The sequence below is a fragment of the Numenius arquata genome, chromosome 2 (genome assembly GCF_964106895.1).
Source record: "Numenius arquata chromosome 2, bNumArq3.hap1.1, whole genome shotgun sequence".
Taxonomy (NCBI): Eukaryota; Metazoa; Chordata; class Aves; order Charadriiformes; family Scolopacidae; genus Numenius; species Numenius arquata.
This window is the reverse complement of record NC_133577.1, coordinates 10,511,466-10,583,554: the sequence shown is the minus strand read 5'-3', so window position 1 is coordinate 10,583,554 and position 72,089 is coordinate 10,511,466. Positions and strand designations below refer to the sequence as shown.

The window sequence follows — 72,089 nt, the reverse complement described above, 5'->3', positions numbered from 1 at the left end:
AATACCTAGCAGATATTTGATCATCCAAGGGATTATCCTGTAGCATGTCCTTAACATCTTAAGTGTAGCTTTCAATTAAGGCTTTTGTTAAAACAACCATGCAAAGCAATATTTACTGTATACTTCAATTTTAAGTCAGGTTTCTTGCTCAGGAGGAAGAAATCTTCATTATGTTCCTTGCATGCGAACAGGTGAAATCTACCTCTTTTTCTTCCCCTGTGCTAATTATCATATGTACCTCCATGGAAAAACTGATGTTTTATTTTTATTTTCCTCAAAACCTAGCATTAACAGTATAGTTTGAAGTGCAATTAGGTCTTTTGCAAGCCTGGAAATGTAAGGTGTCCCATTGTAGTTTGGGGAGTCATGTTTTGGGAGAGGAACTGTATAGCTAGTAATGATGCTTAAAACAAGAACTCTTTCAACATTATGCAATTTAGCCATCTTAATTATAATTGTAAAATGAATGCAAGCAATCTTTATTCCTTTGGAGCATTGAAGTTGTCAAAGAAGTGGTATCTGGAGGGAAACAATGCAGAATTAGCAATCTGAATACTATGATTTTTGTATAGGTTTGGTTTGTTTTTAAGTACAGTCTAATTAGTACTAACCTGCTTGCTGAAGTTGTTGTTCTACTGTAGTATTTTCTTCTTTCCACTTTTCTCCGGGTCTCTGTCAAATCTGAAAGCCCGCACCTAGTTCAGGTATTACAGAAAGAACAATATATAGTAAGTCACAGCAGATGAAAACTCAGTCCTAATTTCTTAGTAGTTAAATACTGTGTGAAGGATTGGGCTGACAACGTGCCAAAATTTTAAGGACTACATCTAACTTGTGATAAAGAAACTGTGTACAATAGCATTTATTGTACCTTCCTTATTAGAGGAACAGTCGTTACTTGTTTTAGTCACGCTAGCAACAGAAGCATGAAATTCAGCTTTGCCCGTGACTGATTTCTTGTGTTCCATGTCCAGCCAATCTTTTCTCAAATAAATTTGAAGAGAAGTCCTGGGGAATTGTCAACATCAGTTGCAGTCATGCAGAGTCTGATCCTCTAATTGGATGTCACTTTGTTCCTTTATGTAAAATTTCAGAGGATTGGTCAGGTCCATGAACTCAAGCAGACAATTTGATGTTTAGATTTAAGAAGAATTACTGTATTGACTTATTGGGACCAAAATTTGTATTAAATGCTTTTTCTTTGTCCAGAGAGCATTCTGGAATAAGACAAGCATGTTGAGTTAGAGACACGTTGTACTTCCTTTTCTCTTTCAAAAGTTTATTCAACAAAAGATTCAGAAATCAAGTTGATAGAAATTATGACTTGCAGGTACTACAGCATGTCTAGAAGACCTGATTGCCATATATTACCTTTTGACTAACTGGTAAATACGTACCTGTGAATTTAATTATTTTGGGCAGTAGCACAGGTTTCTTTCCTTTTTATGGTTGTCTACCATAGCATTTGTTGTTAATGATTCTCCTTTTGCTATTTTTATTACCATTGCCAGTTTTCTAGCATCAACTAGAACTTGCTGAGTTTTCAACATACGCAGAACTTGGGATTTTTCTTTTTTGTTGTACTGAGGTCATCATTTGCCACACTACCATGAGATACCATCAGGAAGAAATGACTAGTCTGAGTTCCCTTTATTAGAATTAGTGCTTTAATTACAGGATTGTCAGACCTTATTAAGAAAATCCAGGTGCTACAGCTGACAGACATTATGCCTGTGGTTATCATGCACTTTATTAATGTATAGCCTCAGCTTGGTTACATTATGTTACATTTTCAGCCCTACCTGATGCTAAATCAAGGGTTTCGGAGTTGTATAAAGATGCCTGAAAATTACCCAGTGGGTAATGACTAGAAGCTTTGAGAGGCCAAAATTAAGACCATCTCTAGATGCTGAGAGAGAAGCAGTCATTATCCTGGTCCCTAGGTAGCCTGTGACTGACCCAGAGAGCTCAGAATGTGAAAAAAAATTAAAGAGGAGGAAACCAAGGCATTAAAATTAAGAATGAAAATGGCTTTATAAAGGCTCTAATGGACTGTTAGGTTCCTGTTCTGTATCTACTTACACTTGGTATCATTTCTCCATGAACGACTAGAAGGAGATGATGTAGGGTATCTCTAGCAGAAGTGGTTCATGACTTACCTTTGATTCAGCAGAGCTCTGTATGAACACAGTGACTGATAGACAGAAGGTGAGCTCACAAGTTCTGGTCCTCGGCATGCAAAGCACACTGGGTGTAATCTTGTTATTAAACCAAAGCAAACGCAGGTAGACTTCAGCTGAGTTGGAATACCTAAACTGAATAAAAATAAGTAAAAACTGGAGCTGAAGTGTAAGTTTCTTGCTAATAATCTGGCTTGTGCTTTGATGGGGCATATACAATTAGCACAGCAGAGAAGTATATAAGTAAAGGCAATCCTTTATTAGTCTAGATCTTTAGCAGAATAGTGATTTTTTTTTTTCTTTTAAACCACTTCCACCTGTGCGAAATGAAAGGCAGGTGGGGGTGATAGAAGGGCTTTCTGAAAAATAAATATGTTTAGCTGGCCTGCTAACGTTGAGCCAACCATCTCTCTTCAGATGCATTGTTAAAGCCATGCTATTGGAGAGGATGCACTGATTTTTGGGAGAGTTGAGAGTGAATGATGGTCAACACCTGTGGGCAAGTGAGGGAGGTACAGTCTTCCAGGTTTTTATTGCAAAGTACTTTGGACAAGCATCATGGGAAGCTGCTGGCTCCTGACTGCAGGTAAAATTGCCCTCCCAGTTGTATGTGTGTGGAGGGGTTTACTTGGGAAGGGAAAGAAGGAATACCAGGAGCAGGTCCTCGGAGAGGAAGGGAACCTCATTTTCCTCCAGGGAAAAAAAAAAAAGACGTGTGAAGAAACCAGCTGCCCCGAGGTGGGGGTGTGTGTGTGTCTTTCCCCCGCCCGAGCCTGCGCTTCCTCGGGGAAAGCCTCGCTCCCGGGGGCCGGGCGGCTCCTGCTCCCCCGTGCGGCCACCAGGTGGCGCCGTTGCGCCGCGCCGGAGCGGGGCCGGGGGCGAGCGGCTCTCCCGCGGCTGGCAGGGGCGAAGCTCAGGTGGCCCCTCTGGGGATGGAGGCGGGGATAACACCCCTCTGAGGAAGGCGAGGAAAAATGCTGCGTCTCCGAGGGAGAGGGCCGGGGTTGGGCAGCTCGCTGTGAGCGCCGTCTCGAAGGGTGAGCAGTGAGACGGCGCGACAGCGTTCGCTGCTTGGGGGTCGCCCAGCGCTGGGCTCACTATCGGGGGTTTTGGCTGCCTCCACGGAGAACCGGGGCTGACTTCTAGTCCCTCAGGAGAATAAAAAGCTTGCAGGGATCTAAACGCAGGCTAGGCCCAGAGCTAAAACACAAGAATGCCTTTTCCCAGCAGCTTTTCCACTTTTAAAGCCGAGTTACTCAGCTCTCGGTTTGCGGCTGGATGTCCACGGCCAGGTGTGGGCTGAGTTATCTGCTGGTACCTCACAGCATCTTAAGCAAGCTCCACAGAACTGTATCTCCTTCATGAGGCTTTGGACAAAAAGTTTTGACTGGTAAAGAAGCGTGACACAAAGTCGAGAAGAGACCACAGGCCCAAAAAAGTCTGGAGTCGGGAGTGTAGGGTTTTGTAAGGAATTTAACCTGTGAGGTGGCAACTGCTGGTGCAAATTTTCCTTTGGGAATGCATTTAGTAAATGTTGTCAGCATGCTAGGAAAACTGGAGCTTAGGAAATCTTTTCTCAGAAACAACTTTCTCAGTATCTCTTACTTGAAAGTCATAAGAATAAATCCATATATTTCTCTGTATATGGATTTTAACACAGCAAAACCAAGGCCAGATTGCATTTGAAAACTTTTCTTAAACTCGGGCAAAAAGTTATTAATACATTATGGGTTTTGTAATTATTTATGCTGTTTATCAACTTTTTGCATTTCACTTATCTCTGTACCGTCACCAGAGTGGTTTTAGATCAGACACTCAAGAGACTGATATTTTTGCAGATTGTGGGTTAACTTCAGTTTAATTATAACTAAATAGATGCATATGAAGCTGAAAATGCTGAATTTGGTCATGAGTAAACGCAGTATTTTAGCCAGTAGGGCACATATCATATTTCTGGTTGTGTAAGAGTTTTAAAATGACATAATCTTGTTTCGTAATTTTGTGAAGTAAGTCTGAGAAGGATGAACTGGCTCACAACAGTTCATTCCAGCAGTGGCTGGGCTCTGGTCTGGAGAGATAAGCTCTATTTTTCCTTTTTACATCTTGTTCTGGGGAAAATTTGGGGAGGTGAGTCTTAAAACATTAACGTAACATCTCTTTGCTTGTTAAGCTGAAAAGCTCCACGAGCATATCCCAACCTTGCCTCTGCTGTGCCCTACTGTGCTTCTGAATGCAGCATTTCACGACTCCTGGATGATTTGGGCCAGCTCCATCACTGCTTATTGAGAGCAATTCTTTGACTAACGCGTTACATATTGAACATCGAGAACGGATCTGACGACACCAAATGTTCTTGAATGTTCACGTTCTTGTAGTAGTACTATTACCTAGGAAAAATAATCTTTCAGTTAAGACGTAAAAAATATACTGCTGCTAGTTCCTTAAGGCTTGTCCTTAGAGAGAGTGATCGCTATGAAATACATCAAGCTTGACAAGATAATTTCTGCTGTGGTGCTTTTCAAAAACCTTTGAGAGCCAACAGTCCGGACCTTACAGCTACAAAGTCTTAAAAAAAGCTGACAAAGAGCTTTTGAATGCCTAATTCCGTAAGTTCTGACAGGTAAGATCTGCCTGTTATTACTTATTAAAAAACAAACCCACAATTATTTGATTACCCTGAGAATAAGTGTTATAATAAGTGAATATAAAGTTTCTCAGTGTTTACATCCTTGTAGCAGTAATACTTTTCACCTGTGCATCTGTAGTTTTATATAGAATTGAAAGGCTACACAGGCCATGTACCTCTCATTATCTTACATTAAGGCTATAAATGCCCTTAAGAAGTCTAAGTTTTAAGAGCCTGAGAACTGAAAGTGGAGTGTACTTAAGGATATTGAGCATGGCAAAGCAGACCTTGTTAGCAAAAGGTATTTACTTAAAAAGGCTAGGTGGATTACAAATTGTCCTGTATCAAAACTAAAGCAAACAGAGTGGTTCGGACTATATTGTGACGTAGGTACCAGTGCTCCTACAGAGACAATATAAACTTTTGCTCTCTGTCCCCAGCAACATACCCGATTCCTCTAGTTCATGTACCAGCAGCCGATGTGCTGCTCCCAATATTATTTTATGCAGTCCTGGGTTTAATGCTCACAAGAGGGTTGTTGTCAGGGTTAAGCAGGAGGGGCGTTTCTGTAAAGCTTGTGTTTGGGCAAGAACCATCTTGGACTGGGAAACTGTAGCAATTGCACAAGGTTTTCTCGTTTGCTTTTTTTGTTTCTTAAAGTGGGTTTTCAAAATGAGTTATGTGTTAAACTCTATTGGAGGGGGTTTTTTCCCCAAATGGTCAATAGATTATCATGGGGAAATGCAACTTTGTATGTGTTTCAATGTATCGACAACAACAAAAAAATAGTTGCTCCTGTATTTTAGCTTTAAAGAATAAAAACTTCCCTGAACTTCACAAAATACTTTACACACATTTTCTGGTAACAGCCTCTTCTCTGGTCTGAGATCGGGGCTTCAGGTGAGCCAGAGAAGGAAATGAACTGAAGTGTCATGTTGGTTTAACTGGACTGTTTGGGCGACCACTCAGATCTGGAAGGCATCTTCTTGCTTTTATACTTGACAAATTTAAAGACATGCCTGGTAATGTTACTGCTAAACTCTGCTGGACCCAAGCCAGCCAGCTCCCCAACTCTGCCATCCTCCTGAGCTGAATTCTGAATCCAGGGATCTGCATCTGGAGAGCAGAGTAGTTTGGATGCACGGGAGTTGCTGATTTCCCACTGGTGGCTGCAAGAGTTTGGGAAGTGTGGTGCTGGCACACCTGAGTAACTGCGAGTGTGTCAGCTCAACCCAGCTGAGTTCAGTAGCTCCAAGGTGGTGTTATGCAGAGCCACGCAGTACCTGCGGTTTGCCCAGTTTTTCATTATCCTCATAATGAAGAGTTGTAACTATATTGACATACATGTATGTAGTTAATGAGAGTCAAGCATCAAGTTCAGTGTGTTAAAAGTAACTGTACTCAAGTGGCAAGCTTTTGCCTCCCTGGATGGAGTTTACAAATAATATTTGTTACTTATTGTCTTGTGCTAGTTATTGGACAAGAGATAACGAAGATGTGTAAGGAGTGCGTGTCTGTGGACTGGGGAAGAGTGGCTGGAAAGCTGCCCAGCAGAAAAGGACCTGGGGGTATTGGTGGACAGCCTGCTTAACATGAGCCAGCAGTGTGCCCAGGTGGCCAAGAAGGCCAATGGCATCCTGGCCTGTATCAGGAATAGCGTGGCCAGCAGGAGTAGGGCAGTGATGGTGCCTCTGTACTCGGCACTGGTGAGGCCTCACCTCAAGTGCTGTGTTCAGTTCTGGGCCGCTCACTACAGGAAGGACATTGAGCTGCTGGAGCACGTCCAGAGGAGAGCCACCAAGCTGGTGAGGGGTCTAGAGAACAAGTCATATGAGGAGAGGCTGAGGGAACTGGGCTTGTTTAGTTTGGAGAAGAGGAGGCTGAGGGGGGACTCACTGCCCTTTACAACTACCTGAAAGGAGGTTGTAGAGAGGTGGGTGTTGGCCTCTTCTCCCAAGGGAATAATGGCAGGACCAGAGGAAATGGTCTAAAGTTGCGGCAGGGGAGGTTTAGATCAGATATTAGGAAGAATTACTTTACTGAGAGGGTGGTCAGGCACTGGAACAGCCTGCCCAGGGAGGTGGTGGAGTCGCCATCCCTGGAGGTATTTAAGAAACGTGTAGACATGGCACTTCAGGGCATGCTCTAGTGCCTGAGATTGTTGGTTTCTGTCTGTTTGTGGGTGGGGTGGGGTGTGGTTGTGGGCGTTTGGTTTGGTTTGGTTTTGGTGTTTGGTGTTCTGGGATTTTGGGGGGTTTTTTTGGTTTTGGTGTTGTTTTTTTTTTCTTTTGTTGGTTGGACTCGATGATCTCAAAGGTCCCATCCAACCAAAAATATTCTGTGATTCTGTGACTCTTGAACCTTTTGGATAAGTGAGGGGTTAAGAGGTATTTCTAGACATTATTAATCACTTTAGTGGACAAAGGATTCTGCACAGACTGGAGGTGTCTGTATTTCTTCCCGTCAAGCTCCATGTGTGCCACGCTATCATCTCCTGCTACATCAGGGGTTCTGCTTACTCTCTTGTGCCTGCACTTCCAGAAGAGGAAGACACCTGTTTGACCCGCATACCCTAGGGTGTTTTTTTAAAATATCTGCTGTGCAATTTTCTTTATTAAATGTTTGTATTGTCTTTGTGAGCTTGGACAGGTAAGTCGTACTCTTGGAGGAGGAAGGAAGGCATTTGCTGATGTTCCTTTGGTTTAGCTCTGATCCACCAGTCTTACAGATGGTCCAACTAATGGCAAAACCTACTAAGCACGTGCTTGTGCCTTGCTTGAAGCAGACTGATAGTGTTGTCTAATAACACCCAAGAAGGATGGTCATTTCCTCATGCAGAACTTGAGGATTACAGTCAAGGTGCCCCCCCCCCCCCCCCTTTTTTCTTTTTTTATCCCAACCCTATATGCTTTAGCTGAATTTAGTAATTTTTATCTGGACAGAAATCAGAGTGTTGACACAAAAAGCTAACTGCCATACCAGGAACATATACTATTTCAAAACACAGTTAATAGTGTAAATAGCAAATATTGCCGTTCTAGTGTGTGTTTTCAGTAAATACACTGGCATGAGAATATAAAAGGATAAAGAAAGTGTAGCTGTGTAGTTTATTCTGCAAAAATTGTAAGTAGCCACTGATTATTTTTTTTTCCAGGATTTTCCTTATCATCCCAGGTAAGGTGGTGGCTATTTAAAATTCCTTTGACTTTTACACTGGCTAACACCTTGCGTGTGTACATGTAATCACCTCTGTTCTGCTTGTTTCCACTTATCTTTTCCAGTGCAAGGCTTTCATTCAGACTGACCTGTTCTTTTGTAAAGCACAAGCATGTTTTGGGGAAGAAAACAGATTTTCTGTATAGTCTGTGCCACCATGGAGTTCTGGTGTCTCTCCTATGGCTGTGTGAATTGCTAATGATCTGAGCCTCACTGTCCAAGATTTCACTCAGGAAGTAAGTGAAAGAAAATAATTTACTTCTTGAACTGGAATTACTATTTAATGAAAGGTAATGGAAGGGAGAGAATTCCGTCTTTTTAGACAAAAAACGTGCAGTTGATGTAACTGTGATGAGGTCATAACTTGCCAGAAAAGTTCTGAAACTGGAAAATCAGGCTTAACAGCTGAACATGATGAGGAAACTCTCAATATGATAAGGAGGCATATTTCATCGCTGGGGACTTTCTTCCTACAGGTTTTTTTGTCAGTTGTTGATCAGGTATTGCAGACAGACAGGTTTAATTTGTATGAAATAAACCTTGGTTATTCCTTCATTTCTGGTCTTCTACAGATTGTGACTTTGGTAGCTATCAGACTACAGATGCATGAGGTAACTTTGGACTAAGCACTGCAGAAAAACTTGTCCAGTTCCATATATACCTGTGGCAAAGATATATACTTAGGAGATCTGCCTAGTGATTATATATAATATATACTGTGGTATTTCACATTCTTAGTTTTGATAGAAAAAGTTATCTTAAGCGTTGGCTAAAATTTTGATTTCATGTCTCTCTAGATTTTTTTAATATAATGAATGTGATACTCTAGGTCTTATTTGTTAAGCCTGAAGCAAATAAAAAAGCTTGAACCACAATTGCTTATTTTCCTATGTTATTTGCTTGAGACAGTAAAGAGAGGAATGATGGAAATGACTCAGTGTATTGTGCTCGCTTTTGTTATGCCCTGATTGTCTTAGCAGACTGGGAGAAAGAACTCTGGTTTTGCAGCCTTGTCGTTACAAGTTGGAGATTTGTTATGTACAGGCAGGAGAGGGAAAATAACATAATGTGAAGGAATGATCCAAACTGCTGGTCAAGGTCTGCTGCTCCTTGCTGTCAGCCTGTGTGTCAAAAGGAACATGAGCCAGCTGGTAAATACTTTTTTCTTTTTTTTTTTTAATTAAAAATTATTCTCAGTTGATCATCTCTATGGTTCTTACTTCAAGCTTTTTGACCCTAGGTTTGCTTATTGCTCTACAAACAGCACCACCCCAAATAAGCAGTCTTTTGCTGTTCACAATGTCTGAAACTTATAAAGAACACTCCTTGAATTTTCCTTGAAATATGTAAGTATATTTTTGGTAGTTCTACTTTTTAGTACTGGAATTGAAGTCTTGAAGAAGATTTCAGTAAATATATATATATTTTTTTATTATATCTACTTAAAAAATATTTATAATTTTGAGCTTTGCTCAAACTAAAATAGATGTGCTTGTAGCTGGAATTGAATAGCAAATAATTATGTCTTTTACAGTATTTGCAAGCTGAGATCATAAGGATGTTCCATCCTTGTAGTTCTGCTATTACATTAAAATGTGTGCTATAAGTGCTGCTTCAAAACCATTGTCTGACCTTTATTTTAAAAGAACTATCTTGTTAGGAGCAGAACTAAATGGTGACTCCGCAGCTACAGGAAACAATGATCACACTGCCTTGTAATTGTATACTATAATCAGAAACAGTACGGCACAAAGTTCAAACTTCACCATTAGAACCCCATACAGAACAAGAAAGCATTAGGAAATGCTTCCCGTCTGAGCTTATTTTAGTGATGTTGGAAATGCCGCTGTTGGTGTGACTTGTATCACCAACACAGTTGCATCAGGTTATCCAAACCTCCTACAAGCAAGTCTGAGAAATGTTACTTGAAAGTAATTTCTAAGTCTCTTTCTTCTGCTTTCCTGATAAAAGCAGTTCCCTTTGAAATCAACACAGGCTCACAGAGTGTGCATCTGAGAGCAGGAGCTGCCTTGTAAATTAAAGCTTGAATTGCCTTTGAACATGTTTTTCCAATAAAATAGTCTTGGGGTGATTTCTGCGGTGTTGCACTGAGGGAGGTTAGGCCACACCACCAGGTTAGGCCAAGTGCAAGATATTCAGAGCAAATCAAGCCTGCCCAGGAGGAAATGGGTAGTAAAATGAATGGGGTTCCCAATTATCAGGCTATCATGAGCAACATGCAGTTCCAAATATAAAGGTTCAGAATTCCTCTTACAATCTCTGAAATTCACAAGTACTTGAATAAAAAGAGCTCCTCATGAGAACGTATGTCTGTAACAAATTCAGGAAAAGTTCAATAGAAAACTTAGTTCTATGCTTTTAGTTACAAATCAAGAGCTTTTAAAATTGTTATAGTGAAGGAGGAGTGGCAACTGAAAACGCAAATGAAAGAAGAAAATGTGGTAGAGTTAGTGAAGGAGGACAGTGGAATGCGCTAAAATTCAGTCAAAACCTTAAGCAGCTCTGAAAACACCATGAATAATGAAGTAGAGACTGGTAGTGTGCGGGCAGGATGACTTGTAGCTGTGCATTCAAAAGAAGTGTGAAAAGGGTTATTGTGAAGAAAACTTAGTGATATCCTCTTACCTGAAGCTACAAGAGGCTAATAATACATCTAGTTTCCTCTGTTCTCTGTGCCTACTGGAACACCAGCACTCCCTCCTGACACTTGCATGCGGTTTTGAATCTAACACTTGCATGTGGTTTCCTCTGCTGAGAGGGAAAAACAGGGAATTGCTCGCTTGGATGGAGGATTTCTTAAGGGCGTTTGCCAGTATGACCCTGGTTTGGTCTATCAAGTCTATGTTTGGACTTGTCAGAAGTAGGAAAAAGGCAGGCTTACCTATTTTACCTTCTCTTATGGAAAACTCCCTCACTAAATAGCGGATTAAAGATCTATTCAGTCGTGCTTTTTTCTCAGAATTGCAAAGCTACGTCTTTGTATCCACACAGGAAAAGTGCCCCATCATTGCAAATCCCACCTATAACTCATTGCCATGTTGGAAAGCAAGCGGGATCCTATTTGCAAAATTGAAAAGTTTCTGGTATGAGTTTTGGCAGTTGTGCAGAGCACTGGAACCGCAGAAAGCTTGTGTTGCACAGCAAGCTGATGCTTATTCCGCTTCACATCACAAGGAGAAATCTCCCAGCTTTGGTATGTTACGAGTAATAGCGCAAGTCATTGAATTAGACAGTCTCATGGGGCAAGGTGGCCTTGCCCCAGAATAAGCCAGTGTTTCTGCACTAATACTGTTTTGATATTACTTCATTTGCTTGCTTGCTTAATTTAAAACATTTAATTATAATCGGAGATGTATTACTGTATTTGTTCCGTAGCCTATTTCTTATTCTTGGATGATAGCTAGCTTTATGAGATCGGGGATGTACTGTGCTCCTATGCTTTTTTTCTCATGCTAGAATTTAATAGAGTTGTTAAAAGGCTTTGTTACCTAAACTCTTCAAGTGGTAAATATATTTGTTTAAACATTTGCTACACACCTAAAGCAAACAGGCTAAATATGGGGGGAGAGAAACCACGTGGTTTCAAATTCAGGCCCTGTGCTTTTGAGGTCAAGGCTTTGTGCGTATATCTCTAAGTGTAAATCCTACCCCTTCTTCTCTGGTTTCTCCTTTATTCACTCTTCCCCTTCCTTCACTGGAATAACTTATGCTTCTGGAACAATTATTCTGGAAAAGCAACTGCGTGGGAGTTTTGTGGTCATTTTGAGGCCAATTTTAAAATAGTTTTTGCAAAGCTTTTTCTTGTGCAGTGTGGCATTCTATCCATTTTAATAAGGAAAACTAGACTTGCTTCAGTTTCACCTAAAAGAAAAGCCACCAGATCCTAGAGGATTGTTTGTAACTACGGAATATCAGTAAGTTTTCTAAAGGGGTACAAAGCCAATAGTTTTACCAGTTATTCTTGCAATACAATGAATCTCATGTAAAGCCTCTACAGTAATTTGAACAAAGTTGCCTCTTCACATTTTATTTTCTCTTAATTCCCACAGGAAAAAAAAAAAGAACAAAAAAGGAACAGAGGCTTTGTCCCTCCTAGAATCGTACTACGCTTACGCTGAAAACATCTGTAAAAGGGTGGTGGCTCTGGCAGAAGACTGCCAGAAGGGTGCACTGAGCTATGCAGTTCATACAGTAACAGTGTTATTCGGCTTGGAAGGCACCTCAGGAGCTCTCTGGTTTAAAGCAGGGTCAGCTGTGAGCTTCGAGTGGGCTAGGAAGGGCTTTATCCCATGGGACCTTGGAAAGGGATGGAGACTGCACAGCTTCTCTGGGGAACCTGCTCCGCTGCTTGCCCATCTTCATGATGGAAAAGGTTTTCCTTCAGTTGTGTCAGAACCTCCCCTGCTTTAATTTAAGACCACTGCCTCTTGACCTCCTGCTGTGTACCCCTGTTAAAGAGCCTTATTCAGTTGCTTCAGAATGATAAATAATGTTAAGAAGCCTTATTCAGTCCTTTCGCTTTGCAGGCATTGGCTGCTACTGAGTGTCCTCCCTACACCATGGCCATCTTTTCTTCCAGCCTGACAGACCCAGACCTCTCATCCTCTCCTAACAGGGCACTTGCCTCCTGACCCCCTTGGGTGGCCTGACTCTTCAACAACAGTGATCGCTAGAGATGGGCTTTTCTCTAAGCGAGCCTATTGTGCGGAAAACTGTAACAGGACTTAATAACCCCTCTTGTGTTGCTGTAAGAACTGCTGGGTTTATCTTAATTTCTAAACTACCTTGTTCGTTGAGTAAAGCCTGCTTCAGTTTGGAAGTCCCTGACTCTGGCCCGTAGTGGTGGTGTTCACCGTCTGTGAGGGGCCCTTGGGGCACTTGTGAGGGCAGGAGGGTACAGTCTCTCCACTGGGTGGCCGAGAGTCTTGGCTGGAAAACAATGAAATGCAATTCCGATTGGAGCCTAATTCACGCTGTTACAGCTCTGCCATGTCAGTAGGGTTGAAAGAACGTAACCGAGCTGTGGAAAAGCAGCAGCTAAAGACGAACCTTAAGGTTTCATCCATCCTCAATGCTTCTGAGCTCCTTGAGGCTTTCCCCCACACAGGTGAGTCACTCTGCAGCCTTTGTGTCTGAGGGAACAAAAAATTCCATGCCCTGGAAGCCAGTCTTCCTGTTGGATACAGCTGTGGCTGCTGGGGTTTCTGGGCCGGGTGAGGTGTTCCTGCTCTGGGGGGAGGCAGGTGCTGCCAGGGTGGCATGGCGGCCATGGGGTGCAAGTAGTGTGGGTGTTCACAGGGAAGCACACCCCGTCAGGAATTTCCCCCAGGAATGTGCCCTGGGTAAGGAAACATGAACGGCCTACTGCCTGGCGCTGGACATGGAGACTTCTTGGTGTCAGATTTGTCAAGTTATAATGTAGTTATTACCTATAGCGTCAAGTTATTTGTGTAGCAAGTGCGCTGGGACTTCAGTGATTTGCATTAGGATTTCGTTGTTTTTCCCTTTCTTCTTGATAAGTAATACTCTTTGCTCATTGCTTGTGACTTCTTTTTAATTATTATTATGCTTTTTTGCCCATTTATGTCCCGCTGATTCTTTTTACTGTTGTTTTCCTTCAAGCACTCCACTCCCGGTTTCCTTGGCAGGCCCCACCGCCGTGAGGCGAGGCCCTGCGGGGCGAGTCGTGAGGAGGCCGGCGGTTGCCCCCCTCCTCTCGTCGGGGACCCGGCCCTCGGCTTGCGGCGGGCGAAGCCTCTGTCCCGGGAGCGCCTCCGTTAGCCGCCGGCGGCCGAAACACGGCTCCGTTTAACACCTCGCTCCCCTGACCCTTCGCTTCACGCCTGCTGGCAGGGCCGGGAAGAAGAGGAGGAGGAGGAGGCGGACCGAGGAGGAGGCGGGCCGCCACCCCGCCAGCGCCGCTGTGGCGCGGCCCAGCGGGCGGAGGGGCGGGGGCCGCCCGGCAGGCGGCGCTGTAGCCGCCCCGCGCCGCTCTCGGCGCCTCTCGGAGCTGCGCTGCGCGGAGCCCCCGTGTGTCCGCCATATTGGCGCCCGCGCTGCAGCCGCTGCGCCTTGTTCCTCCATCTCCTGCCGGCGCGGCCGAGCGGAGCCCAGCCGGGGGAGGGGACGCCGGCGCCGCCGGGCGGGAAGCGGGGCGAGGAGGCCGCGCGTTGCCGGGAGGTAGACGGAAACGAGCGGGGGCCCGCGTCCCTCCGCGCCCGCCCCCTGCGCCACCCGCCATGGCGAGGAGGCCCGGCGGCCCCTGAGCGAGGCGCACACGCACACACAGACCGAGCCTAGCCCCCTCCCGGCCCGGCCGCCATCAGCGGAGAGAAGCCGCCCGGCTCCCGCCTCCGCCGCGACATGGAGGCCGTGAAAGCCTTTAACAGCGAGGTGTGTAACCCCCCTCCCCGCTCCTTCCCCCTCGGGGTCGGGGAGCGGGCGGGGCCCTGGGGCCCAGCGCCTTTCCCTGCTCCCTCCCGCTGCGCGGAGGGGGCGGGAACCGGGGGGCATCGGCAGGGCGGGGGGGGGGGGGTGCCCGGGTGTGGGGGAGCCCTCCCGGGGTTTCCCCCCCACCCCGGCCGTATCGGGCGGGAGGGGGCCCTTGTCGCTGTCCCTAGGAAGCGGGAGGGGGGAGAGGGTAATGGAGACACCCACCCACCCACCCCCCCCCCGCTGCTCCTCCCGGCGTGAGGCTGGGGGAGACTGAACGGGGGAAGAATAGATGTGGCGGCGGGCTAAGGGGAGAGGAGGGAACGGGAGGAGGCCGAGGGGGAGGAGGAGGCCTCTTCCCTGCGCCTGGCGTGCGGTGTGGCGGGTGATGCCCGGCCAACTTCCCGCAGCGACCGGGGGGTTCCTGGGTGGCCAGGCGCGGGGTCCGGGCTCTTCCCCGCCTCTTCTGCCCTCCTCTTCCTCCTCCCTCCTTAAACGTGTGCCCGCACCCCGCCAGCCAGCACTTTAACAACTCGTGGAGCTGTGTTTTAAATCTGGGGACGGGAATACAAAGGCCTGGAGGCTCGTCTCCGTGTTTGAGAATAGTATCTTCGCTGGGGTCAGGATGGAAACAGACATTCCCTACGTGCTGCACCAAAGTGCTGGGCTGAGAGTGGGCTACAGCAGCCGCAAACACACACTTACAGCCTTAGGTAGTCATACGGCACCTGGCTTCCCTTTTGTGCCGGTAGTTAATGTTTATTTTATCGCAAAATAGTTCTTGTGGCAACTCCGCTTTGTTCCTCTTCATTGCGAGAGTTTGCAGTGTAAGAGAAAGGGAAATAAATACATATTTTCTTTATAGAAAGGCATAAGTCTTAAAAAATAGATTTTTACTTATATTAACCAGAGAAACTACTAGCTCTTGTTACAATGTATACTTCCACAGACTACTCTCATACTGGAGCTCCGGGTTGCCCTCTTGCTACCCCCAGTGAGGATGTAGTATGGCTTTAATGATTTTAAGTAATACAATGCTGGTTTGGGTTTTTTAAATGTTAATTTGATTTGTAATGGAGCACTGTGCCAACCATATTGTTTCTACAAGCCACAATAAGATAAGTTTTTATAATGGGCAGACACTTTCTAATATCTCAGGAGCAGTACAATAGCCGTAACTGATATGTAGTTCTAGGTGTTGAGCTTCATGCAGTTGAGTAGAAGAAATCACATTGTGACCACTCGAAGAAAAATAAATACTAGAAATTATTTTTTTCCTATTTTATCATTTGATTGGCTTATGTGCTGTACTGTTCAGTAGAGAAAAGGAAGAGTCTAGTGACAAGAACAGAAGAATATAAGTAGATTAGAACCTTTTTCTCATATGTACCCACTAGTGTGCGCAAAAGTCTTCACTCATTGAAAAACAACTTCTGACTGACTTGCTGAGCAATCAGCTATAAGTACCGTGAAAATAATTAACTCTGAACACTTAAGGTGAGAACTATAGTGAAGAGAACTTTGGAATATGCCTTAAATCTTCTAAATGCTTGAAAAACAGTAAACTTCAGGTTGTTGGAAAAGAAAATGCAGAAGATAGGGCAATGACATTTTAACCAACTTATCTTCTATGGTATAAATAGACAGCATCTATGAATAGACTTGTTTTTATGACTTCTCTTTCAGTTTTGCTTTTACATATGTCTCTGTATTTGGATGCTGGGCTACACTGATATGAAGGTTTTAAAGATGCTATGACTAAACCCCTGGTCCTGGAAATAAATGGTACAAGACTTACTACGTTTGCAGAATCCAGAGTGTCATTGCTAGCCACTCTAACACCTCTGTGCCCAGTCCAGAACCTGACTTTAATTCCATCATTGTCTCTGGTCAAACTGACCTGTAAACATTTTGCGCTTTAGAACTGTGAAATGATTAATAAATATTTAAAGTAGCTGAAGTGTGTGGGTCCGTAGATTATAGTTTGTTCTGTACCTAAATGCTTTTCATTAACTTACAAAATATTTGTACTTCACTTCTGAAAATCCTTTTCTCTGTTTATATTATGTTTTAAGGTCATGTTATACTCCAGAAATTATGTCAGAGTTCTGTTCTAGAGATTTTGACTTAAAATAGTTGTAAATTAAATTTAGCAGCAGATGGGATAGACTAAATTGTACAAAAACTTCTACCATACTTTCTCTTACACAGTTTGCATTCAGTTAATAATTTTACAGCAGTTTATGTAACTTCCTGGTGAAATCCAGATGACACTTTAGAAGGAACATTCCAAATACATTTAAACACTTAAGGTTGGGTACTTCTGGGGTTGGATTTTTTGTTTGTTTTTAAAGGAAGGAGTTGTGTGTAGATTCTGCAATGAAGCTAAAATAAAGGCAGCTATCCATCTGGATAGTATAGCTTACTCCAAACGTGTGTGTGAGCTGAGCAATATCTTGTATTATAGCTATCTTTTATACAGTCAGAATTGAAGTGATTAACATAAGCTTGTTATTAATTTGATTAGAAAGAACTATCTCAAGTATATTTGAGCTCTGACAACTGGAAATCATGCCGGCTATTGCAGAAAGCTGTTCAATGTCTAGAAATGATATGTGGCATTTTGTCAGTGCTGTACCTAATCGTATATACAAAATTAGCCCTAACATTTAAAGTCTCAGGAAAGATAAATTTAAAGATGAGAAATAATCATCCTTCTAAATAGAACACGCTCAGTATTGTTTTCATTTAAAGGTTGATGTTTTACTGTTTGATTAAAACTGCTTGGCAACTGAAAAATAGAATATTATACCACTGACTTAGTGTACCATTGAGGTAATTGGCAATGTTTTATGCCACACAGTTTATCATTTGCTACAGTTGACATCATGAAGGCTCACCATTGCAGAATCATTTTCCTCCAGGTCTCAGTTCAGGCCCCGAGTTTTTTCTGAAAAGCACAACATCAAAGTCAAGAACAGTATTGACAGAAGAAAATGACTGAAGTGTTTCAAATTCTTCATGAATTTGATAAAATGTATTTTGTTAAAAAGGAATTGAAATGGACAAGAGGCACACATGTGTACCCTCACAGTTCTAGCACTCAGATGGTAATATTTTAATTGCAGACTTACATAATTAAAACTCAGTATTTGTTATATACTCAGTTCAGTGTTAAAGTCTTGCTATCACCTTTAAAGATAGCCATTCTCTCATTGGTTTCATTACCTGGAGTTGGTTTTGGGTGTTATACTCACCAGAGTTTTCTTGCAATACTTATCCTTTTTGCAGTGGCAAGCTTTGTATTTCCAAATTATTTTTCACTTTATGATGTGAAGAAGAATGTGTGCAGACAAGTATGAAAGGAGACCGGTAGATGCTTTAATTCTGAAACACATTTAATTCTTTTTAAATTTCTATATTAATCTTTAGAATTAATGTAAATAGCTTTACAGACATGTAAATAGTCATAAGACTGGAATTTATTTTAGGGGAAGTGGAAATCACAAATTAGTTTTAAGTACAACACAAGCTGGATGTTTGAAGTAATCCTTTGTTTAGCAAGTTAACTGCATCTCTAAGTATTGAATAACAGGAATCTTGAAAGGACATTTATTTACATTTTAAAGGGCTGATTCAGCTTAGATGCTTATTCCTTTTAAAACTGCAATAGTAATTCACTGGTCTAGTTAAATTAAACATAGCATTTCTATTCATTTAAAGTTTCTCAGTATCTTCATTCACATACAGGCACACATCTCTTCATATGTGAGCTTCGTTAAGTCTTGCTGTCCATGATGCTGTCCTTACTGTTTGGTTTTTTTTTTTTGCATGTTCTTTATTTAAAAACAAAATAAAAAATATCTCATGCATAAGGTATGCACACTTTGGTCAAATCATTGAAAATCACTTGTGCTTTATAAGTTGCTGAGACTGGCACCTGCAGTTTTGAACTACAGCCGTTTAGAAGCTTAACAATGGTAAAACCTACTTCAGGCAGTTTGATAGCTTGAAAAAATAAAAAAGCATACCTAGTTGTAGAGGGTACGTTGTTGAATCCGGTGAACAAAAGTTGTTAGGAACCAGTGGTACAAATTTGAGCTGAAATGTAGTGGAAAAATTACAGCTTTTCTTATTTGTGAGGCAAAGCAATGCATTATGATATTAGAGAGGCAATTGTGAAAAGGGCAATCGTATATTTTAAAAAAAAAAAGAGAAAAAAGAATAAGGCAAAGCTTCTCCCTTCAAGCCCAGGAGTGAGAGTCATGTGTCTTCTGATTCCTTTCAGAAATGCTGCATTCATTTGAGCATGTTTTGTATAGAAAAGTTTAATTCCCCTTCTCTGTACAACCGGGTGCTGATCTTTTCATATACAAGGGAATTGGATGGAAAAATAAGTGTCATCACGGAGACATGGAATATGCTCCGTCTTAAATTGTTTCAAGGTGAGGACGCACATAAAGCGCTCTAAGATTAAGGTAGTGATTACAGCTGCCTAAAGAGCAATGTGGGTTCCTGTGCTTTTTCTCATGTTAATTTAAATGCCTTCTAGGCTGTGAGAGTCACAATTAAAACTTCCCCAGCACTGCTAGGCTGGGGTTCAGCAGTTACTAACAATGAACATGGTTGTCCTTGCATAGCTCGTCATAAAGTGGATTCATGCTGAGCTTTTGGTGTGCAAAATGGTTGTGAGAGCCATGTAAGATGGTGCAAATTGGTACATAAAGTAATCATTGCTACTTTGGGGTTTACTGCTTCTTCTGAAATTTGTCAGTGGTAGGGACATAAGTCACTGAACACTTGCTGGCAATGCTGTTGTCTATATACTCTATTTGAACTTCACTGTCATCTTTATCAAGATGTTTCACTAGAAGTTATGTCTTCAGTTTCACTAGAAGTTATGTCTTCAGACAGTTCCATCGACTACAATTTCAGAAACATGAGCTTTGGAAATAACCCACATTTTAATTACGGAGCATTGGAGTATAGGTACACAAATGTATAGAAGTGTAAATCAAATACTCTATTTTAGACTATTTTATTTAAATGGCATATTCTAAGTCACTGAGGCAGCTTTTTCATGAAAGAATGCCAATTGATGCTAAAAAAACCTAAATGGTGTGCCTCATGAAGATGCTAAATAGAGAGTGATGCTGAGTAGCTGGGGAGAGTGAAAAAAAGGATGCTCTTTGAAGTGGGGCGTCATGGCTTTGATTAGTGCAAGTAGTGATACTAGCAGTTACAGACCAGGAACCGTGAAAGGACATGTAAGTTGCTCTCTGGAAAGATATTTTTCTTAGATTCTGCTGCATGTTTTGTGTTGGCTGAAACACGTGAAACATCTGCGGAACTTTTTTCCTAGCTGCTGAGAAAATGAGAAAACTTGTGTCTGTTTCCCCTTCTCTCTCACTAATATTTTACCAGTCATAAATTGTGCAACTTTCTTTCATATCCTCTGGTGTTTTGAAGGATTCTGCAACTAGGATACATTTAAAGCTTTCTTCTTTTTTGTTTATCTGATGCTGCATCTATGGTCTGATACTTGTAAATTTTGTTGTAGCAAATGGGGCTGAAAGCTTTTGATCTACCTCTATTATTTTTCAGGAGAAAAAGTTAACTCAGTGATATTTGCGTGTGCGTGCGAACACACATACATCTGAAAAGTCTGCTTTTCATTCTCAGCCTCTGAGGTGGGTGTGAAAAAGGTCTTCAGTTTTATTTTGCTTTATCATCTCGTAGTGCTCCTCAGAGGAAAAACACTGTATGGATTACCTTAAGAAACAGCAAAATATGTAAGTTGTTAATTTCCCTTTTGCTGTCAGGAACATTAAGAGCAGTAGCAGTGAAATGTAAATATTTCACGTTGTTGCATCGCAGCAAGAATTGAACTTTGCTGGCTCTCAACTATTTGCTTTTCGTTAAAAGGGCACAGGGAAAGAAAGCCCTTTTCTCTTCAAGATACAGTAAATATTAAATTGATGTTCACCTGATTAAATGTCTCTTTGTGTACTGAATAAATATTTACAGTTTTAATATTAAATTTTCAAAGACTGATCTGACCTTAGACTTTCGCCAGCCATAGAATCTTGACTTCTGGCCTTGTAAAAACATGATCATGTAAGGCTGTATTAAAGGCCCAAAATTTTAGGGCTTTTTTGTGCGTGTCTTGCTCAGGGACCTAATTTCTTCCGTGAAGTAGTATAGGACAGACATTGGTTATTTTTTATACATACACTTCAATTTTTTTCTTAAACTGTGGTCTAGGTTAGATGCCTGTGAGCCTGGGAGGGTAATGTAGATCTCTGGATTCTTGAGTTGTAACTGGATAGTTACAAGTAGGAGTATTGATCCTGCTTCCTACTCATTTAGAGAGCACTGAACCTTTTGTTGTTTAAAACAAATGCACTTCTGAACTCTCACTACTTCAGATCCTTTGATTTTCACCTACTCACTAAGACCATGCCTGGGGCTACAGTCTTTGGCAAAGTACTTGAAATTATCTTAACAAGTCTTATTTGAGTTTGCCATCAGCAGTCTTGTTTTCCTGTAGCAGTTGTAAAAAGCGGAGTCTAGTAATCCAAATGGTTTTCTTACAGAAGGAAACCATTCAGAACAGAAGTTTGATAAAGCAGGTCTTAAAATATGGTCTAGACACTTGATTACTTTCACTTGGATTTTTTTCACTTGGGAAGAGGCTTGCTTTTTTTTATTTTTTTTTTTTTTTTTTTTTTGTCTGTAAAATTGGTCCATGATTCTACCTCTGGACAGCCAACAAGAAAATTGTCTCGAGTGGCTGATTGAGCCTTGGTTAGAGCCCATGTTCTGGCTGCAGCAGCTGCAGGTGTAACTCTGTTGTGAGGCCTGGGATGATGGTGTGTAATTTTCTGTTCACCTGTGTATCCAGAGTTCAGCGAGCTTGGCTTTGAACTCAATAAACCATATTAGTCCTTGCTCCTGTAGCAGAACTTCTCGTGAATTGCATGTGCATTTCACAGAATCACAGAATCTGGGAAGGACCTCTGAGATCACCGAGTCCAACCATACACACACAAAAAAACCCTACAATCTCGGCCACTAGAGCATGCCCTGAAGTGCACATCTACACGTTTCTTAAATACCTCCAGGGATGGTGGCTCAACCACCTCCCTGGGCAGGCTGTTCCCGTGCCCGACCACTCTTTCAGTAAAGTAATTCTTCCTAATATCTAATCTAAACCTCCCCTGCTGCAACTTCAGACCATTTCCTCTGGTCCTGTCATTGTTCATTCAGGAGAAGAGGCCAACACCCACCTCTCTACACCCTCCTTTCAGGTGGTTGTAGAGGGCAGTGAGTCTCCCCTCAGCCTCCTCTTCTCCAAACTAAATATGCCCAGTTCCCTCAGCCTCTCCTCATATGACTTGTTCTCTAGAACCCTCACCAGCTTGGTGGCTCTCCTCTGGACATGCTCCAGCAGGTCAATGTCCTTCTTGTAGTGAGGGGCCCAGGGCCCATTTCTTCCAGTTATTCACTTCTTTGGAGCTACTTTTCTGGAGTATTTCTGAGGAAGCACTGACAGCAGCAGCAAACTAGGCAATTTTATTAACCTTATTGAGCAGCTGCTTCTACGCTATAGGGTATGTGTTCTTTAATAGAAAAAGAAGATCTTGAGCTACTGCTGTACTAGTTCTTGTCTTCACTTGTCTTTGCCAGTTGTACTACCAAAAAGAGACATTTTTAAAAATAGAATTTAAAAAGGAATTGCTAAAATTTGGAGGAAGTAAGAGGAAATGAGTGCATTGCCACCATGATCCTCTGTCAGATTTATCCCCACCATAAATATGTAGTTCCTGTAATAGCCTGCTCTTTGTGCTGTTACGCTTTTGGCAAGTGAGCTACAATTTGTACAAAAATGACAACTGTAGACATACAACAGTCTATCATTTTCCTTCCACTTTTTTTCAAGAATTTGCATACAGAGCTTACCTGGGTTTACTGGGTACAGCTTTTGATTGCATGAGTGTTTGGGGTTTTTGTTTGTTTGTTTTTTTAAGTTCCAAATGAATAATACTAGATTGCTATCTTTACTCCTAGGTTTGGGATTATACAAGCAGGTAGTTGATGGGTGTTTTTCTGATGCTTTGACATTCAGAAATATAATGCACGTGTTTAATATAATGAAATACATACATGGAAGGTAAGGCTTGGCACCTGTATTTGGCTGTTGATGGTTTTTGAGGGTTGGCAGACCATGATGGCACAAAAGAAGCTGTGTGAAAGCGGAGGGGCAGAGCTGAGCTCCAGGAGGCAGTTGTGGCAGGGGATGGTGATTTGGGCGGCTGGTGGCTGAGCAGTAAGAGAGTGTAGCATAGCAACGGCTGAGAGATTGAAGGCACCTGTTTTGGTAGCCTTGAGCTTGTTTATTGTGAAGTTCTGTCTATAACATTAGTTTTGAAAGATTGGAGTAAATAGTCTTTTATAAACACTGATGACAGCTGCACAAGGTGTTTTTTGAGAGGCAGTGAACAGCTGTCTTACATGTTTGGATTGGAATTTATAATTGAAATAGCACGCATTTTTGGGAAGGATATTTCAGAAGATCCATCTTCTTGTGTTGTTTGGCCTAGGGTTCAGTGTTCGCAAATACTCATTTATTTGGAGTTGAGTGGTAAGGGTTTCCTTGGTTTTTTTTGTTTTGTTTTTAGTATTTATTAGTTACTTTCAAAAACTGAAGTAGAATTAATTTCATGCATCCTTTGCTTTCTATCCTTATTATTCTGTAGCTCCTTTTTTCTTTAAAGAAGTACAAAATGCTGTAAATTGCTGCTCACTATAAAACTTCTTTTAAAAATGTTGTCCTCATGGCATGACTTTATGGAACTCTCTTGATGGACAATTTAGAAATTAGTATGATAGATAAAAGCACAGTTCTGATATTTTGATATTGATGTGGTTGCAGTTTTTAAAAAGAAAAATAATCATACTTAAAAATGTCTTTGGATTTTCCAGAGGTCAAGTCCAAAGAGCTTAGAATGTATTAACCAGATTGTTGAAAGCCTGTGGAAGGATCTGATCAGACTGAAGTTTTTCAGAATACTGAGTCTCCTGTACATATTAACAAAACAAAGCTGGTTCGTGTGAAAAGGTTACTCAGGTTACTCTCTGAATCTGCTCTAACTTACAGCTTCAGATAACATGTTGATCTTCATAGATTAGTTACCATATATGTAGTAGTGGCCACTGCTGCTTAATTTTCAGAAAAGTGAAGTGTAACAGTTAACAGGAAAGGAGGAACATTTATATAACAAATGTATTGGTTGGAGAAATCCAACCCACTATAGATGATGATTTATTAAAAATTTTAAATCATGAAGTTTCATCGTGAGTGCAGGGGATTATACCATATCTAAGAAGTAAACATTTTGAAATTGGTATGACAGGACAACTTTTTTTGATTTTTCATAGTGTTTAGGATCTGTCCCTGTATTTCGTATCTCACAATTGTAGAGCTGTGATTGTATTTAGACTTCCCTGGGGCATTTGACTCCGTACTGCACCACGGTACCAAACCAGTGCCTTGCAACAAGAACAAAGGGCACTTCTCCAGAGCAGGCAGCCCACAAGCTCATCTCTGGAAATTTACAGATTGCCTGAAGCTGATTGATTTTCCTGTTGGTGATCTAGAATTAGCTCTAAAATGTTAATGATGGAAAATAGCTGTATGTCAGGAATGATGAGAAAATTGGAGAAAGTGAAATACCCCTGTTATATTCCTTGTTTTCTTATGTTATATGCTTTCAAAGATCATCTGGACTTTTTGATCAATATTTCCTTTCTGTTGTTGGGAGTTTGGGCGTTGGTAAAGTGCTCAGTCTTGCCTAGCTGTGTTATGTTGTCCATTTAGGTTTTTCTAGGCTGTTTATTCCCATGCAGTAAACTTCATAAATTACTATGAAGAGGAAAAGGGGAATTGTATTTTATGGCTTGTAAAATGCCAGGAGCAAATGAAGTATGTTCTAGAGGCTCTTCTGAACTAAAGATCTGCTTCGTAGTTGCATGCAGTTCAGGAGACTAGATTTGAATCCAGGTGGTTTCTTTAAATTCCACTTTCACGTTTGCAGCCTATTTGTACAAAGCAGGCTGCAACAGAACATAGAAGCTTTCTTTGAAAGTAGTAATGAAGAGAGTTTAAAGGAAATTGTAAATAGGCTATAACATGCCTTTTGGCTCAAATATATGAAAATGAAAATGGAATTTTGTCACTCCATCTCAAATTGTTCAGGTTCAGTACATTTGAAAATCATAATTGTGATTCCTCAAAATGAAAGGGGTAGGAGAAGGACTGAGCAAAGGCAGTGATGGTAACGCCTGACTTCATGCGCTGAAATGTGATGGGCTGGAGAGACTACTGGTTTACCTTTGCATCTTATTTCACTTAATTGCTTATACACTCAGTTAGGATGAATATTCACATGTCCTCTTTAAATGTAAACATATGTGAAGTGCATAATACAAATGATGTGTAGGGGGTAAGCTTTTCATATGAGTGTTCTCAGTTACTCTTAAATTTTTTATAAATCAATTAAGTGCAGCAGTAAAAGGAAGACACACACTGGGATACCAACATTTGACTACTATTTTATGTTTGTTAATTTAAGCCACATGTCATGCACTTTAAGTGTTTGAAAACAGTTGTATTAAGATAGTTGTTGAGTTGCAACCCTTTCTTGTTCTGTGGTTTTTGTAAATGTTGGATTTTGGCAACTTGTATTATCTTCATTGATTACTGGAAGAAGAGAACTTTTCAGTGTTTCCCTTCAAATCAAAATACCTTATGCAGAATGGAACATCTCCCATTCTGGTTGTTCTACCAGAATGTTTGTTATATATTTTAAAAATTTCTGGGCAGTGCAGAGAGCAACACGGTGCCCATTTGGTTTAAATAACAGTTCTCACTGGTAGGTCCAAGTCAGCGTCAAGGTAGAATCCTGTTCACGGAGGGATGGGCTCATGTAATTTAAGTAACTTTTCCTAGAGATTAAATTTCAAGTGGGTGTGTAAAATGCAACATAATAGAAATTTGTTGATTCTGTCCCTTTTTTAAAGCAATAACTGACAATACTCTTTTCTTGTTCTTTGCAGTGTGGTGATATAAATATTTGGTAAGCAATTCAGTGACTATTTCTGTATATGAAATTGAATTTTATTTATTTTAATGCTATTGAAATATGAAAGAAATTAACCTAATTTGTTACGGTAATACATATTAGACTTGACTTCTGAGTATTTATTTTGTCTTTTGCACATGGAAGTTGCAGACATTTATTATTATATGTGATATCTGGTTAGAGCTGTGTCCTGGTAGCAGCCAGAGAAAACTGTAAAAATATTTCAGTAGAGATATGTGTAATTGATATCCCTGACACGGCTGCTGGTCATAATCTCAGGGATTGGTTTGAGTCCTAGAGTATCGCTATCAAAATGTTTATTCCCTTAGTTGCTGTAACAGCGTAACAGATTTTCATCTATATGAATATCTTCCTTGGGATCACATGAGACCAGAGGTGTTCATAGCTTTCAAGCCGTCTAGTGGCAAATTTAGTCTTTTATGAAAAATTATTTCCTCACCTTTCTTCTTTTGCCTTTGTAAGATGTCTCCAGAGGTATGAAAGAGGATATATTACTTATGACACTGTATTTCAGTAAAGTTAGTACTTTGTTCTAATTTTTATTGAAAATTTTGGCAGGGAAACAGCTGTCTGGCTTTCTTGCCTGTTGAATAAGAGTGGATCTCATTGAGTCTGTTGATTGGATCTTGGAATTAAATGCTGGGCTTTGTAGAAGTGTAGTATGCCATTGCCTTCCATGGCATACTACAGGAGATGCTTCTTCCAGGGAGATGCTGTAATTTGCTCTGTAAGTGACTAACTGTCCACAGAGGATGTAGTAGATGTGCATGCTGCCTGGTCTTTATTTGAGAAATTTTAGACTGTAGTTTAGCTGCGTGCAGTGTACAGCATTGTACATTACAACTGTTTGCGACAGACTTCACTTTTACAGATATTTACAATAGAATTAACTTCTAAAGCATTTTTTGAATTACAGTTGTAATGATAAAAATATTGTTTGCATTACTAAACAATGAAAATTTGAAATACACTGATGAATTCCCAGACTTCAGTAATCCTTCTCTTGAAGATTGATTTTCTTAACGGAATTAAAGAAAAAGTGCGGAGCAGAAATTCAATGCTTTATTTATAGCATCAACCTGAACTTTTGCCTTTCCCCCCACTCCCAACATATAATTTATATAGCTCATTAAATCTTCAAACAAGCTCATATTTTTTTTTCCCAAATTTGGAAATAGGACTTAGTTTACTTAAAATTATGTTGGGGAAAGGGAGTATTAATAATGCTGTTAAGCCTAACTTTTATGTACATTGTAATATTGCCTTTTATGTAGTTTCTTAGCTCTCAATATCATTGCTTTTTGCTGTACAGATCATTAGATTGTTTTATCAGATAGAGGAAAATGCAAAATTGTGAATATAATTGACCTTTTTTGCCAGCCTGGTCTTTTCTTGGATATGACACTTAAATGTACATTTACGTAGTAAATCTGTGTAACTTTTTGCGTTTGGAACCTGTTAATTCTGAAGGAGGTGCGTGAGGAAATGACACTTTTTCCATTGTCCAACAAATGCATACAGAATCCCTGTGAGGGCAGTTCTTCATATATTTCCATGTAATATTGATTGATGGAGAGAGTGGTATGGAAGAAACGCTTATTTTTGGTTATGGTACTAAAAACTGAGTCTTCAAGGCTTTATTTTTTTTTTAACCAGTGTAGAACAGAAAAGATACCTCAATTGGAGGAGGTGAGATGCAAGTAGAAGAATTTTAATTTGTTTGAAACAATACACAGGTGAATATGATAAAATGAGGAAGAATTGGTGTGACTTTTATGAAAGAAAATAATATGTCGTGTATGTATGAGAGTTCTTTGAGAGAATTAGAAAGCACCTGGACAGGGAAGAACCAAGTGATGTTACTTGGATTTCCAAAAAGTAATTGAGAAGATCCATCCTCAGAAGTTTGAAAAGAAGCTGATTTGCTATGGAGAGTGCATCCTTACATTGATGGATGACTGCTAAAAGGGGAGATGGGGGAAAAGTTCATGTGTGGATATAAATTGTTGTTTTTCATGATGGAATCTTTTATGGGTTTGTGCTGGGAAACCATGGATTTCAATATATTCATAAATGCTGTGGAAAAGGGCTAGAATAATGAAACAAACAAGGTGTTGGCTGTATTAAGCTATTCAGAATGTTGTTACTGAAGGGCTAGCCGTGGAGGATTGCAAAAGGACGTTGCTGTACTGGCTGTTAGACAGCACCCTGCAATTTTGTCAAGTTAAATGTGATAATGCAGGCTGGGGAGGTTGCATGAGAAAGACAACCCTTGCTTTGTGTACACGGCGATGGCCGCTAAAATTATGTCATTTGGTAATTAATAAGATCTTGCAACTGAAATGAAAATGACTGTTCAAAGTTCAGCAGTAGTCAAAATAGCAATCAGAATCCTGGAAATTATTAGGAAAGAAATAGACACTCCTTATACTGCCAGTATCTCTTTATCTTAGGCCATGTGCAGCCTAGTTTGCACCTCGCAAGACCACGTTGGCAGAACTGCATGTACAGAGAAAGGCAGAAAGAATAGTTGAAGGAATGGAACAGATCTGTATGAGAAATTACTAAATATTAATACTCTTCTTGGGCTAGAACAGAGATGACTGGAAGATGATGAGATAGGGGTCTATAGTACTGGGGGTACAGAAGAGGTAAATCACTTTTTTTTTCCAATGCAGAAGCTAAGTAAATCCAGTTTCACTAATGAGCACAGGGTCAAATCAAGAAAAATGAGTTTCTTTGCACAGATTTTGATTAAACTATACACCTTTGTCAAAAGATGTTGGGCATGCTAAAGATTTACATGTATGGAAAAATAAATAAAGGAAGAGAGGAAAGGAGAGTGGGGGGGGGGGGAAGAACAGAAAAAAAAGGAGGTAAAAATAAATTATTTTGAGAAGGTAGAAAGGCGTTAAGAATAAAAGCAGTTTAAAAAGAGGGAAAAATTGAGGGGCAGAGAAAAGCAGTCCTGATTGCAACAATCGCTTCTTGGTGGGGTCCAAGTAGGAGTGGCTGCTTCTTGGAGATGCTCAGGCTGGAGCTGTGATTAGACAGGGAGCTTGAAATGGTTCGCAGGTCTCTGATGTCAAACTTCCTGCTCTTCCTGAGCCTTGAAATGGCCAAGCTGACTAGGGCTGCGTGAAGTTTGACAAGAACATCACAAGACTTGGTGAGGCTTTGGATGTGGGGGGTAAATATAAAAGGGAGTGTATACACAATTCCAAGACATTCTGGAAGAAGTGGAAGAGGTATATTTGATATCTGTATGATGAGAGGGTCTCCCTCTCACCAGGAAATGGGCATGAGTCAGGATCACACGAGCACACCTGAGCCTCCGTGTCTCAAGTCCTCCACTGAGAATTTTCCAGTTTACGTTCCTGTTAAGCAATAGACTTGGTTAACAATATCAGCTACCACACGGGGGTTTTTCACCTTCCTGGGACAGCAAGTCGTGCTACTGAATGTTTTGGTGTGTGACACAAGGCCGAGTCGGAGGAGTGAAGCGCAGTTGGATAGGGATGTTATTTGAGGTGTGATTTCTAGGTGAATTGGTTAGCTGTTACGCACCCTGCTAACGAGGTATGGGGAGAAATTACTGATGGTTTTGGAGATATGGTGCCAGTTTGACCCTCTGTGTCTCTCTGTTACATCTTTGTACAGTTGAGTTAGGATAAGAACTTATAAAATAGGAAAATTTGTTTTTACAATTCGGACAATACCAAAACAGATTTAGAGATAGTCCTACAAAACCAGAACAGAAATCCACCCTTAAAACTACCTGTTACTTTGATCATCTTGAAGACTTTCAGTGCTGTCTGTCTAATAAGCTGTTATGTTCTTACATGGCCATTTGGCTGGCATCTGATTTTTACTTTGCAAGATCATTACCCTGGGAATTTGTTGTGGTTTAACCCCAGCCCGCAACTAAGCACCACGCAGCCACTTGCTCACTCCCTGCTGGTGGGATGGGGGAGAGAATCGGAAGAGTAAAAGTAAGGAAACTCCTGGGTTGAGATAAAGGCAGTTTAACAGGTAAAGCAAAAGCCATGTACACAAGCAAAGCAAAACGAGGAATTCATTCGCTGCTTCCCGTGGGCAGGCAGGTGTTCAGGCATCCCCAGGAAAGCAGGGCTTCATCACGTGTAACGGTTACTTGGGAAGACAAATGCCATCACTCCAAATGGTCCCCTCTTCCTCCTCCTTCCCCCAGCTTTATATGCTGAGCATGACATTGCATGGTATGGAATAGCCCTTTGGTCAATTGGGGTCAGCTGTCCCAGCTGTGTCCCCTCACAGCTGCTTGTGCACCCCCTGCCTAATTGCTGGTGGGGTGAGGAGCAGAAAAGGTCTTGGCTCTGTATAAGCACTGCTCAGCAATAATTAAAACATCCCTGTATTATTAACACTGTTTCCAGCACAAATCCAAAACATAGCCCCATACTCGCTACTATGAAGAAAATGAAGGTATATCCCCGCCAAAACCAGCACAGATTTGCTTTCATTGAGACAGATTAGGATTTGGTGATAAGTGTATCTTTGTGGACTCATTTTTCCCTGAAGTGCCATTCAGATTCAAGCCTTCCCTTTAAGGTTTTCCTGTGATTTATATCCAGTGTTTAATCAAACATGCATAGTTCTATCAAAGGTTTATTGATTGTCCCCCACCTAATTATAAAAATGGCGATGTGCGTAGGGCATGGCTGGATGGAACGATCATACAGGAAAGCAGTAAAACAACTTCCCCCCACACAAATTCACTGCAAATTGATGTGGTGTTTTCTTTAGCTATAATTGGGTTGGGAAGATTAATGTTCATTTGGGTTTTGTAGTTTCCAGTATTGTTTGCAATGTGTTTGCAGCTGAGCACGTTCAGTCGTTTAGAATGCTTGAGATGGGGAGTTCAGAGTCTTGTCCACAGCTTTCTAGAATAAACTGATAAAACATTAAATTTTCATTGACATTGCAATCAAATGTAAACTGCTATTAAGTGCGCTGAGTTGAAAACATCGCTGGCACTTTTTTTTGCAGTAACTTGAAAGTATTTTTTGCTATGCTTTTTCTCACAGAGGAAAATAAAATTATTCCTAAAAGCTCATGTGGGAAGCCTGCATATAATGTTCTTTCTAACTTGATTATTTAACACTTGTTCTTTCAAAAACTGAGCCAGTTTGGAAATGGTTTCTCTTACCAGTACAGTCAGACTCCTTGTGACTGATTGTGTTACACTTCCTCCTCCCCACCCCACATCAAATTCTGTGGAAGTTTAGTCTTTGTTCCTTCTTAACATTTGTGATTTTTGGAAGTCATGAATTTTGTTTACTTTAGCATTGGACGTGCAGTTTCTGTCACTCGGTTAATTTTTTTTTGTGATAATGTCATCTACCTTTAGAGAGGGAATGTCTCACCTTTTATTTTCCGAGGAATGTGCCATAGTTCAAGAACGGACAGTACAAAATATAGCTTTGTATAATTTTGTAATGGATTTATATATATATATTTTAATCAGGGTTTAACCTTTCGATTTATTCAAGTCAGTTGGCCCTACTGAAGCAGCGTTCTTGCAGATGTTGTGTTTGTGTTTTGGTGCCTTTGCTCAGGAGAGCCTTTGTGTTGGAATGATTCTCGGGTGAATACACAGCTCTTTCCAGCAGTGCTCTTTTCCTGGCAAATACCAAGAGACTTGTTTCTCCCACCTACATATTAGGATAGCTGGGAGGTGAATATTGGTTTTAGTTAGATTAGCATATTCTTTTTAGTTTCTGGTGCAAAATCAATTACTAAGTGAATGGGAAAAATAAATTAATCCAACACAGTGTGAGGTGGGTTTTTAATTAGATTTTGATGCGTATGTATATCATCAACTGGCAATAGATGTGCACAGTTTGGAGAGAAATTTGAATTCTCTTAGCATGGTTTTTAAAAAGAGACTCCAGAGTGGTGCTCGCTACAGCAGCGCTGCTGATTTCAACGGCAGGTATCTGTACTTACTGGTTTTTCACATAAGAAATGATGCAAATACTTTCGCTGTGCAAGCCTTTTCAACTGTGAACTTACGAAAATAACTAGAGAAAACAGGTTTCGTTGGTGGTCAGACATCTGTCAATAGCGGTGAGACACTTAAAGAAACAGTGATCAGTTTTTGTCTTTTGGGGCAAATGTTACATATGAGTTGATATTTATCCAGAAAAGCAGGTGAATGGCTAGTGAACGGAATAAAGAAGATTTTCTTCGTAATTCACAGAATCATACGGTAGCTCAGCTGTAAAGCATGGGTTTTGAAGTTTGCATAATGGTCGTTGGTGTGTGACTCCTTCGCTTTCTTCTTCCAGCTTGTATTCTAAATGTGACTAATGTGCTACAAAACGTCTGAAACCTCTGGGTTTTTTTCTGCCACTTGAAGATTACATTGTTTCACTTTTCACCCTATTAAATGAACTGTGTTTCTGTTGTGGAAAAAAAGCAGCTGCCTGATGGGATAAGGCTCAAACTTTGTTTGAAGCTTTTTTTTAAGCCGAGATCTGCGTATACTAGCATACAGATAGGTAACTGTATTTTATGCGGTTATTTAAAAGAGTGGGTGTGTTTCAATATGGTATCTGGGCACAGACTTAGCAAGTTGGTGGTAACAGTTCAGGAGTGAGTCAGGTCCCTCCAGGGCACACCAGAGCTGCCCTCGCAGGCTGAGGAAAACCAGGTCCTGCAGTCTGGAGCCGCATCCACCAGCCTGGTTCTCACTCGCCCCCTGCTCATCCCAATTGATGCACTCCTCCAGTCCCATCCTTTCCAGTTGATCTCCACTACTGAGGTTGTATTGACATCTGCTGTCCCCTTAGTAGTCGTGTTTGCAGGCTGAAGAGTCCTAGCCATCTTACTTCTTTGCTTAAAAGCTTCTCCACCCCTAATGGTTTCATGTCAGCCTTGGAGATTAGAGGAGAGGGCAGAAATTCCATAAGTATTGAGAAGAGTGCCCTCAGTACAGTTGCCCAAATAATGTTGTGGTTCTAAAAGTCTGTTTGCTGCTTTTACTACTGAGATTTTTCTGGTTTACAGTTGAGTTCATGCTGTCAAAGAGACATCTCATGTATCAGCAGATCCCTTTCCTGAATGGCACTCGTCAGCTTCAAAGCCCAGTACTTCATATGTACTCATGGTTAATTTGTCGGCCTTTTTATTACTCATTAGTGTCACTGATGTTCCTTTGCAGCTTTCAATAGTCTGACTTTGTCCTATCCAGAATATACTTGGTGGCACAGGCACAGTCCCCAGCACAACTGGGACTCTATTGGGACTTCCCTCTACTATAAACAAATTGACTGTTTATTCAAATTGTTTGTTGGCTGTTTTTAAGGAGTAATTGATCAGGTTATTTGTCATGCAAGGGCCTGTTTAGGAGGGCTCGGGTTTCTTTGGAGCCTTTTGTGAGAGATCTTTGGTCTTTTGGGAGTCCAGGTGGACTATGTCAGTGATTTCTCAGTGTGCTCATTGAGTCTTTCAGAGAAGGACAATAGACTGAGATGGGGCTTTTCCTCACAACAGCTGCATGGAATCATCTGTGCACCCACTAATTCTTTTCTTTCAAGTAATTTATACAAATTTTTCTGGTACGAACATTGAAGCTAACTGATCCGCTGTTTCCTAATTGTCCCTTTGAACTCTTGGCAGAAATTCATGTTGCTTTTCCTGTCTCTTAGAGCTACAAGATTGAGACTGTTTTAAGCGAGAATTCATGAATCACAGCTATGAGGTCTTTTCATTCTTGAGTTCTGTTCTAGCACTTCATTATTTTTCACATTGTGAGCTTATTTTTTGCCTTCTTATAAACACACTTGAGGATTCTGGTATGGAATTCTCCATGTTTTTTCCTCAGTGTGTAGACCTAAAAAGAGAAGGGGAGGGTTCTTTTTCTGCAGGGCTTTATCTTCTATGAGTCCTTCTTTAAGTGCTGATTGTCCTGGAGGAACACTGTAATAGATCTGCTATTTCTTCCCTCTTCTGGAAAGGGCTGATTTTTATGCTTTTTGCTGTGTGTTTCTCAAACTTGATTGCTTTATTATGTACATATGTATTATGTACATATATTATGACCAGCTAGAGCTTACGGTCACTCCCCTCTGCCCCTTTGGGTACCACTTCTGATTTTCTGAAATATATCATTTTGCTTTAGATGGTTTCCCTGACCTAACTATTTAGCCATATTGCCATTTTTTCCTAGTTTGTTTAAAGGCTGCTTTTATGTGAGAGCAAGCAGTTACCTTCTGGCAATGAGCATGAATGCCTTACAGAGGCATGATCAGGAAATAACTATAGCAAAGTGTTTTGGCTAAGTACTTGTACAAAAGGGTATATAGGAAAAAATGACCCAGAATATAAGCACAAGTTTTAAAAACAAAAATAATATATATTTTTAAACTCTTTTTATTCAGGATTATAAAATATGAAAATATTACAGTTATTTTGCTTTAACTAGATTTGAAGATTATCTGATTGCTTTAAATGCCCACTGTCTTAAAAATCATCTATGCTAGATGAAAACCCAAAGTTTTCATTACTAAAGAGGCAACCAAGTCTTGGTTCTCTAGCCAGCCTAGCAGTAGGGCAGGTGGGTTTGTTGGATGGACTATTTGAAGATAAGGAGTTGGCTGGATGGCAGCATCCAAAGAGTTGCAGTTAATGGCTTAGTGTCCAAATGGAGATCAGTAACAAGTGGGACCCTCAGGGGTCCATATTGGGACCAATACTATTTAATATCTTTAGTAATGAATTAGTGGGATTGAGTGTTCCCTCAGCAAGTTTGCAGATGGCACCAAGCTGAGTGGTGCAATTGATAATGCTGTGGCAGGGAGGGATGCCATCCAGAGGAACCCTGACAGGCTTGAAGAGAAGGCCAATGTGAACTGCATGAAGTTCAGCAAGGCCAAGTGCAAGATCCTCCTGCAGCTGGGTCAGGGCAGTCACCAGCATCAGTACAGACTGAGTGATGAATGGATTGAGAGCAATTTGGAGTACTCTTCTGGTACCATTTTCGGATTGTCAAGGTTGCTTCTTGAATTTAGGCTGATTTCATATTTGCTTACATATCTGTGAATTGCTTTTATTAGTATTTTGGGTTTTGAGAGTCCTGACCGGGAATATCCCAACTGATTCTGCGAAGGCACTGCCTGAATGTAAACAAAATGTTTCTGGGACTGTAGTAGCCCCAGAAGTAGTTTAGCTGTAGTTGCCTATCGTCCAGCCAAGTCAGTAGCCAGGCTGAGTGACCCACAGTCTGGTAAATAACTGGAAGTTGAGCACTGAAACATGAGTATGAAACAGAGAAGAAACTGATTTGAGACTCTTGATTTTCTGCCTCTTTTCTCCTTTCCCCTGCGGTGGTGAAGCACATTTATAGATTTGAATTCTAGAAACCTATTGCTTTTTGTTGTATACGAAGCACGTAAGTAATTCAGAATGTTTTGCAACAGTAATTAGTAACAGCATTAGTGAGAAGCAGTAACAGTTTTTTAAAAGTGGTGTCTGGCTGTAAGCTGGTTAGAATTTCACTGTTCTAATGGAAATACTTTCGAGCTGAGAAGACAGATACTTAGGCTTGGACAAACCAATTTTTTTTCAGTTTGTCTTTTGATAGCTATACAAAGCTTTAGTTAAAACTATTTCTGACAGGAAAGACTAGAAAAGAAGCATCTTATGTTTGCAGGGAGAAGAAATCCCTTGTCTTTTGGAAACTCAAATACTAGTGAAGAATATCTACTTGTTAGCTTCAGAGTGATAAATTATGATAACCAACTTGGGGAGCGCGACCTGTATTTGAGATTGCCTAATCCTTTCCACTGTGGGATCTTGTTTACTGTTACATTTTACTTTGTTAAATGTAAACAATTCTGAATTATGTTTCCTGAGCTAGCAGTTTGCCAAAAGTTCAATGAATCTTAGGAAGTTAAAGATATTGTTAATACCAGTATGGATATTAATCTAGTTCAATATATTGCATTGCTCAGGGTCTGTAGTAGGAGAGGGATCTTTTGGCTTTGTTTCTGTTTCAATGACCATTTTATGGAAAAACTCCAATTCTTCCTGTCTTTAGGAAGGAAATAAAAAATTGTCTATGGATGGTCATTCTCATTAGCAGGGCTCTATTTTTGAGCTAACGTGCTTCTAAAAATGTGTGCTGTAAACAAAAATACAATGTAAGTCAAGAATATCCTTAAAACTGGTTTGGTATTTTGTATCTAGTCTTTTTATGTATGAAAGCAGCAAATACTAGACAGTCCCTTGTCAGTTAACACCTAGGGCTGAAGGAGAAAAGAGCAGCATTTTGTTCAAAGCCATATATTGTGAATAATCAGAGGTTTTCACAGCAAGGAAATAGCCTTGGATGACGGAGTCCTGACCGAGTGTGAAGGAAGGAGTTGTTTCCAATTCCCACCTATCAGTCATAGCTATGAAGTTAGTTCGTGTACAGTTCTCACGATGGAGCAAATTTCTGATGAATATCTGTCATGCTGGATTGCTTCTGCTAAGTGACGTAAAAAGAATAGAGTTATTACTGCATCCTGGGAGAAAAATGTTGCAAAACTCTGCTACCTGTGAACTGTGGCTGTTTTGGTGGTTAGATAATAATGAAGTTACAAAGCTGTGTTTAGAATTGAGAACCCAGCTGGATTTCTGCTTAAGCATTTGTAATACTTCTGATATATTATTTCTCTGAGTTAACACCGTGGATGAAGGAAGTCTATACTTTTTTTTCAAATCTTCTGTTTTCAGTGGCAAAATATCTACATATTCATTCTTACTGGGCTGGATTTTTTTGTTTAATGTAAAATAAAAGATTTGGTTCAGCAGGCATATGATGATGAATATAGTAAGCATTTGGTTAAGCTTCTGTTATGCTTCCATAAAGGTAGCCAAGAATATTCATTTTTTTGCCCTAGAAAGAAAAACTCGATGGAAGCTGCCATATTTGCACATTGTATTTATTTCCTTTGTAACTTCACCTGCAGGTGTCTTCTGTATTTAGTGCTAGTAAAACTGGGTGTATAGTGACCATTGCAAAGAAAAAGTTATCTTTTAAGCATTTTGGATCTTACACTATATTTTATTGGGGCTTTTCATTTTTTCTTAACTGGGGATGCCTTTTCTGATGTAATACGTACTTAAAATCTTATGAAAATTAGAAGTGGTGTTTTCTTGTGGAAAAATAATGTATTTTTATACTGCTTACAACTGCAGAATATATTTCTGGTAACTGTGGGGTTTTTGGTTTTGGTTTTTTTTGGCAGTTGTACTCGCTGAATGATTATAAGCCACCCATTTCTAAAGCTAAAATGACACAGATCACCAAGGCAGCAATCAAGGCTATAAAGGTAAGAAATTGGCTAACTTCTTTTGACTTCCTTTGCATTTCTCATCTCTGTCAAAATAACTGAATAGCTTAACTTGCTTTGCAACTTTCCGCCTCCCTTGTTGTGTGTACAATTTCCAAGTTATGATCAAATGTGGTAGCGATGGGATTTTCAGGAGTGCAGCAGAAGGCTTCGTTTGTTGTGTGACTTTCATTTGCTGGTTGTCATATGTGAGAAAGAATTATACCAACTTCACTCTTTAGTGAGATCTGAAAGACAGGATTTTTCCCCTCAGTTTAAAAAGGACATTGCATGAGAACAGATGGATAAATATAAAGCTACAATTCTCTTGTCCACCCTTGCCCCCCTCCAAAAAAATGTAAGATATATGTGCCTTTGGATCATATAATTGATTAAGTTTATTTCATTTTTATAAATTCCTAGCATACCCTTTCATGGGTGTTGTTCATAGATTTTATTTTTTGTGTTTCTGGGATACAAATTGTTCTTAAGTTTTAGCATTAGTACACTAATTAAAGACTTTTCTTGCCACAAAGTAATATTAATTTCCAAGCCACAATGGAGCAGCAGAAAACAGCACTGAAAAATTATGAAGGAAATAAAGATGCCATTAATGTTAAGCAGTAAAACAAATGGAAACTCAGTAAAAGCTGGAGAGGTGAAAAAGAGGGATAGGATAAAAGCAAAAAAGCCGTGAACTTAAGCTCTTCATATCTGCATTCCTCTGCTGAGAATGCAAATATGTTTTCAGATAATGAAATCCATATTGGTGTTTTGTGTAATTTGGAGAGAGAAATTTGATGACAGAAAAGTGAAATTCACCGGCTTTCTTAAATAAGAGGAGTCTATGGAAATGAAAGTCTATGTGTTGCAGTATAATGAAAATGCTAAAAAATTTGTACTGAACATAAACAAGTAGTAAAGGGTTCTATAAGTTAAACAATTAAATGATACCAAAATGTTTTATCATGCATTTAACTCAGAAATCCCACTTCCACTCATCATTTCAATAACAACACTTAATTTTGTATAACAGCTATTGAGACAATATAGAACCATTGTGATATATGTGAGGTTGAAAAAAACAACATAGGCCAATTTTAAGGAAAAAGTATTCAGCATATCTTGTAAGATCTTCCTGTACTCATGTTTTTAGGTTATTAAAGTGAACACTTGGAAAATAAATGAAATACAGAGAAGTCCTGTGCTTATAAACATTAGGCTAACATATTCAGTCGTGTACAATGAAATAACTATCTGTTTTTGAAGGAACAATTATATTATTCTCTTAGTTCTCATTAAATAAGCACACATTATTAAAAAAAATTGAGTGTAAAAAACCTCAGAAGGCAAGAAAAAGTGAGATTAGCTTTTTTATATGCTGTTAAGGAAGGCAGCATACTCAGCTGTAGGTATTGGATTGCGGGTTAATCAACCAGTTTCTAATTCTGGTTTTACTATCAATATTGCATGACTTGAACAAGTATGTGCATCTTCAGGTTTTCTCCTCAGTTGAAATATTATTTTATTTTCCAGTTCTACAAGCACGTTGTACAGAGCGTTGAGAAATTCATTCAAAAGGTAAGTCAGTCATGGGTGTGAGCACTGAGAAAAATTTCCTCGTTTTGGATCGCAGAGTGTTGAATACTGTTGGGTTTTAAGTACACATACAGTTTAATATTTTTATCACACATTAGTTTATTTCAGTTTTTAGTCACATTCAATTTCTGCTAGTAATCAGTATCTGATCGTAACCCATGACGCAGAAAGACAAATACTTTGTCCTTACTTTGTAGTTATGATATACTTTGATCTGAATGACTGTGGATACTGTTTTAGGACTACTTCTATATGTATTCATTTAATGGTAAAAGAGGCTGTCACTGTAGCCCATGTGAACAGCTGACAGCAAAAGAGTTGCAGTGCTGGATGCAATTTTTCTTCTGTTGTCCGCTTTACGAAGCAGCGTAGATTGCTCTGTGTCGGTAACCTCTCCTCCTCATTACCTTCTACTCCTTGGTGCCCAGTGTACGCTGCAGTGCCTTTTGACAGTGGTTAGACAGTCTAAACAGGGTTCGGCTTCAGCCTGGTGTTTTTAACTGTGTCCGAATAGTTCATGAATAAATTATTTCGGTAGTGGAACATCAGTCCTATGTGGAAAATGTGTCATGTGTATGTTTCATGGCAGTTGTAAAGAGTAGTAGTATACTTCACCAGCACTGCTAGTGGTTTGTCAAGTAGTTGTCTTTTCGGGTGTCGCCTCTGACTTCTTAAGGGACCACTATCCTCTTATCCCTCTTTAATAGTACAGGTGGACATAAGAAGCTGAGAGCAGATGTAGATTTTACCCATCTCGGATCAGTAGCACTTTGCAGTTTCATGTCCTGAAATTAATCCTGAAATTAATAAATGGCCCAAGTTCCAAATACTGCTTTTTAGTTGCAGTGGCTGCGATTGGCAATTCTGTATCCAGAGACATGAGAGAAGATTCATCCCCTGAATGAGAGAGTGGTGGTTTGTCAGGAATCGGACTGGTTGTTCGTGACCATTCCACAAGCCACTAAGAGTATGGGTTATCTTCACACATTTGTCTTCAGTGGCCAGTACTATCTGATAAGGGAGTTCTGCACTGTTCGTTGCTGGTTAGAGAAGGCAGATGTTTGTTGTAATTGATGGCTTTGTTAATGATCACTCTGGATTAGATGTTTCCCTTTGGTGGTGGGCTCTATGTGCTTTTCAGTGTTTCATGAATGATTTAGTGAAACAGAGAAATTATTAATAACTATCAAATAGTAAGTTCTTATTTTAGTAGAATCAAAGATAAGCTAATGAAAGCTAGCCATTTGATATTTATGGAACTTAAGTTGTATGTTTGAAAGATAATTGAATTATTTTTGTGGAAGCAATCACTTCAAGTTAAAGCTTAAGACTACTGAATCTTCCATTAAGATCTGCCGTAGACTTGTGCAGAGTGATGTCAGTGCCATCTCAATTAGTTTAGTGTTGATTCTTTACTACTCCAATATTTCAAATTATATCTCCAATATTATTTTTTATATAATATTATTATATTTTTTATATAATTAATAATTATCTTTTAAGAATTTGGTCATGCTTTATGCTGTTCTTTTAAAATAGAAAAGGATATGTGGTTCATGTGCTAATTTTTAATAGTGAGATTCTAAAAAGTTAGGTTTTTAGTGGTAGGAAATTGATTTTAAACATCTACATATTTGCAGAATACATATAGATGTGATAATTTGAACACTAAAGGTTAGCTTTTTTTTTTGAGAGTGTTTCATTTTTCAGGATAGTTTATCAAATAGACAACATTTTAGTAATACTTCAACCCATTTAAAAATTTGAGAGGACTGTTCATATTTACTGTGCCATTTATGGTTTTTGTTATTTTTCACATATGCATATTTTAAATTACCATTCTTTGTAGTGCAAACCAGAATACAAGGTACCTGGTCTGTATGTCATTGACTCCATTGTGAGACAGTCCCGGCATCAGTTTGGACAAGAAAAGGATGTGTTTGCTCCAAGATTCAGCAATAACATCATCAGCACCTTCCAGAACTTGTACCGTTGTCCTGGGGATGACAAGGTAAACCACTTACAGATTTTTCTAATTAAAACCATCTTCAGTATGTTATCTATAAAGATTTTGATCTCACTTTCTGCTTGCTGGGGTGGACCTAATTATAGCCTTACACATTTATATGTATTTCTTTAATTTTGCTTGTATAAATGTAGAGATGGGGGATGACACATCCAATTAAATTAATTAGACTTTTGGAAGGGCTTTCAGGAAGGCAGGAGCTAATATGTTTTGATGGGAAAAAAATTAAGCGGGCATGTGGTAGGACAGGGAGTTGTAGTCAGTCTTATTGTCTTCTTCCCCTCTTCAGTGAGAAAATGAGCAAGCAGGTTTTGTATGGTGTCAAGGGATAAATATCTTTATTCGTAGCAGTATCTTCAGTGCAAGCTATTGTGTTTTGGACTGAAAGAGCAATAGAAAAACAGCAGAGTATCTCAAAAGTTATCTTTCTTTTGATACTGAATCAGCCAACAGCTGAATAAGGCTTAACTTGAATAGTTTGACCCAATAGTTCAGCTGTTCCCTTGGACCGCAGTAGCCGATATCACTACCAAATTATCTTTATAATAGTTTGGCTGGAAATAGCAGAGAGTGCAGGCAGTTTAACTTCCTTCATGTTTGTTACTGGTCTTACAGTAGCCAGAGTTTCTTCTTATTGAATTGAAAAATTTCAAAAAGATGGGAAATGCTAAGGGCTTTATCTCCACATAAATATGCGTGATAGAGCCATTAAGTGGAGTAGTGAGTGAGAGAGGACACTGCAGGAAGAGAAGGACAGGTTGCTCTTCAAATAGTTGAATGCATTCCTACAGCTGTATATTTTTCAACCAAAGATCTAAAAAACCCAAGGCATCCATAGAAGGTGATTAAGGCAAGTTGAGCCATTGCGTATATCCTGTCGCTGTCTTGGGATTCCTACCTTTTTAGAGGAGTTAGGACCTCTGCAGGAAAATAATGCAGGATCTGCATATTTTAAGTGGTTGGAAAAGCTCTGCTATTCTCTTCTGCAACTCAGTTCTGAGGTGCTGCTGAACAGGTTATTTAAGTTAAATGACATGTTTCCAGCCTGGTTTCAGGTTATCTGTAGGAGCAACTTGTGCTGCTTCTATTCCACAGTGATTTACGTATATATAGGCGTGACAGTGAACTTATTTTTTTCTTCATTTAATTGTAATGCTTTAAAACGCTTCCTTAAAATAATTTTCCTTCCATACCATTTTCCAAGAGTAAAGGTACAAAAGAGCCAGATACATTTGTTTTGTTTTGTTTTAATGTATTTAATTTTCTGTCAAGAGAAGACACTCACTATGTGCATAGTGTGTCTTCACTGTTGCGTAGGGTGAGCCTTGGGTTCATAGCTTGGACATCTTTGGCGTGACCCAGTATAACTGTTCTTATGGTTCTTCCTGTTTGTAAATCTAAAGGTGCTACAATCTAGACAGATTGGCCTTGCTGGTTAAGAATTCCATAATTGATAATAGCAAGAGAGATAAGCATGACTAAGGTCTTTTGTTATCCTTTCTTCATTTTAGAGTAAAATTGTTAGAGTGCTAAATTTATGGCAGAAGAATAACGTGTTCAAGAGTGAAATTATTCAGCCTCTCTTGGATATGGCAGCAGGAATTCCTCCTCCAGTTGTGACCCCTGTCTTGCCCAGCACTACAGCTGCTATGAGCAACAATACACCAGGTAAACAAAACCAGATTAAAGTTGTGTCAACTTTGGCATGTTGGCTGTTAACATGGTGAAAAATCTCACTGGTTTCCTTCAGACAAGTCAAATGAATGCTAGAAAGAAATATATTATAGCTAGCATCTAGATCAGGGAAACAGCAAAAACAAGGGGCAGTTTGTTGTGTTTACGTTTCAACTCTATATAATATAAATATAATATATTCATATTGAGTAACAGCGTATTAGGACCTAGTTTTGCACTTGAAAGTCAAGACAGAGTTAAAAACCCAACACAGCACTTACTACAGTCTTTGTTAATTAGTGATGCCACATTTGGGAGAAATGAAAGAGAATACATTAGTATCTTTTTGCTTTCCGTAGGATTGAGCTTGCTGTCAGACAGTGTTCCTTTACTTTTGCTGGCCAACAGACGGTGAATTCCAGGGGAAAAAACACACATTAATGATATAGGCTGCAGCCAGTGCCATACTTCCCTCTCCCTCAAATCTGAGAAATCATGCTGGAGAATCACGTGAGCAAAAAACTGCTCATGGATCATGTCCCAGTTTACCAAACTCCGATGTTGTTATCCATGCAGACTTGATGATTTTGTGCTCTAAGCATCTTTATTACTTAGTAGGTAGATGGCGGGAAATGGTTTTGCAGCTTTCTTCGCTTTGTGGCTATTTGTTCATTCAAGGTTGGGATACACGGAAAATTTTACATGTAGAAAATGTTTTTTGGCACTTACGGACCTGCTTTTGTCAACTACCTTTTGCTGATCCCGTGCTGGAAAGCAGTGAGGTGGACAAATCCACCTGATTCTTCGTTGGTGTCTGTAAATAAGTGAAAGTCCTAGCTCTTAGATTGGCATTACTGCATCTTCTAGCTAAATATTTTTTATTTTCATTAGTTTGATTACTTCAAATTGTTGAAATCACAGCTTTACTGTAATGCTTTTTAAAATTCTGATGCAAATTGTCTTTTAAAACAGCAATACAGTTATTTACATTTAGTGTTCATTGGCATCTCTTTACTTCTGAGCTAAAAGCAGGAATATTTGCAGGGATGGAGGATTCTTCTGGATTGCGGCATGAAACAAATTATCAGATTGCTGATTTAATGTCAATGTTCCTTTTGAGAAAAAATGATAAAATGAGCAATCCAAATGAATCCAGCTGCTGCAGGTTGAATTTTTTAGTAGAATCCTTAAGGCTCTTCCTGGGCATAAAGTGCAAGTCCAGTAAGTTCCAGACTAACACACGTTTCTGAATAGACAGCTAACGATTATCATTTGGAATATATTGTTTCCACTAAATGGTTTGGATTACTGTGTGAAACCTATTTATTTTGCATTTGTCAGTGTTTTTGTTAATGGCCTTCATAGGCTAATAGTGGAAAGAGCTGGGAACTACACTTACACAAAATAATCCTGCTACTTGAGCAATGTTGATGTGAGTCTGTGTTGTTTCTGTGTGCTCTATGTGTGTTATTTCAGTTGATGTTAATACAGTGCTTTCTCAGTATTTAATAAGAGCAGGTTTTTTTTTTTTCCCTTCTCTAACACCATTTATAATTCTCTATGTTAAAATATTTTGACATATTGGATTTTCTCTTTTTTAGGAACACCTGTGACTCCAGTTACTCCAGCCAACGTGGTGCAGAGTTTACCTGACCCTTGGGTATCTCAGATTGCTAATACAGATACCCTTGCTGCTGTTGCACAGATTTTACAGAGTCCTCAAGGCCAACAGGTAAATATTTTGTAGACAGTTACACTACACACTGTTTGATCCTTTCCATCTTTAAGGTACACTTAAGGAATACTGTTTTCATGAGTATTACTTACTTTCGTGTCAAGTATTCAACTATCCCATTAGGTTGTTCATCACAAGTAAGTTCCAGGTAAACTAAAACTTCCTCTTACCTTTTGTAACCAACCCTGTTTGTTCCTTAAAAGTATCACAGAACGTGACTTTAGATAAGATTGTCTGTAATACACACTGCAGATGGTTAAATCAAGAGCAGCATTAAGGTTTCATGAATATAGGTATAAAATAGAATGCCAGTTTAAGTGTATTTTTCTGCTGGATGCCCCAAGAAGCTAAACATTGTACAGGATTATATATTGGGAATGTACGCATTCTGGAAGATCTTTCCATCAGCTAAATATAGTTTTTATTTTGCAGCGTTCAAAAATAAGGTCATAGAAGTGACTGTGTTCCTCAGTTTCTAAACTCAACTTCAAAAAAGTGGCTTGATAAGCAGTATGCATCGAACTGCTTGTCGTCTTAACCCACATAACATAAGTAGGCTTTCTGTAAAAATGTATATCATATTTTTTCAGTTTATATGAGAACTCTGGCACCAGCATGACTTTGGCATTATGATTTTTGTTTGGACTGAGGAATAAGATGTTTTACCTGCTGGGGTACTAAACAAAAACCCCTGCATATGAATGAGAAACAGTCACCAGTGAACTATTACAAAGCACTGATACTGACAATAACAACAACTTTACTTAGGGAGATTGTTTTACAAAAACACCATTTTCTAGTGTTCAGCTAAGCAGTCTCATCTGTAATTGTTCATAAGGCAAGTGGAGGGAGTATTTTCATCTGATTATGCTGTAAGAAATTGATGGGTCATTTAAAAGGAGAGAAAAATGAGTTTGTGGGATACTTTGTGAAATGTGGAAGAAAGATAGTGGAATAGCTTATAAACAAGGAAGGGATGTGAAGCGTGAACGGGAAATACATGGAAAGTCAGTAAGGTAATTTTAAAGATTATTACCTAGAGAGTATTCTGAAAAAAAAATTAAGCAAAATTAAAAAACTATAAAAATGAGAAGGGAATTAGAGTTTTAAAGACAGCAGATCACAAAGAAGTAACATTGGGATATTTAGCTCAAAATGATACAATGAGAAAGAGCATGGATTTTGGAAGAGGGAAAAGATGGTCTTAAGCAGAAGTGTGGAGATGGACTGGGTACACAATAAATATGTACATGCAGATCTCTAGGATTGGTATATGAACTGCAGCATTTCCTTCCATCCTGTCCATCTTTTTTCTTCCTGTTCTCCAAGCCACTCAACCTCCCTTCCCATGCCCAAGCTCCAAAGTTCTTGATTTCATCTTAAGATTGTGTTTTGTGGGTGAGGATGCACGTGGGTAAATTAAGAGTCTAGACATGGTAGAGGGCAGAATAAGAAAGATGTGACCAAAAAGGATGTGAAAACGACTAGAACTGTGACCACCCAGGATTTTCCCACTCTAGGGCTTCCCTCTCTGCTTCCTCAGTTTGATTCCTTCCTACTCAGAGTAACGCACTAAGTGGACCAGCCATATTTGCTCATCTTTTGTGGGTCAGCCAAAAAGGGAGAGGGGAGCTCTTCAGCTTTGCCTATTAATGCAGTGATCAGTGGAAGGTCTTGGTGAGGTAGAACAGCAATTGAAGCATTTTCAGAGGCTCTGCTGTAGAATGAGTCTGTGTAACTGCTTTTAAAGAATAGAAGGAGTTGTTTCACATTATCAGAAAGTAACTCTAAAACAATCTTGAAAAGGGATCATACATTTTTGATGCATTAAGGAAAAGAAGATAAACCTAATCAGCTTATTCAGAGTTTCTGGTGATTGAACCCTATGAGAGTTCAGTGGTGAACCCCATGAGGAGTTACAATATGAATGTAAAGGTAATCAGGGACTTATGTCCGCATAGTTTGTAACTACCTGGATTTACTCAACCTTTTTTCCAGAAATATCCAAAGGTAAGGCTCCAGAGGTTTACCTCATGGAAGGTCAAAGCACTGCTCCCTCTGATTCCATGGTACTTTAGGAGCGCTTCTTTCCATAGGGATAGTATTTTTTCTTTTTGCGTTAAGGTAAATCTGTACAATTTTATGGGAACATCTATATTCAACAGATACATTCATCTGCACATGAAAAAGCCTTCTATTTCCTCATTGGAATAGTTCCTTTTAAAGAATTATGTACAAATAGGAAGTTGGAGTAAGGAAATCAAGATACAGCAGGCAATTGGACTGTACATTTGTTCTAAAAAAAACATGGAAGACATTCTATTTTTCTTTATTTTCCTTCTCTATATTTGAAGGAAGAAACTCTTAGGGTATCTTGATGTACTCTGATGCAGTGTCTTAGGTCCATTCACTGCACTTCTGAAAGTTCCTTCTCTGACAATATTTAGTACTTATTCCACTATAATGCTTGACCTCTCCTGCGTTGCAAGTGGAGTTGTTTAAAAAAATGACCCAATAAACCACTCCAGTCATCACCCCCCCAAAAAACTATTTTCAAATATTTGAGACACCCAACAGTATTTTTAAATAATATTTTTTTAACATCTGTCTTTTGGCATTTACCCATACTTTGATTTTACTGTAACATACTTTGTTGTCACTGTACGTCTGTTGCCCCAGAGCTGCTGCTTCTGGTACAACATTGCATCCAGACAATTTTTATCCTAAGATAGTGCTATACGGAGCCCAGAGTCTGTGCCACTGCACAAAGGAAAAGTATATTGCCAGTTCTTGGATAATTTGCTTTTTATGTTTTGTTAACGTGGCAAGGAAATTGCATTCTACCAGCTCAAACCTGAGTTTCAGCATGAGATTTTCCTTGTGACTAATCCGGAGACACTAGTGCAAGCTCTCATATAGGCACGTGGCATGAGCTTAAAGTGGAGCTTGCAACAGTGCAATTATTTTCTCTACGCAAATGTTGTTAGAGCATACAGATCTTCCTAATACAGGTGGGCCCTTAGGAAGCTGGAGTAGGCTAACAGATTTTTTTCAGGTCAGAAGGAATCAAACTGGAGAAAAAGAAGAGAGGGAGAACCCTAGAAAGCAGGAAATCCTGAGTGGTGACTGGTCATCATGCAGCCTGTAAGAGCAAGTTAGGAGGAAGAAGTATCTGCATATCTTATCAGCCACAGAAAACAAATTAGCCAGTAAGTGGGAACAAAATTTGCCCTAAATGAAAAAAAATTAAGATGAACTAATAGCCATAGGTTAGATGATACTGCATTCCTGAGGATTTTTTTCCTAATTTGAAAGGGAAAAGTCTAGCTTTTTTTTTTTTAGCTTTTAATTTTTTTTCTTCTTTAATATATTTGTTATCTTTTCTCTTTTAGCTTCAGCAGTTGATACAGACACTGCAGATACAGCAGCAGAAACCTCAGCCTTCACTACTTCAAGCCCTGGATGCTGGTCTCGTCGTTCAGTTACAGGCCCTCACAGCACAACTTACAGCTGCAGCTGCTGCTGCTAACACACTTAATCCACTGGAACAGAGTGTCTCTTTTAATAAGGTAGAAGTAGAATAATAGAAGTTTGAAGAAGTATTTATTGTTTAAATACATGTGAGTGAGTCTTTTGGATTTTACAGTTTGACTTGAGAGATTTTAAAAATATATGAATATACTATTAAGTGCTCTGTCTTGAAAATTAAAAAAATGTCGAGAGAGTAGTATAAGTTAAAATATTAGTTTTATATGAGTTTAGGGCTAAATGGCATTTCATAGAATATCTGCGTTGGAAGGGACCCCATAAGGGTCATCGAGTGTGAAGATTGATTTGATTTAGCAAAGTTAAGCCACTGTTAAATGTTTTTCTTCACCCTTTGTAATACAGTGGTGAGAGTGGAGCATGTCTTGTATTTCCCCTTCCTGTGTTTATGATCTGAGGTAGGAAATGATTTCTTACAACGTAATGAAAGGAAAACATGCAGAAATTTATATATGTTCTTTTCCCAGAAGAGGAAAACGTGATTGGACTTGTAATTTTCTTACATTATAAATGCCAAAAAACTTCTAATCTTAGCCACAAAGTGATAGTGAGTGAAGAAATAAGTTTATGACTGCCATTAAAACTAGTCATGTGACACTACAAAAAAGATGTCAAAGTGTTAGAGACAGACAAACTCTGTAGGTAAAGAAACTTTGTGAGTGTTGCAATGTATGTGGCGATCTTAAAAAAAAAAAACAAACCCAAAACAAGCAATGAAGAAATTTAAGAAGACTAATATAGTTGGATGCCAGGTAGCAATAACCATGCTGGCGATTACAGTAGTAGTATAACATCAGTAGAACAAAAAAGGAAGAACTTCTACTCAAAGATTAATAAATAAATAAATAAATCTTGTTCCATTGTCTTTGGAAGAAACAGCTTGTGAGTAGGTAATCTCTGTAGGATTGTCCTGGAATGAATAAATAATAAGGAAGTCAGAGAAGCAAAAAAAGCTTTTTTTTCCTAACCCAGATAATCTCTTTTTCAGGCTATTAGCTGCTCAAAACTTGACAAGTGCTGAGTTTAAAGTTTTAGGACAATTTATCTTATATTTCTAGAACTTGTTCAGCTAAATTCAAATCTCTGAAACAATAAGGAGTTGTCATTACTAATGAAAGTAATGCAGCTGTAAAAATAAGTCAGGAAGAAACGGCTTGTACTCATGCTGTATCACAGCTGTAACCATCAACTCGAGCAGGGTGTAATCACAGGGAATGAATGCATCAGTTAATAGGTACTGCCTTAATATTTAGCTACAAAAAGTAATTAAGAATATGGCATTGTATTGTGGTTTATTCCGCAGACTTCAATTCCAGCATTTATATGGATAGGTATACTCTTAGGTGTGTCTGTCTTGAATGTTGGACAACTTAACTGGAGCAGATTGAAGGAATTCACATTCTGATGAGATGTTTATATACCTTGAGTGAGTTCAGCCAGATGCTCTTTAATTAGTTTATGCCAGTAATAGTATGCAGTAGTCTTGTTGACACGAAATTTGTCAGCAGAGTGAATGTACTTGATTGTGATTTCTGGAACTTTGAAGGTAAGTATTGTGGAAGAAATTGTTGTGGAGTGTGATAAATGCTTTAAATGGATTAGTTCTATATGGTGAAAGTTTCTCTGGATTTTAGCATCCCACCTCACATAAGCTTGATGATCTGTTTCTGCTGTGTTTCCTAAGAGATAAATTCAGTCCTGCTTTTGCATATATTAGATTATTTCATTGGCAAAATAGTTCTAAAACTTCTTGATTGATCAGTCTCTTAGCTTATGCTTTGTTCTTCTTGCTGGACTCCAGTAACTGAGGGTAAATAAGGCATCCTGAGAGAGAAAATGGGCTACTGAATCATCATGGCTTGTTACTGGGGACATTTTTGCCTTGGTATTTCAAAATGACTGCCCTATGTTCTTACCCTCTTGTTTTTTTCTTCTGAAACAAGGGTTTGAGAAGAAGTTATGGCCGTTTGTAGTACAGTACAGTATTAATTCTGCTTTTCAGAAAACTTCCAAGGTGTAAAGATGCATGGACATGGGTTTGGTAGCACTGCTCTATCAATAAATAGTGACTGAAAAAAGACAATCTCAGTGACAAATAACATCTGTTGTATTTCTTCATGCTTGTTCTTTAGTTTTGCCTTCAAGAAAGTAAAATGCTGCTGAAATGCTCCTGGACTGTTTAAAAATTAATAAACAAACCAAACTTTTTTAGTTTAGCAGAGCTACAGCATAGACATCATTACAGATAAAACATGAATTTTATCCAAGTTTTACTTTTTCACTGTCAGATACCTTTTTTATTTATTATTATTTTTATCCCTCTGGAGGCTTATTCCTCTTACATGATGACTGCTTGCTTTGAATTTTTGCAGACTATGTGAGAAGTGTTTTTCAAGGAGCAGTGTATTTGAAAGAATTCAGGTTGTCTAAATGATGTGTGTGTGAAAAATACAGTAATTCCTTGCAAAGTAATCAAGCTGTATGTCTTCTCTTGCTATGAGCAGAGCAGTTTGCTGATTGCCAAAGGATTGAATAGTTGGCCTCCTCATAGTAATTTCTTCTAATTAAAGGTACCATTACATAAAATTAATCTTTATATAAGCCTTTCTCCAAACTAACTGTTACGTACTGTGGAAAAAATCACAGAATCATAGAATGGTTTGGGTTGGAAGGGACTGAAAGATCATCTGGTTCCACCCCCCCTGCCATGGGCAGGGACACCTCCACTAGAGCAGGTTGCTCAAAGCCCCATCCAGCCTGGCCTTGAACAGCTCCAGGGATGGGGCATCCACACCTTCTCTGGGCAACCTGTTCCAGTGCCTCACCACCCTCACAGTAAAGAATTTCTTCCTAATATCTAATCTAAATCTCCCCTCTTTCAGTTTAAAACTGCTACCCCTTGTCCTGTTGCTCCACTCCCTGATAAAGAGTCCCTCTTCATCTCTCGCATAGGCCCCCTTTAGGTACTGGAAGGTTGCTATGAGGTCTCCCCGGAGCCATCTCTTCTCCAGGTTGAACCAACCCAACACTCAGCCTGTCTTCATAGGAGAGGTGCTCCAGCCCTCTGATCATTTTCATGGCCCTCAGCTGGACTCTCTCCAACAGGTCCATGTCCTTCTTATGTTGGGGGCCCCAGAGCTGGAAGCAGTACGTCAGTTGGGGTTTCAACAGAGCAGAGGGGCAGAATCACCTCCCTTGACCTGCTGGCCACGCTTCTTTTGATGCAGCCCAGGGTGCGGTTGGCTTTCTGGGCTGCGAGCTCACATTGCCTGGTTATGTTGAGCTTCTCATCAACCAGCACCCCTGAGTCCTTCTCCTCAGGGCTGCTCTCAATCCATTCTCTGCCCAGCGTGTATCTGTGCATGGGATTGCCCTGACCCACGTGCAGGACCTTGCAGCACTTGGCCTTGTTGAACTTCTTGAGGTTTGCACAGGACTGCTTCTCAAGCCTGTCCAGGTCCCTCTGGATGGCATCCCTTCCCTCCAGCGTGTTGACCACTTCACACAGCTTGGTGTCGTCGACAAACTTGCTGAGGGTGCACTTAATCCCAGCTGTCCATGTCACTGACAAAGATGTTAAACAGCACCAGTTTACTGACCACTGAGGAATGCCACTTGTCACTGGTTGCCACTTGGACATCAGGCCATTGACCATAAACCAGTTCCTTGTCCAATGAGTGGTCCATCTGTCAAATCCCTGTCTCTCCATTTTAGAGAGAAGATGTTGTGTGGGACAGTGTCAGATGCCTTGCACAAGTCGAGGTAGATGATGTCAGCTGCTCTTCTTTTATCCACCAACACTGTAACCCTGTTGTAAAAGGCCACCAAATTTGTTTGGCATGACCTGCCTTTAGTGAAGCCATTTTGACTGTCACGTATCACCTCCTTATTTATCATGTTCCTTAGCATAGTTTCCAGAGGATCTGCTCCATGATGTTGCTGGGCACAGAGGTGAGACTGACTAGTCTGTAGTTCCCTGGGTCTTGCTTTTTTATCTTTTTGAAAAAAGGGATTATGTTACCCCATTTCCAGTCAGCGCAAACTTCACTGGATTGCTACAGTTTCTCAGGTATGATGGGTAGTAGCTTAGCAACTTCATCCACCAGTTCCCTCAGGACCTGCAGATGCATCTCATCAAATCCCATGGATTTGTGCACCTTCGGGTTCCTTAGATGGTATCAAACCCGATCTTCCCCTACAATGGGTGTTTCCTCATTCTCCCAGCCCCTTGCCTTCTGCAGCTTGGGCAGTGTGGCTACAGCACTTGCCAGTGAAGGCTGAGGCCAAAAAGTCATTGAGCACCACAGCCTTCTCCATATCCCATGTGACCAGGTCTCCTGTCTCCTTCCAGAGACGGCCCATATTTTCCCTACTCTTCCTTTAATCACTGATATACCTGTAGAAGCTTTATTGTTTCCCTTGACGTCCCTGGCCAGATTTAATTCTGCCTGGGCTTTAGATTTGGTAACCTGATTCCTGGCTTCTTGAACAATTTCTCTGTATTCCTCCCAGGCTACCTGTCCTTGTTTCCACCCTCTGTAGGCTTCCATTTTCTGTTTGAGTTGGTCCAAGATCTCCCTGTTTCCTCCATGGAGGCCTCCTGGCGTTTTTGCCCAACATCCTCTTTGTTGGGATGCATTGCTCCTGAGCTTGCAAGAGGTGATCCTTGAATATTAACCAGTTTCCTTGGGGCCCTCTTCTCTCCAGGTTTTTGTCTCATGGTACTCCCTCAAGCAGATCCCTGAAATGCCCAAAGTCTGCTCTCCTGAAGTCCAGGGTAGTGAGCTTACTGTGCTCCCTTCTCGCTTCCCTAAGCGTCTTGAACTCCACCATTGCATGGGCACTGCAGCCAAGGCTTCCCTTGAGTTTCACATTCCCTACCAGCCCCTCCTTGGTGGTGAGAACAGGGTCCAGAATAGCACTTTTCCTCATTGGCTCCTCTGTCACTTGGAGAAAGAAGTTACCGTACTGTGTTGTGCCTCCAACAGATATCAGGATGGTTGAAGAACATGTGGTTGTACTTGTAACAGCAGCCAGAGCTCAAGAAAGCCATGGACAAAATTTGTTATTTGATGCATTCAAGAGTTCGGTAGCAATAGCAGTATGACATAAAATCTTCTATTCAGGTTACTTGCCAAACTTTTTTTTTTTTAAAAAAAGTTGAGAAATAAGAGCATTTTTCTTTTGAAAAGTAAATATACATAAAGGGACATAAAAGGAGTACTCAGTAATGCTTATTTTGCTTTCTCCTAGAAGCTGATGGACAGGTTTGACTTCGGGGAAGAATCTGAACAAAATGAAGAGCCTAAAAAGGAAACTCCTACTTCCCAACTGTAAGATCAAGCTATGTTTCTTATGGAAAATGCTAAAATTTGCCTGACAGTAGTTGAATATTAGGATTAAATAGTAAGGAAAATGTTTGTTTCAGAGCATAAGTATACCAAAACAGTAGAAAGAGAAAAGACATTTTACTAAATTAATGAAACATATACTTTTTAAAAATACTTAGTGTAAGTCTGTGTGCCAGAAGTTTTGACGACTTCACTTTAAAATTAGCACCTTCTTTTCTTTATTAGTTATATTCATAGCATGAATGTGATAACGATGATAATGGAAGGTGGAACCAGTTACATTGTCTTCATTATTTTACATTTTTAGTTAAACTTGAAACTCAATTGTGAAGACCTGTTTGCCAACTGGTTAAACCAAGAGAAAAATTACTGTGATTTTTTAATTTAAATTATTTCATTTTAGGCCTTTAGTACCAGAATCTGTGAACAACTCACTTTTTCACCAACTCGCTGAACAACTACAGCAACAAAATTTAGAGCATCTCAGACAACAGCTTCTGGAGCAACAGCAGCCTCAAAAGGTAGGAACTCCATCTTGTGGCTGTTGTAAAAATTCTCCACTGATAACAGATTCGTACTCCAGGACAAAAAACTTGTCTTGTTACTGACGCTTCTCTTACAATGGAAGTCTGTCACTAGCTGATCATCTAACAGAAGCTTGCAGAGAAAGTGGAATAAGTGGAAGAAGGTGCTGAGAGCAGAAAAAAAATACAGTCAAATGTGTGGGGTGTACATTTTGCTTCGGTTAGGAAAGAGTACCCTTTACCTGAGTTACAAACTGACTGTGCTGTGGTTGTTCAGCTCCTTATATCGGAAAAAAGCTTTTTCCCTGCAGTCAAAGAGAAGGTGAGCACTGAAGTGAGTGCTCCTGGCTGTGAAGATAAAGCAGTGTGCAAGCTGCTGCTGCAGAACCACCAAGAGGACAGAGCTGAGATTGCAGATAACTTTAATTTCCTCTACCAAGCTTTAAGTCTCGGCTAATAAGTGTTTTATTCTGTTGAAGAATCTGAGCTAAAGAATACTCACATATTTCCTCATAAATGATTTTTTAGGAACTGATGCCAGAGACAACCCAAGATTCCTTCTTCACTATGTGAATTGGGTTCTGTCTTCTCTCCATTGAAGTAAATTGGCTTGTTTCTTCTGAGGTTGTTTATTCTGTCTTGATACTGGCCAGATATAAAGTGAACTTTCTGTGAAGTATTTGGATTTCACAGTAAAATAGAAATCTTAGGTTGGAAGAAAATCTACAGGACTACAAATTTAACAAACATACTGGGGATTTTAGTTTAACCTGTGCAAGGGTGTAGTCACTCAGCTTTCAATCAAGAACATCATTTGAGTTTTGAATTTGAGTGACTTTGAGTTTTCAGTTGTTTAGAAGAATAGTAGTTTAGTTCTTACTAGATATTTCCATATTCTACTGCTTTATTTTACTATGTTTTATTTCTCATTTAATTGCAATAACTGAAAAAGTTTGTACAACGTAGCTACAGACTAAATAGGTTTTGATGTTCGTGGACATCTAGAATTACTGGCTTTTAACACTGAAAGATGTTGTAAAGGAATATAACTTTGAAGAGTGCATTTGTTTTAGGAGCTTTTGATATGACATATCTAAAAGTAACTATCTAATTTGAAAATAAAAATGCTGAATGCCCACCTTACTGTACAGTAAGCAAAATTAGAGTTTAAATTAATTTCATGTATGAAATTAAGTTACAGTACATTTATGGATAGAATGTTCATATGACTCACCCCTTATTATTTGATCTTCCAAGACCAGAAGTTGTTTCCCTTCAGGTCTGCTCGGCTTCTTGTGCAGCCGGAACAGAGAGGAAGTTTTATCTTCGCCTTGATAGCAGCTAAAAGATACAGACTTCTGCTGGAACTACTTTGTAATGACTGCAATGTGTTATGAGGAAGATTTTCTTGAATTCCGTGTTTAAGCATCAGTGAGAAAGATTAAGGGAAAGAGAAGGAAAGATAAAGCACAAAACAAAATTATTAAGCATCTGTTGTGGTTTAACCCCAGCTAGGGCCATGCAGCTGCTTGCTCAGTTCTCCCCCTCCTTCTCCCTCCCCTCCCAAGGTCAGGGAGAAAGGGAGGGGAAAGGAAGAAAACCTCATGGAATAGTCCATTGGGCCGCTTGTCCTGTCTGGGCTTTTTCTCAGCTTCTGTTGGAAGCTAAAAAAAGTCCGTGACTAATATAAACATCACCTGGCAACAACTGAAAGAATATGCGTTACTGACATTCCTTTCATACCAAATCTGAAACAGAGCAGCCACTGGAAAGAAAATTAACTCTATCCCAGGTGAAACCAGAACAGCAGCTGATTAGAAGCAGAGAGAGAGAGGAGGAGAGGATAGAAGACAGAGACAGAAGGCACAACAAGAAATGTAGGAATTGATACCAAGAAACAAACTGTTGAAGAATAATTAAATATAAGGAAAATGAGACAAAACAGATAATGTTGGAAGGCAAATGCATTAACCGAATTATAGTAGAAATGTTTATTTTTCTACAAGCTGTCATTATAAGTTGTTTAAAAATATGAAGATAAAACAAAAAAACCCCTTGGTTCTGCTTGTCATTCTGCTAGCTTTCTACCATTGCTAGCAGATAGAATACCTAGCATTTGTTTAATTTAGGTGAAAATGTAATACGAATCACTGAAATGTTTACCTGCAATATTGGACTATAGGTTTAAAATTATTTTGCAAAATTTTCCTGATAGCATTTCTGAGTATCTTCATTTTTTGAATTTCTTTCGTATCTTACAGATATTTATTCCAAGTCTCTACTTCTCAGCTCAATGTACAGGCCATTATAATTTTTTTTCTCTAGCAAAGCAACAATGCATTTAATATTTTACATTTTTAAATTTTGGTGTTTTTTTCAGAAATGCTTATTTTGTTAGGTCTGTTGTAATTCACTTGCCAACAGAAATGACACAACACCCCCGTCTTACCTTGTAGTAGTTACTTGTCTTAAATCGTGCACTGTAAGAAAGTTTGGAGTTAATTGTAATTGTCTTAACTAGTTCAGTTGGTATTGCAAATATTTTAATTATATTAATAACAAAATATAATTTATTAATGCATGTGTATGGGTGACAATGGGTATTTTTCAGTGTCATTTTACATATGACCACCATCGCTATCGTTTGTCCTGTGATTTTTTGTTTTGAAGCCAGCCAAATGAAGCAACAAATAGTCATAGAATCAGAGAATCATTCAGGTTGGAAAAGACCCTTGGGATCATCGAGTCCAGCCATCTTCCCTACTCTACAAAGTTTTTCCCTACACCATATCCCCCAACACCACATCTAAGCGACTCTTAAACTCATCCAAGGATGGTGACTCAACCACCTCCCTGGGCAGCCTATTCCAATGCCCGACCGCTCTTACTGTGAAGAACTTCTTCCTAATGTCTAGTCTAAACCTACCCTGTTGCAGCTTGAAGCCATTCCCTCTTGTTCTATCGCTATTTCCTTTTGAGAAGAGACCAGCACCAGCCTCTCTACAATGTCCTTTCAAGTAGTTATAGCGAGTGATGAGGTCACCCCTCAGTCTCCTCTTCCTCAAACTAAACAGTCCCAGCTCCCTCAATTGTTCTTCATACGACTTATGCTCCAGGCCCTTCACCAGCTTCATTGCCCTCCTCTGTACCCACTCCAGCACCTCGATATCTCTCTTGTATTGAGGTGCCCAAAACTGGACACAATACTCCAGGTGTGGCCTCACCAGTGCTGAGTACAGGGGGACAATCACCTCCCTACTTCTGCTGGTCACGCTATTTCTATTACAGGCCAGGATGCCATTGGCTTTCTTGGCCACCTGGGCACACTGCTGGCTCATATTCAGCTGCTTGTCAATCAGAACCCCCAAGTCCTTTTCCGCCAGTATACTTTGTTTTAGTATATTTTGGTTTTTTGATTCAGCAAATAGTAATTTTTTTTTTTTGTAGTTAGGATATTAATTATTTCAAACTTTTGTATTTAAGGATGATACAGAAAAAGGAACAGTGACATCCAGTTCAGCTTTCACATTAATGGGAAATAGGAAAATAAGAGAATCATGATAGATTTTCAAATATATTTGAACAATTCTTTCATGTAATAGTACATTTTGACACAGTGAGATTTTGAATTAAGAGGCTTTTTATAATATATTATTATTTGTTATTTAGGCAAGCCCTGAGGAGAATCAAGAAGGAAATTTTGGTTCAGAGCACTCTGCATCACCATCACAAGGGAGTAGTCAACAGCAGTTTTTAGAAGTGGAAACAAATGTAGATGATTCAATGGATATTCAACAACAGGTAAAACTATTTTAAATTTGATTACGGACGTTGAAAGGAAAACACATACTAAGAAGATTTCAAAATGAGTAATACTGATGTATGCTTTCATATAGTCATATATATTGTGAGTATATTTACTATGTGTTATTGAACATCTGTTATGTCTGATTGCAGGACATGGATATCGACGAAGGGCAGGATGTTCCTGAAGAAGAGATTTTTGAACAAGAAGAAAAGAAATCAGCTGTTCGTTCAAGATCAAGAACTCGTTCAAGATCCCGTTCAAGGTTTCATAATTAACTTGTATTAAGTAAATGAAGGTTTTCTGAAACAAAGTTGCAATTTGTGATTACCATTCTCGATTCTGTATTTTCCAAAATTGTCATGAGCAGTTTTTGGCAATGAAAGAAAGTGTTCATTTAATACTTGTGTGTCAGATGCAGACTTTATGTATGACAGTTAATTTTGCATATCTGTGGTTTACTTTAATTTTCTTAAGACCTGTTCAGGTAACAAAAATTACTAACACTAACCAGCTGGACAGGTTTTCTATACCAGAAAAATAGATGCTGTTATGAAACATTTTGAACGTATTTTGTTTCGTTTTAAGCTCAAGGTGTATGTTCTATTTCTCACATTCGTGGCATTAGGTTTATTTCCTGAAGCAGTCTGAGTGAATATAACGGAAATGTCTGTATCATGCTTAAAGTTTGTAGCTAAAAGACAACTAAATGAGAATACTTTTTTTTTTTTAACTCAGCAGACTGAAATTAACTATTTTGTAGGTCACCAAGAAAACGAAGGTCTAGGTCACGGTCCGGTTCTCGTAAGCGTAAACACAGAAAACGTTCACGCTCAAGATCAAGAGAAAGGAAAAGAAAGTCGTCTCGGTCATATTCCAGTGAAAGAAGGGCTAGGGAAAGGGAAAAAGAACGTCAGAAGAAGGGACTGCCTCCTATACGGTCAAAAACACTAAGTGGTAAGTGGCAGCTGCTTACTCTTTTAATAATGTAGTATTAAAGGGAAAAAAGGCTTTGTTTTTCAGTGAAAGAACAAGATTTAGCTTGAGTACTGTTACAAAATGCAGTAACCATTTTCTTTTTAATAAGTTTTGTTTCTGATGTTTCTCACAACTTAGACAGATGCATCATTTTATCTTGGAGGAAAGCAAGTATCATACTGTTCTACTGATTATTTTACTTCTGAACAGAGACTAGCAAGGGCTGTCCCTAAGTTACAGTCTGCTTTCTCTTTAATGCTGTCTTTTATGGGGGCTTTTGAAGATGATCAGCGCTTGATCTGAAAATTGCTACGCTGATAAGACATTTAAGTATGTGGTATACACTTTGGACGCTTTGCTGAATGTCTTCGAGGCAGGTTTTGTTAAACCTTTAGAGTGCTTTTTAAATAGCTTTTCACAGGAACATAGAGGCAAAGCAGGTAGCAATGTGAAACAAGTCAATTTCTAGTTTTCTTCTGCCTTAGATCCTTTAGGATCCTGGGTGGATTACTCAGGGTTGCAAGATATTAGAGGAGAACCACCAATCTCTTGCTGATTTACATCACCCTGTGTTAAGTGGAAATAACTAGTGTGAGTTTGTCAAGGTTTGCATACATAGATCGAGCAATATTTGGTAGACAAAAGAATTGGAACCATGTACATATGGGAGTAGGAAGTTTTAGTTCTCATGTCAGTGAGTGTTTATGTTTTGGCAAGGGGGATGGGTGCAGGCATTTGGGAGACAAATTGCACCTGGGGCCTGGGCTTGTGGTGGAATTGACAATAGTCCGAAGTATCATGGACATCTTCAGCTCAGTGGTGGGCCTCAGCCAAGTTTGTCTTTCTGGGATGTTCCCTGAGGTAAGTAAAAATACAGTGTCTGTTTCTTTCAGGTGAAAATGCAGTGGATAATACTGCAGTTAAGTTCCTTCTGTAATACACATCTAGCCAGTTAGAACTTAGTCTTACTTCATTAAAACTGACTTTAAATACTAGAGGCATCTCTTTATGGAACATCGAATGGAAATGATTTTTTTTTTCTGAAGTAATTTCTGCTGCACTTTACCTTAGCTAATAATCCACTGAATTTTATTTTTTCATTTCTTTTAAAATAACTGTTTTGTTTAAAGGAAAATGAAACAACAAGAATAAACACTTGTACTGAATATCTGTTTGATGTCTTTTAATCCTGTAACATTTTTGTTAATATACTTAATCTCTGTATGGTATTAGATTTATTATTCTTGCTTTTTGATCAGTGACTTCTCTGTAACTGTAAAGCCTTTTATATCCACGCTATAGAGTACTTTATAAGCTAAGATTCTAGTATTTTGATTGACATGAATGTCTCTCTTGACAGTTTGCAGTACTACTCTTTGGGTAGGTCAAGTAGACAAGAAGGCTACACAGCAAGATTTAACTAACTTGTTTGAAGAATTTGGACAAATAGAGTCAATAAATGTAAGTAAGCATGTTATCATGTGTTTTCAGAGATTACAGACTGGAAATTTAAATGTGCCTATGCCTCTGGATTCTTTTTAGCAGCTTAAGCTTGTATTTAGGAGGCTGGTTTTTATTTCTTTTTAAAAAATTTGTGATATTTGGTTGTTGTTTTCCCTGTGCTGTCTATTGAAGCACTCAATACAGTAAAATGGCTTTTCCCAAGCACTAACAATTTACACAGTTTTTTAAACCAGGTTCTCAACAAATAAAAAGTTAACATTTCTCTTTTTGTCATGTGGCATGGGGCAGGTATCATTTGTCCATAGCAGTGAACACAAACTGACATGTTTCTGTTTTCTTCTTGGTTACGTTCCATACAGAGGGTTGCTGAAGTGGAATCAATGTGGATAAAACATTTAGGAGAAAAGAAATTGTACTGTGAACATGTGTTTACTCTAAAATGTGATGATTAAAAAGATGCTTATAATTAGGAGATATGTTTCTTGTGATTTATAGTAATTTAGATTTAGATGTTTAGAGTTGTACTTCAGTGTTGCCTCTAATTCAGCTTCAAGCGAAAGTATTTTTCTCCTAAAATAACATATCTACATCAGAGAAATTTAGATTTTTCTCTCTTGCCTCAGCAATTTTAAAGTTTCTCATGCGATTTTGTTGATTTCAGATCATATTGTTACCGTTTTTCCTATCACATTAATATATTCAAACATATAATTAATAAGGAATAGTGTCTGCGGCATTACAGCCTTTTAAAAAGCTTCACAAGTCAAAAAAGCTCCATTGCCTGATATTTAAGACTCATTTTGATTTGCAGAGGCTAGCAATTGAGAAACTTCCAAGGAAAGTAATGTAACAACCATAATGTCCCAGTGCGTGTTACATTTCAGTGGCAAACCATATTGTAAATAGTTGATCCTATGCATTCCACAAAGCTTTAAGTACCTAGGATAACACTGTTGTGTATCTTAAACGTATTTTTATAAGAACTGCATTAAAATCCGTCACTTTAAATAATTTTGTTCATTATGTTACTGTGTGCTCCTAAACAACGTAAAAGCACACCTGTATTTTTCACTGAAACTAAAATAAGCAGTTGTCATACATGATTTGCAGACTTTCAGAGATTACGTGCCACATCATACTTTTCTTTCCTAAATAAAACATTAAAGGTAGTGGAAATCACACTTCAGGAATGAAGGCTCTACCCTTTAAAAATGCAAGATACTTTTAATCACTGGTTTGCGCCTCTGAGAAAGGTTGTTGCTGAGCTCATAGTGATTTTGGAGTTTAAGAAGAGGTTGGAACGTCTGCTTTTCTGAAGTTGCCATAGAGTAGCCCAATTCTTGCCTGCTCCACGTTGTTCAAATCTTTCATGTTGTTTTTAGCCCCCATTCTTCAGCTTGTGCTGCTTCTTGAAAATGTTATAACTGAACTACCCTGCCACTATCACTCTTTTAAGTTTTGCTGATCCTCAAAATTGTTAATATTGCTGATTAAGGTAACAATTGTTTACAGTGTAAGCTTTTCCATTTTCAGTATCAGTATTCACTTTGTGTACTTACATAATATGAAATACTGATTTTCCTACCTTGTAAGACCATTCCTTTTCTTCCATAGATGATTCCCCCAAGAGGTTGTGCTTATGTCTGTATGGTTCATAGACAAGATGCGTATCGTGCTCTTCAGAAACTGAGTTCTGGGTCCTATAAAATTGGATCTAAAATTATTAAGGTGAGTTGATTTTTACTGTAAGGATGCTGTCCATTTTAAATAAAGCACAGTTTTAATATGATGATTTGTCATTTAGCAGCTGTTCATTCAAATGTGTGATATGGAGAAGAAGGAGGAGGCAATAAGGTGTAAATCACTTTCTTTCCTCTCTGTGTAAAATGCAGCTTTTGATAGGTGATATGGAAGAGAGTAAAATCAAATTACAACTTGATACTTAGGAAATTCTTGGAGAACATTTTATGTACGTGCTAATGATAAGAGTACAATACTATAAACAACCTAAGTCCTGCTCCTGACTATGTGAATCTTTTAATACTAAATTTGATAGTATTCTTGTAGGGTTAAGTATATGATTAAATGCTGTGGTTTTTTCTACTTTCTTTGATGCTTTAGGATGAGTCCTTGAAATACTGTGTTTTTAATTTCCCCATATATGTAAGAATTAATGTAGAACAATTTAAGCTTTTTGATGTAACTAATCTTCCACATACCTGTTGCAGAAGCCAAGTAAGCTTCCTATAGGTTCATTTAAAATTTAAAAACTTGTTAAAACTTCAGTAAATAGACACTGAAGATTGATCTACGGTGACAGAAACATGAACAAAATTATCTGAAATATTCTGTTCACAGGTTATATGATTTAACCAGATTATCTGGTTGGGTTTTATTTTCAGATTGCCTGGGCTTTGAATAAAGGTGTGAAAACAGAATACAAGCAATTCTGGGATGTGGATCTGGGAGTTTCATATATTCCTTGGGAGAAAGTAAAATTGGATGATTTGGAGGGTTTTGCTGAAGGTGGCATGATTGACCAGGAAACAGTAAATACAGGTACGGACATCAATGATGATTCTAATAGTTAGAAAATGTGTTTATTTTGGTAATTGCAAATCCTCAGAAAGTTTATTGTTTAGGTAATATATACTCTTTTTTAATGTACATAAATTTTACTAGCTACTTGTTTACAACAAAAGTGGCACTAATCATGAAATCTAGATTCTCTTTGTAGATGAGTAACTAGTTGATTGTCATGATAATGAGGAATTAGTGGCAAAGGGGGAAATAATTTAAGCAAGTTAATAAAGGTTAACATTTTTTAAAATGGTTACAAATTTGCTGTGCACTCATTTCCAAGTATGTAAGATATTAATGTAGACATTATCACGGAATCACAGAATTGTCAGAATTGGAAGGGACCTCTAGAGATCATCTAGTCCAACTCCCCTGCTAAAGCAGGATTTCCTATAGCACATTACTCAGGACTGCATCAAGGCGGGTCCTGAAAATCTCCAGAGAAGGGGACTCCACAACCTCCCTGGGCAGCCTGTTCCAGTGCTCTGTCACCCTCACAGTAAAGAATTTTCGCCTCGTATCTTTCCAGAAGATCCATCCCTAACCTATATTGGTGCCTGGGGTTCTTCCTTCTCAGGTGCAGGACCCTACATTTGCCCTTGTTGAACCTCATTAGGTTCTTCTCTGCCCAGCTCTCCAGCCTGTTCAGGTCACGCTGGATGGCGGTGCAGCCCTCTGGAGTGTCGGCCAGCCCTCCCAGTTTGGTATCATCAGCGAACTTGCTGAGGATACACTGTCCCCTCATCCAGGTCATTGATGAATATGTTGAACAGAACTGGGCTGAGTATTGTCCCCTGGAGGACACCGCTGGTTACAGGCCTCCAACTTTGCCCTGCTCCATTAATTACAACCCTCTGAGTTCTGTCACACAGCCAGCTCTCTGATCAGCTCGTGATTGTGAAAAGTCTTATATTCAGGTAGAAGACTTAAGTTGGAGTTGGAACTTGTCCAGATAGGCACAGTTTAGCTCAACCTTAAAGTATTTCCTCCATAAAGTTGAAGAGAGAGGAAAGCAAGTAATGTTAGACCTTACACTGAAACTCAGTTAATTGAGAAGTTTGTTAGGTGTGTAAAAGATTAATGAGTACTGTGTTTTCTTGAAGTGGATCTAGCATCAAATGACTGGACTGTACTGAAGTAAACAGTAGGTTAAGACTGTTTTATAATAGTGAAAATAAAGAATTTTTCAGATCAAAATGCAGTCTTGGTTTGAGTAAAAATTGAGTATAAATGACAAAAATTAAAACATGGAACATTTCTGAAATACGTTCACTATATTATGCTTGAAATATAAAACTTTTTGAGGAAGTGGCAGAAGGAAGAAAAGGGGGTTGGTGTGAGTTTTGTTTAACATGAGAATTCTCTGTCATTGTACAGTAGCCAGCTGATAACAGAGCTGTGTTTAGAGCAGTTTTTAGAAAACTGGAGCATACTCTATATTACAAATTATTAACAGAATGATTGGTGCAAAAACATGGCAAGTTTTGAAAAATCAATTTGTATACAGGCATAATGAAACAGAATATTGCAGGTGATTAAAGATATTTTACATTCTTTAAAATATATGATAATAAATAATTGTGCTTGCTTCTTTTCATAATAAGTTTTGGGGTTATTTGTAATGAGTTTTTATAGATGCCAGATTAAAATTTAATGTTGAAGAAGGAAGAGAACTTTTTAGTACTTAAAGAAAAAATCACATTAATTATCTTTTTATATTAAAAATATACCTTTTTCTAAAGAATGGGAAACAGCCAGAAGCTCAGAAGCTGCTAAAGAAAATGTCCAAACTACGCAGAGTGCTGCTGTTGATAAGAGTACAGTTATTACAACGCAGACAGAAGCTTACACACAACCAGTCACGATGCTGCAGGTTTGTATTAGTCTTAGTTTGCAAAAACCCCACAGAACCGGAGGGCAAACTTTTTATTCAGTACAGATAAACTCTCATGCTGAGTTAAAGTACTTAAATCAAAAATACTAAAGTCCTGCATACGTATGTGTTTATCTCTGAAATATTTTAGAGTAGAATCAGTTGCTGTAGTTGAACAAAATCTTTAGTTTCAGGCACAACATATCCCAAACTTGTGTACAATCTCACATGAAGACTTAAATGTTGAAGACACAGCAACTGTAAAAAAAAATACAAAAAAAAAATACTGGCACGTTAGACTTTTAAGGAGAAACTAAAATGAGCTTACAGAAAGTATTTTGCTTATAAAGCAAACTATCTTTCTGTAAGCAAAGCAATGCAATAATCTTTTTTCACTTGTGCTTGTTTCTTCTCTAACTATGTGCTTATTCCCATATCAGCTTTGAATATAAGTTTATTTTCTCAGTAATTTTGGGCAGGACTTTATAGGGACAGTTTCCTCTTTAAAAGATCTGATTATTCAAATACTTGGCTGTTGCACTCTATATGCAGTAATTCATAAGAGTCTTTGATTCTCTGCTGTACTTTTTTTTTTCCTTCTGCTAAACCAGAGAATTTTTATTAACATCCAGTCAGTAACAAGGTATTATGGAAGGCTAGAAAAATACAGTGTAATTTTTCTTGAGTATACTACACTACACAGGTTTATCAAGTATAAACACAAATGCTTTTTGTCAAACTCTTTAAATCCTTTTTATAATGATCATATGAAGTTGTAAAATTAGAAGCAGTTGCTTAATACAAAATTATTTCTATTCATATTAATACTGTTTTATATTTCCTAACATGTACAGACATTTCCAATACTTGAGCTGACCTAAAATTACTGAGTTAACATATTTGCCTTTACTTGCATTATGTTTTGAGCTTTTTGCTTTTCACAAAAATTGTCTTCAGTCTTATTTCAACTATCTCCTAGTGTGCACTCTGTTCAGTATATATTTAAATGTACATATATATATTGCTTTTATTCTGCTGCAAATGACTTGCAATTATGCTGCACTGTATCAAAACACATAGCTCAAACAGAAGTTTGAGAAATATTAAGTAATTTTCAGGATTTCATCAGAGTTATTAGCCTTACAGTTACAAATACTAAACTCAACTTTCCAGTACTGTTGTAAAATACATAAATTTTTCTAATAAGAATAGAATCACTGCTTTCTAAGTGCTCTCAAATTGCCACACTATCTGCATTTTTCTTTCTTTCCTCTCTCTCCCTTTCTGCATTCACCTCTCTCCCATAGGTAAATTTTTATTCTTGAATAAGTATAGTGTTTAACCTTGTATTTTTCTGTTCTTTTTAGACTAAAGAAAAGATAGCATAGGATTCTTCCAATGCCCTTGTATACCTGTAGTGTAGGTACCATTTCAGAATGCAGTCTGATTCTTCAGGGTGCTCGGAATATATACAAAGCCTTTGGTACATTTAGTGCTTAACATAAATTGCAGTCGAATTGGTGCATCCCTCTTTTAATGTCATTGAGTACTGTTAAGTATTGAAGTTGCTTGTTTTTTCTTTCCATGAAAAAAGATTCCAGTAGCTCCAGCTGTGCCTGCTGTTAGCTTGGTTCCACCTGCATTTCCTGTCACAATGTCTGTCCCTCCTCCTGGTTACAGCGCAATTCCTCCTCCACCCTTCTTGCGAGCCAGTTTCAACCCTTCACAGCCACCTCCAGGTAAGTTGGTAAAAATGAAGTTGAGTGTGTAATGAGTATTCTCAGTTTACGTGCATCTATGTACACCATGCTTTGTATAGTTTTCCATCAGCTACTGGTTACTGTTTCAGCCAGTTGACCTTTGAATCTTTAATTTTAATCTAGTATGAAATTTCTTATGGCTAACTTTATTTTTGCCAGTGTATTCTGTCGAGAATAGGAATTACAGCAGAATATTTTTTTTGAACTTTGATAAAAACATTTAAAAATCCTTAGGATTAATCTCCTTTCTTTCAAAAATTTTGAAACTCCTAATTTTCTTCTTTGGATATTGCTGGCAGAAATTATTTTTCAAGGTGCGCATGTAGATCATCCGCAGTGAAGGTGGGGTTGTTTTTGAAAACAGTAACCACCGATGCCTCTTCCATTTGTTGTTTGCTAGTCTTCAGGATGAATAACGTAGGCAGGCTTTTACTGCAAAACTTCATTTCCTTCCCTTGTAATAATTTGTCATTTTTTTCCAAACAGGTTACATGCCTCCCCCAGTTCCACCTGTGGTCCCACCACCTGTGGTCCCACCACCTGTTGTCCCACCAGTTGTTCCAACACGTAAGTCTTCTAATAGTTGTTTGTGTGTTATGAAAAGCTTAATTGTTTGATATGCTACTTGTTATTTAATCAAAAGCAAGTTAATCCTGTGTAATGGAAAACAGCAACACAGAAGTTATTGTGTAGATGGTTTAAACAGGTATTGAGAAAAAGGGTTACAGAGCTTTTCAAGTTGACTGAAAAGTTATACTTACAGTGGAGTTTAAATAATTTGCCACAATTTTTTATTAAGTATCATTTGTATGTATAGTGCAATATTTGAACCTGTCTGTAACAGATGTATCTATTACTTGAGCTATTTGGTGTTAGTCATTGAATAATTTATAACTTATTTTTTTTAGACTTTTAACTGTATTCATTTAACGTTTAAAAATACCTGTTAAAGAGTACTGATTGCCTACACTGCCTGCAGTTCATGGTCTCTACACAAAAAATTAAATATTGAAGTGCTGATTGAGGGTAAGAATTTATTATCAAAAAGTGTAACACTTAGGGTAATTAATTTCACTTATTTTGATTTGTCAGCCTGACCTCTGCCAAGCTAATCTTGAAGGCTTGAATATATGATTACTGTGATACACTTCTGTTACTTCTCTACAGCTTTAGTACAGCCTCCATTACCAATCGCACAAGAGACGATGAAGGATGTTCCTTTTACTAGCCTTGTTCTACCGGTTGGCACAGTTACTAGCAATCTCGCTACTCCAACGTTATCTGCTGGAAGCGTTTTTAATCCTATGCCAATCAACAAACCAGAACCAGATGAAAAGGGATCACATCTTACAGACCTTCAGATTTCTTCCAGTGAAAACAATAGATCTGGTAAGAAATGTTTTTATTGTCTGATATGATCGCATTCAGGAAACATCATACTTCTGAGGTGTTTTTTGCGGGTCGTTGTCCATTGCGCTAATAACTACAGAGTAGGAAGTTCTAGGCTGGGTATCATTTTCAGTTTAAGTTGGAGGAGTGGTAGGAACCATCTTTGTCATCATCTGATCATTGATTTTTAGCAGCTTACATTCAGGGATGTTTTCTTCGTAGACTCGAGAAGTAAAGCTGAGACTGGGAGCCCTTTAGAAAACTTCTTAAAAGTACATTCTTACTACACAAGTGGCAATGGAAAGGAGCAGGAGAGGGTAGGATAGTATAACATTTATAGAATGACATCAGAGGTTTTAATACTTGCCTTGCATAAATTGGGTGGTGGCTGTGGAGTTTGTTAGTTTTAAGCTGCTATACATTCTTTACTGTGTAGAGATGTTCATTTCTGTGGCATAATATCTGTTTATCATCAGTGTGATTGAGATTATGTATGTTCATTATAGAAACTGAGACAGACCTTGTCAGCAGTATCATCACTGAGTGCATTAACTGAATATGGATTAAGTTGCATTTTGTTTTGAATGCCAAGTGTTACACTGGCATTTTCTGTTAATTGTTCTTCTTATTGCTGCATTTTAGTGCAGAGTGATGTCTCGAGTAGCTCTGGGCTTGTTGGAGGAGTGCAGCCACCCAGCGTCTCAAGCAGTTCCGGGCTTACTGGAGAAGGGCCACCACCCAGTGTCTCAAGTAGCTCTGGACTTGCAGGGGGAGTACAGCCACCCAGTGTTTCAAGCAGCTCTGGACTTGTAGGAGGAGTGCAACCACCAACTGTTTCAAGCAGTTCTGGTCTTGCAGGAGGAGTGCAGCTACCTACTGTCTCCAGTAGCTCTTCTCTTGCTGGCGGAGTTCAGCCAACCAGCGTCTCCAGTAGCCCTGGACTTATGGCTGGAGTGCAACCACCAAATGTCTCAAGTAGCTCAGGGCTTCTAGCTGGAGTGCATCCACCCAGTGTCTCAAGCAGCCCTGGCCTTCTGACAGGAATGCAGCCACCCAATGTCTCAAGCAGCTCAGGAGTTCTGGCAGGAATACAGCCACCGAGTGTCTCAAGCAACTCTGGGCTTCTCATAATGCCACCACCCAATGTTTCAAGTAGTTCTGGACTTATGGGAGTGCCACCACCAAATATTTCAAATAGTTCTGGACTTCTGGCAATGCAGCATCCAGCTGGGGTTCAAAACATGCCTCATTTAAATATTAGTAGTCAAAGGATGCCGGGAATGCCTCTCATAGATATCCGTCCAGGCCTAATGCCCCATTCGCCTGGACCAAGGTTTCCATTAATGCAGCCAGGAATGCCACCGCAGCGTAGTATTCCTCCGCCAGCAATCCTTGATCCATCTCTTCACCCACCACCTCGAGGTCCTTTTCCTCCAGGAGATATTTTTAATCAACCAGAAAGACCTTTTGGAACACCAGGAAGACAAAATATTGATAGCATTTCTAATCCAGAGAAAAGACTACCACTTGGAGGCGATAATATTCAGCAGGAAGGAGACAGAGATTATCGCTTTCCTCCAGTGGAAAACCGAGATAATCTTAACAGACCATCTCCAGTGGATGTCAGAGATTCTGTTGGGCGACCACCAGTTGATCCAAGAGAGGCTATAGGAAGGCCTCCAGTAGATGGAAGAGAACACTTTGCAAGACCACATGTAGACATGAGAGAGAATTTTGGAAGACCAGGTCTAGATAACCTTGGTCGAAGAGAGCATTTTGGTTTCAATTCAGACAAGCACTGGGGACAGAGAGGAGATTATGATGAAAGAGAGCACCATGCCTTCCCTATTTATGGTGGCCCTAAAGGCTTCCATGAAGACAGAGAGAGGTTTCGGCATGTAAACTATAGGTTTGATAATAGAAGTGGTCCCAATTGGAATAGAGGATTTGAACAAGATGCTCACAGAGATTTTGATGACCGCAGAAGACCCTGGGAAAGACAGAGGGATAGGGATGACAGAGATTTTAATTTTTGCAGAGAAATTAATGGGAACAGGTTTGGAAGAGACAGAATGTCAAACAACTGGATCCCCCCTCCACATCCACGGGTTTTTGAATATTTTGATGGGGCCACTTCCCAACGCAAAGCCGATAATATGCCCCAGGTAAACGGTGAAAATACAGAGACAGAAAGTCAGCCACCAACTGCACAGGTGCAGGACGATCCAGAACTTTATGAAAAACTGACATCTTCCGTCGAGATAAACAAAGAGAAGAGTGACACAGAAGCTGATATAGAAAGTGAACCAGTGGTAGAAAGCACAGAAACTGAGGGGACATAATCATCACTCAGTAGGTAAAAGATACCTTTTGTAAAGTTGTCATCTCTCTGTAATAGATAAATGGCTGACTGGACCGTAGCAGTTCACTTTTGTCTGCCAGAATTAAGTTAATCTGATGTTCATGTTCATCTTTCACTTAAATAACTGTACAACTGACTTGTATAGAACACTGTTCTTAATTTGAACATGGTAGGTAAACTTTTTTTTTTTAATTTCTCTGGTAAAGCATAAACTTGCCCCCACTTGCTTTTAATTTCACAAAGATAAAATAACAGCTTGTCAAACAAAGACTTCCTATGGAAGAAAATGGAATTTTTTAGATACTACCCTTAGGTTGGCTATCGAAATTGTTATACTTGAAAACAGGTGCTGGTGTATCTTGTCCGTGTTTTTAGGCTGCTGCAGAATTTTAAAGTATAGACAAAGCTGTGATATTTTATGTTCCTACAATTCGGCAGAAAAAGAAATGGCCCATGTTATTTAAGGAGCATAACACAGAGATTAAAAGTGATTTTGTAAAATCTGCACTATAGTCTCTGTTTTCTCTAAAGTAAGTGTTTGTGATTTGTTCCTCGTACTGCAGTGGGTTTAAAAAAAAATGAAAAAGTACATTTTAATGTTGGGTGCATTTTGTTTTTAGATGCCAATAAAGCATATTTGTTTGATAACAGTGTTCTAGGTATTGTATTTTTTTAAAAACCTGCAAGCTCTAAAAACTTGGAATCAGCTATGATATGTGCTTAGCTAGTTGTTGCAAAAGGTTTATATTACTTTTGTAAGACCAATGCAACAGTTATATGTGCAAGAAGCGTATGTTTTTTAAATCACAAATCATGCAGTCATATTAGTTTATGTAAATAACGTGTATGTAAATATTTGTGTAAACTGTTTGTAGATACCTCTTTTTTCTGTGCGTGCCTGTGTACGTGCACGCACTCACAGAATATTGTAGACAGTTCAATAAAACTGAAGTGAAACTAGGTTGTAAAAATTTGCCTTTCACCTTCTTTAGGTAGTAAGATAACAAAAGGTATTTCACTGCAATACTGTCCAGCTTGTATTTACCTTCTCATGGTCATTGTTACGATGTTCTTACTACTTCCAGAAGGTGGAACATGATATACTGTAAGAATATACAGTAGGATTTTAGCTTACTTTTTAAAATGCAGATATGCATGAAGCCAAAACTTAAGTGAATACTTGCATTGTCTTATTTTGTAATATATTTGGTGTTCTGGATAGATAGTGGTAGTGTTCAAGTACTTTGTGGTTATTTGTTTATAGTAACTCAAAGTCCAGAAATGTTGCACGAAAAGTAAAAAGCTGTTGTTGGTCTAAAAACCCTACGTGTTTTTAACAGAAATAAGGGGGGCTTTATGTTTTGATGGCTTAATATTGAAGTAGAACCTCTTGTTAAATTGTTGAGATGAATTGGCTGCCGAGGTAAATGAGTAGCGCTATTCTCTCCTGTTTCACCTGCTCTGCTGCTTGTGTATCCTTTAAATTGGTGGTGAAAGATTTGGCTATAGGGTAGTGTCAGATTTTCAATTTGTTCCACTCAAGTGCATTTCACCGACTTCTTTCAACATAACTTCTGTTAAAATTCTGTGTCTGAAAGCATCCTTCACTCAGTTTTGAGAAAGTTGATTTTCTCTTGCATAATAGGATCCAAGGGTAGATTCTGTTACATGAATGTCCCTTTGGTAGCAGAAACATTTCTAGCTCAGATGAGAATTTCGATCTTTAACATGCAAGTTTTAATTCCCCTTCTGCTCCTCCCAAAGGGGTGAAAGTATGAGACAGTCACGTGAGTGTAAAGCATAAGGATGCCTTTGAACGTAGGAGCGAGTTACGCATGTGGGTGTTGCCCCCTCCCTCTGGGAGGTGGGGTATTTTTTCATGCCGTGTCATGGTTCAGTTTTTCAATTACCGGGACTTCTATTTTGGATAGCAAACGAACTGTCAGCTTAATGAAGGTAGCCCTTTGAAAGAGTGGACTCGAACGAATGATTCTTTATCTACTGTGCAGGTAGTAATCATTAGGATGTAGTGAGTTATGCATTAAATAACTTGTTGCTTTGTAATAGACCTTGCTGATGTGTTATTGCCAGAATGTGTCTCGGAAGTTGAGATGAACAATATTTTAAGGTAAAAGTACCTTCATGGCCAGACTCCAGCTCAAAGAACTTGACTGATGCTGCTGCACCGCCTACTGGTAGTATTCCGGGCAGGCGGATACGGTTGTGTGAAAGTCCAAACACATAAGCTATAAGGATAATTTGTGAACTTAAGGGATTTTCTTTATTTAATTTTAATATATGCAGCTTGAAAAGGTTTCAGTCACAGACCACATAACTACTCAGAATCAAACACATATTGGCAGTAGCTTTACTTTCTCAAACATTTTATTAAATGCCTCTTTAAAACTGAAAGTTAATCTGTT

At 39.1% G+C, this 72,089-nt stretch overlaps 1 protein-coding gene and 1 long non-coding RNA gene across 2 annotated transcripts; one reads left to right on the top strand and one right to left on the bottom strand.

The window, feature by feature from the left end:
- The first annotated feature begins 14,226 nt into the window (after nucleotides 1-14,226).
- Nucleotides 14,227-70,306, top strand: SCAF8 (SR-related CTD associated factor 8). The gene is made up of 20 exons (XM_074144648.1): nucleotides 14,227-14,436; nucleotides 36,917-37,000; nucleotides 38,537-38,581; nucleotides 40,449-40,610; nucleotides 42,137-42,293; nucleotides 43,901-44,031; nucleotides 47,427-47,603; nucleotides 52,834-52,913; nucleotides 53,335-53,452; nucleotides 57,125-57,256; nucleotides 57,413-57,525; nucleotides 58,024-58,217; nucleotides 59,599-59,699; nucleotides 61,317-61,430; nucleotides 62,105-62,261; nucleotides 64,025-64,155; nucleotides 65,750-65,894; nucleotides 66,402-66,482; nucleotides 67,083-67,304; nucleotides 68,169-70,306. Exons 1-20 carry the CDS (start codon nucleotides 14,407-14,409, stop codon nucleotides 69,644-69,646), a joined length of 3,852 nt encoding a protein of 1,283 aa, XP_074000749.1. The 5' UTR covers nucleotides 14,227-14,406; the 3' UTR covers nucleotides 69,647-70,306.
- Nucleotides 37,378-55,088, bottom strand: LOC141462663 (uncharacterized). Its single transcript, XR_012463208.1, has 3 exons — nucleotides 54,690-55,088; nucleotides 40,471-40,596; nucleotides 37,378-39,384 (listed from the first exon to the last, which is right to left on the bottom strand). It is a non-coding gene; the product is annotated as an uncharacterized lncRNA (long non-coding RNA).
- Nucleotides 70,307-72,089: the final 1,783 nt, after the last annotated feature.

Bases quoted from the DNA above. Each gene is read 5' to 3' on its own strand.
- SCAF8 (XM_074144648.1), top strand. From the start codon at position 14,407: ATGGAGGCCGTGAAAGCCTTTAACAGCGAG. The intron at 42,294-43,900 runs GTAAACAAAACC...TCTCTTTTTTAG, and splicing joins TATGAGCAACAATACACCAG to GAACACCTGTGACTCCAGTT. The intron at 59,700-61,316 runs GTAAGTAAGCAT...TTTCTTCCATAG, and splicing joins GACAAATAGAGTCAATAAAT to ATGATTCCCCCAAGAGGTTG.